This window comes from Lithobates pipiens, unplaced genomic scaffold, assembly GCF_037356315.1.
Source record: "Lithobates pipiens isolate NorthernLeopardFrog02 unplaced genomic scaffold, aLitPip1_a1.2 Scaffold_23, whole genome shotgun sequence".
NCBI classification, from domain to species: domain Eukaryota; kingdom Metazoa; phylum Chordata; class Amphibia; order Anura; family Ranidae; genus Lithobates; species Lithobates pipiens.
The window spans coordinates 132,373,277-132,434,224 of record NW_027507785.1 but is presented as its reverse complement, the minus strand read 5'-3'; the positions used below and the strand labels follow the sequence as shown (position 1 = coordinate 132,434,224).

The 60,948-nt window shown below is 42.5% G+C and overlaps 1 protein-coding gene across 4 annotated transcripts; it reads right to left on the bottom strand.

Moving 5' to 3' along the window:
* Window positions 1-21,008: 21,008 nt before the first annotated feature.
* SOX10 (SRY-box transcription factor 10) lies at window positions 21,009-31,608 on the bottom strand. 4 transcript variants are annotated; one of them, XR_013262340.1, is made up of 6 exons: window positions 31,476-31,607; window positions 30,998-31,205; window positions 27,667-28,073; window positions 26,901-27,154; window positions 25,001-26,734; window positions 21,009-22,711 (listed from the first exon to the last, which is right to left on the bottom strand). XR_013262340.1 is itself a non-coding variant. In XM_077452383.1 (5 exons), the coding sequence occupies exons 3-5, from the start codon at window positions 28,050-28,052 to the stop codon at window positions 26,058-26,060; spliced, it is 1,317 nt and encodes a 438-aa protein (XP_077308509.1). In that variant the 5' UTR covers window positions 28,053-28,073; window positions 31,002-31,205; window positions 31,476-31,608; the 3' UTR covers window positions 24,369-26,057. The 4 variants fall into 4 exon arrangements, 2 of the variants coding, with proteins under 2 accessions (XP_077308509.1, XP_077308508.1); XR_013262341.1 differs by having other exon boundaries at window positions 25,974-26,734; XM_077452383.1 differs by lacking the exon at window positions 21,009-22,711 and having other exon boundaries at window positions 24,369-26,734; window positions 31,002-31,205; window positions 31,476-31,608.
* Window positions 31,609-60,948: the final 29,340 nt, after the last annotated feature.

Genomic DNA, 60,948 nt, shown 5'->3' with positions numbered 1-60,948 from the left:
TAATCAGCCCTCAAGTGTGCTTCGGCCTGATGCATCAGAATTTGTGCCCCAGGTGCAAGGAAATTCAGAGCTAGTAGAGCAAGCTTACCAGTTAGTCCATAAACCCGATGAAGGGTTTCCGGATGGGAGTTCCTCTGAACTTGCAGAAAAACTGTTTGAGGAAAGCCACCTTGAACCGGATGGAGAATCCAGTGCAGAGACTAGTCTTCAGCCCAAAGAACAGAGAGCTAAGAGAACAGTGAGACCCCCACTTAGATTAACATATGACACCCCTGGAACAAGCTCAGAAGAAGCTATTCCCACTGTTCACAGACTTCCTGATTCTCAGGCACATTCTATGGTGGTACCAGTGACCGATGTCCCCAACCCATCGCCTAACACACTTTGGTGGCAGGTCCCATTACCTAATGCATTTGTTAGGAAATGTCATGAAATCAGCCTAAGATCATAGGCCTAATTTGTTGGTCCATGTGTAAGGTTACTGTACAAATGCTATGTTATTATTAACTGCACTCATCTCTCTCTTTGGGGGACCAAAGATTTTTTTAGAAGGGGGTGGATGTAGCACAGGCTTAGTATTGCCTCTGTAATATATGCAGAATATTGCTCTCTGAAACATTGCATTGCATTTTCTGGCTAAGCTGATTGGGTCCTGCTGTAGCTAAGAAAGAAGCCCACCCCTAACAACAAAAACAATGAAAGACAGGATTGGATAGCTACTCAGGAGAGCTGTGATTGGGGGAGAAGCAGAAGGACACAGGAGGAGAGACAGACTGGCATGGTGGCAGGGAGACAGAAGAAAGTATCCCATGTGTTTATCTCTTGAACACTTGCAGAGCCTGTGACTCTCATAAGGAAGGTGCACACTTGAGAGGGGAGTTTGCAGTGTGTTATTCTGCCTGATTACTGAAGATGTGCTAACAGTGCAGAGAAATCTAGAGACCAGTTTCAGTGCTGCAGCAATCATCATCATTATCCTGTTTGGAGGTTTCTGTGCCATGTGTTGCTCATATCACCATCCAGTCAACTGAGACAGCAATCAATCTACCAATTGCTGGAAGGAAGATATATCAAGTGCATCCAATGGTGAGAGATCTTCTGCCATCCTTGTGTATGTGGATCTAGCTGCTAGGTCCTATTTACTGTTAATGCAGCTTTATCTGAAGGTGGATCTCCACATCTGTTAATCTTTGTGACATTTGTGAAGATACCCCTTTCCATTCTGTGGATTACAAATTTACTTCACAAAAGTCTGAGTACTCAAACACAGGATTTAAAGGGCCCCAACACTGGCAGACTCTGTGTGTGTTTGTGTGAATAGAATTCCCACTGGCCAGTGGTTAGCTAGAACCTACAAGACTTAGGTAGGATCTTATAGTCAGTAATATCACTTTTGGGAAATTATTGAACGTTATTCTTTGTATTGTGTTGTACAGTTTGTTCACCACTTGTTCAGTGCATTTCAGGCAAGGCCTCCCACTGGCGGTTAAAGTGAATGAACACAAATCCTGTTTTCCTTTACTGAGAAGTTGTAGTATATTATTGCACTTAATATTTGTATTCTGTTAATCAGTTTATCTCTTTTCAGGGCTTTTTGCTAGTTCTAATAAAGCCCAGCTAAAAGTTTAAACAGTGTTTTCGTGTTACTGAGATCCTGGGGAGGGTGAGTCATCACTGGTGTGGGACAGAAGACCCGTATATTACAGTGGCCCTTGCGGGGGTGGTGCTACACGTCCGATAAACTTCTCTTTAAGGTGTCCTCGAGATTTCATCTTCTGCACTCTCTGTGGGGATGGGATGAGTTCTGAGACTTTTCCCTTATAACGGTGGTCAAGGAGGTTTGCCAACCAATAGTGATCCTTTGCCTTTATGGCACATATTTTTGGGTCTTTTTGCAGGCTTTAAAGCATGAAGGGAGCCTATGCACTGCAAATTTGCGGAGGCCCGAGAAGCAGACTCCTCGGGGTCACTGAGGATTAGAGTATCTGGAACTGCCTTCTCCCAGCCAGACACTACTCCCAAGGATTCTGCGGATGGAAAACCATCTCTTGCTGTTTTGATGTATGTCTGTCTTCCTCTGCTTCAATGCCTCCAAATCTGCCAGAATCCCCCTCCTCCTCCTCTCTCTCCTCTTGTGTGTTCTGTGGCATAGGAACAATGGTGTCTTCATAAAGTGGGTCTTTAGAAGTCTTCCTCTTACTCCCACTGCTCTGCTTTGAGTGCCATGTCCATAATGCCATGCAGAGTCTGCTCCAGCAGGAACACAACAGGGATTATGTCACTGATGCATTGTCATGGCTCGCCATCCTGGTGGCCTCCTCAAATGGTGACAGTACAGTGCTTGAATCCGTTATGAGGTTGGAGTGGGAAAAAAGCTGATCCGGCCTGAGCCTGTCATTGTGCTATACTCACACAGGTACTCGTTGACGGCCCTCTGCTGCATGTGCAGCCTCTTGCAGCATTGCCAAAGTCGAGTTCCACCTGGTGGGCATGTCACAAATCAGGCGGATTACGGGCAGGTGGAATTCCCGCTGAATTTCAGCCAACCTAGCACTGGATGTGTATCGATTGCCTAAAATGGCTACATACTCTTCTGGCCTGCTTTAGTAGATCTTCCAACCCTGGGCACCTATTTAGGAAATGCTGCACCACCAAATTGAGGTCATGTGCCATGCATGCCACATGTGTAAACTTTCCTTGTCTAAGGGCGGACAGGAGGTTTATGCCATTATCACACACAACCATTCCTGGTTCCAGCTGGCATTACATGAACCACCTCTGGGCCTGTCCCTGCAGAGCTGCAAGAATCTCTGCTCCAGTGTGGTTCCTATCCCCTAGATAGACCAGCCAAAGCACTGCATGGCACCTTTTAGCCTGACTCATTGAATAGCCCTTTGAACACTTAGGGGGTAGTTGAGCTTCATAGGACAATTCAGCAGAGGAGAGCGTATAGGAGGAGGGGATAGAGCTTACTAATCTGGCATCATCACCAGTTGTATGGGGACAGGGGTCACAACAAGCTGCAGCACTGAGCCCTGTCCTGCATCCTTCCGAGTTGCAAGCAGAGTTACCCAGTGTGCTGTGAACTAAATATATCGTCCCTGTCCATGCTTGCTGGACCATGTGTCAGCATTAACGTGGACTTTGTGGTTGACTGCCTTGCCCAACGATGCCACAACATTGCCTTCCACGTGATGGTAGAGAGATGGAATGACGTTATGTGAAGAGAAATATTGACTGGGAACCTGCCATTGCGGTACCGCACAGTCTGAAAATCACAGAAGGGGGCAGAATAACTCCACTGACTCCTCCAGGCCTGATGCTGGGGCTATGGCAGGAATAGCTGTGGACAAGGAAGCAGGTTTTGCTACTCTGGCAGCTGCAGGGGACTGCACACTAGTCTCTGCTTGGGTAACGGAGGATGAAGACGGTTTAGTAAGCCCTGCCTGAGGACTGACCATGTCCACCTTTGCCTGTGGACACATACGCTGCTGCCCCCCTTACATTGCCATGGGAATGTCTGCCTCTCCTTGCTGTCCTCCCAGACATGTTGGGGACCTCTACTCTAGATCATCTTGTACCAAATGTAGCCACAGCCCTTCATTTAACAGACATCTGGGCATTACCTAACTTTCCAGAAGATCACACAGGAAAGCCACACAAATTGGATGTTTTCAGAACTTTAAAGAAGTAACTGTCCACAAACTGTTCCTTTCAAACCATCTTATATGCCTTTCATCTTTCCAGCTGGAAATCATCAAGGATAAGAGGCTACTGCCTGGACTCTAGCAGGTTTGGTTGTGCATATAGGACGAGGGGTCATGAGCCTACATCAGCAATGGCTTTGCACTCTACCAGAGCGGTTGCAGCCTATGGGCAGCCTATGTTGAGAGCATCCATGGAAACCATCTGTAGAGAGGTATCATGGTCGTCACAGCATACCTTTTCAAAAATTACAGAGTAGACCCGGGTGCCTTGTCAACAGTGGACTTTGGAGGAGAGACTATTTAGTCTTCTGTCCCATTCTAATTAAAAAATTGATTTGGCAAGCGGAACCCATCCTGACAGCTAGTTATTTATCACTAGTATGCTGCCATGTAGGCTTCAGGAAAACAGAAAATTGTATCAAATACTTACTGTAATTTTCCTTTCCTGATGCCAAACCATGGCAGCATATGGGCAACCCTGTACGTTTCTGTATGTGGCTTGTTACAAAGAATGGGGGGGGGGGCAGCTAACTACTCCTTTTTTTTATGCTATTCACTGGTCCTGAGGGAGTGGTCAAGAGGTGGTGCTCTGTCGCTTCTAGTATGCTGCCATGATTTGGCATCAGGAAAGGAAAGTTACAGTAATTATTTGATACAATTTTCCGTTATATTGCAGCTTACCTATCATTAAATGTAGTGGGTGCATTTCTGTTATTTTCTTTGTCTTTTTATGTCTGTTCTCGCCTGGTGATCTGGCCAGTAACACACTTTCAGTATTAGAGTGCCTCCACTCTTGCGGAAGGAGTACAGGAGGCACAGCAGACAACAGCGGGGGGGGGGGGGTAGTGTTAAATGTATTAGCAGATTTACATACACGAACAAATTGAAGACAAACTCCAGTTCCTACTTTATAATCGGTTACAGTGAACAGTTTTTTTCCTTTTAGGATAAAGGTTTTGCATGAATAAATAATTCATAATTATTTTAATCATCCCTACCAGTGTTAAAGCGGGAGTAAACCCGCTGATTTTTTTTTTTTACACCTGTAAAGAAAAGGCATAGTGAGCCAGTATACATCGCATACTAGCTTATTATGAAATACTTACCTTAGATCTCACTCGGTCCACGCCGAGGGAGCTGACATGTTCCCTCTGCATGTCTTCCGGGTATCGCGGCTACGGCGATGTGAGTGGCCGAAGCCGCGATGCCATCACTCCCACGCATGCTTGCGGGAGTTTTCTTTCCCGCCACGGTCTGGCATCTGCTGGACTTTCAGCCGAGAATCCCCAGTGCACATGCGCCGCTGAAGTCAGCGGCTCATGGCGAGGGGAATATCTCCTAAACCATACAGGAGATATTCTTTTTACCTACAGGTAAGCCTTATTATAGGCTTACCTGTAGGTAAAAGTTACAAAAATTACTATACAACCGCTTTAAGTGGTTTGTCTCATCCATGTAAACTGATATATTCTGCTGAAGAGCTTGTGCATTTGAAAAACAACAGACTTCCTGGCTGGATCACCAAATGAAAACAAAACAAAGAAAGCCTAAAAAGGAAATTAATACAACCATCACATCTAAGACTCGGTAATCTGCAATATAATAAATGTTTGCTTTTGGGTTTATTACTGTTTTAAGAAAAAGCTACTGTATAAGGACATAAATAAGCATGCTGTTATTTAGATCTTGTCCGTTGCCTATCCAGTATATTCATGCATCGTAGGGTTTGTAATTAGCTGCAGTGCTCTCTTTTCTTAGAGAGCATGTTCCTAGTAAGCAAATAAAAAATGATAAATAGCTTTTTAGATTCTAGTAAAATGAAATATAGTGAACCACAATATTAAAAGAATTTATGAAACACGCTGTGTGAAAAAGCTTGTTATAACATTATAAATACATATGGAAAAACATACACACATGTATAGAACGTGAAAGAATTGTGTAACTTTCCAGCCACATATTTAACAATCTGATTGCATAATCTTTTATGCATTTCTTTTAAATTTACTATTGTGCATAACTTAGTTAATGTATTCCTTTGATCGCTTTGCTGGCAATAAAGTGTACTAAATGTCATGGCATTAAAATAATATCATAAAATTCCATATACCCAATTCTATACCCACAGTTGATCCAGAGGAAGGCGAAAAAACCCAGCAGAGCATGACCCAATTTGCTAAAGCAGGGGAAAAAATTCCTTCCTTTTTTGATTTTGCCCAGATCAACTTTACCTATAAATGTTAGTACCCAGTTATATTATGTACATTTAGGAAATAATCCAGGCCTTTCTTAAAGCAATCTACTGAGCTGGCCAGAACCACCTCTGGAGGGAGTCTATTCCACATTTTCACAGCTCTTACTGTAAAGAAACCTTTCCATATTTGGAGATGAAATCTCTTCTCCTCTAGACTTGAACAGTGCCCTCTTGTCCTCTCTGTTGACTGTAACGTGAATAACTCAACACCAAGTTCACTATATGGAGCCCTTATATATTTGTACATGTTGATCATATCCCCCTTTATCAAGAGTGAATAAATTCAGTTCCTCTAATCTTTCCTCATAGCTGAGTTCCTCCATGCCTATCAGTTTGAACCATTCTCTGCACTTTCTTCAGTTCCCTGATATCCTTTTTGAGAACTGGTGCCCAAAACTGAACTGCATATTCCAGATGAGGTCTTACTAATGATTTGTACAGGGGCAAAATGATATCTCTCTCTCTGGAGTCCATACCTCTCTTAACCCCCCTAGCGGTAATCCCGAGTCTGGCTCGGGGTAGGAATATACTGATAGGAGCGGTAACCCCGAGCCAGACTCGGGAGCGCATCGCTTGATGCAGGGGAGGACACAGGGATCGTTACTCACCTTGTCCCCTGGATCCAGCGATGTCCGCTGCGCTGTGTGATCGAGCCATCCTGCGCTCGATTCACAGTGCCGAATGCCGCCGAGCTCCGTTCCCTGCGACGTTACGGCGCACGGGAGCGGAGAACGGCGGCAAATTCAAAAAAGTTAAAACACACTAAACACACACAGCACTGTAATCTTACAGATTACAGTGCTGTATTAAAAAATACACACCCCCTTTGTCCCTAGTGGTTTGTGCAATGCCCTGCATGCACTTTTATATTATAAATACTGTTTTTTACTGCCTGGAATTTGGAGATTGTCCATAGCAACCAAAAAGTGTAAATTTTTCAGTGTTTTAGGATTTTATTACATTATTGAATAAATTTTATTATTCTTTATTATATTATAAACTTTATCATACCCGGGATGTCTGCTAGACTCTGGTTTGAACAGATTTAAGAGCGTTATTCCTAAGAATTACAGGACTACAAAATAAAAGCCAGATTTCCGTGCAAAATAATTGTACCGCTTTCAGCACCTTATTCCAGACTGAATCATACCGCCAGGGAGGTTAATACAGGAAAGGACTTTGCTCACTTTGGAAACTGCAGCTTGGCATTGCATGCTATTATTGAGATTATGATCTATCAAAACCCCCAGATCCTTCTCCACTATGGATTCCCCCAGTTGTACTCCCCTTAGTATGTATGATGCATGTATATTCTTAGCCCCCAAGTGCATAACTTTACATTTCTCAACATTAAAGCGGGAGTCCGCCGGGACTCCGCGTTTTTTTTTTTTTTTTAAAAGCCAGCAGCTACAAATACTGCAGCTGCTGACTTTTAAAATAGTGACACTTACCTGTCCAGCACGCCCGCGATGTCGGCATCCGAAGCCAATCTCTAGATCGTCTCTCGGGTGCTGCCGCCGCCATCTTGGGTATGGGAATCAGGAAATGGAGCCTTTCGGCTTCATTTCCCGGTTCCCTACTGCGCATGCGTGAGTCGCGCTGCGCAATAAGGACGGTCCCCGCTGCCTCTGGGATCTGTGTGTTTCCCAGCAGGCAGCGGGGCACTTGCGGAAAGGGGCGGGCACTTGCGGAAAGGGGCGTAATCTACGCCCCTTTCCGCAGAGAGCTATCCCGGAAGTGGGTGCAGATACCTGTACTGTACAGGTATCTGCACCCCCCTCCCCCCTGAAAGGTGCCAATTGTGGCGCTGGAGGGGGGGAGGGTTCCGATGAGCGGAAGGTCCACTTTAGGGTGGACCTCTGCTTTAAACCTCATCTGCCACATAGTCGCCCAATTAGACAGAGCATTGATGTCGGCTTGTAAATTGGAGACATCCTGTAAGGACGTTATTGCACTGCATAGCTTGGTGTCATCTGCAAAGACGGAAATGTTACTTTTGATCTCAGACTCAATATCATTTATAAAGATATTAAAAAGTAAGGGTCCCAACACTGAACCTTGGGGTACACCACTGATAACTTTAGACCATTCAGAGTAAGAATCATTAACTACTACTCTCTGAATTGTCTTTTAGACAGTTTTTTATCTATTTACAAACTGATATTTCCAAACCTGTAGACTTTACCTTACACATGAGCCGTGTGTGCGGAACTGTATAGAATGCTTTTGCAAAATACAAGTATACCACGTCCACCGCCACCCGTCTGTCCAAGGTTTTACTTACCTCCTCATAAAAAGAAATCAGGTTTGTCTGACAACTTCTGTCTTTCATGAATCCATGCTGTCTGTTGCTTAAAATATATTTTTCCTGCAAGAACCCATCTATGTGGTCTTTTATTAGGCTCGGTTCACACAGGGGCGGCACGACTTGCAGTGCGACTCACAGACGCGACCTGCAAACGACTTCAGCGGCGACTTGCAAAACGACTTCTGTATAGAAGTCAATGCAAGTCGCCTGAAGTCGCCCCAAAAGTAGTACAGGAACCTTTTTTGTAAGTCGGAGCGACTTGAGTCGCTCCTATTAGAACGGTTCCATAGTACAGAACGGAGCGCGACTTGTCAGGCGGCTAAGTCGCCTGGACAAGTCGCCCCTGTGTGAACCGAGCCTTAATCTCTCCATTATCTTCCCAACTATAGAAGTTAAGCTAACGGGTCTATATTTACTTGGTAAAGACTTTGTTCCCTTTTTAAATATAGGCATGACATTGGCCCTGCGCCAATCCAGTGGTACTATTCCTGTCATTAATGAGTCCCTAAAAATTAGATACAATGGCTTTGAAATGACAGAGCTCAATTCTTTTAGGATCCGTGGGTGGATGCCATCAGGTCCAGGTGCTTTATCCACCTTTATTCTGTCCAAATATTTCTGGACCATATCACTTTTGAGCCATTGTGGATTTGGGGCCTTGTCACTACCACCCCCATTATGGACATGAGCTCCCCCATGCTCCTTTGTATACATAGAGCTGAAGAAAGTATTTCATAAATTAGCCTCTTTGTCCCCAGTCACCCACTCTAGATTATTTTGTAAAGGGCCTACATGCTCAGACTTGACCTTTTTACTATTGAAAGTGTAAAAACAAATTAGCTTGTTTTAATTTTTATCTTCGGCTTAGTGCTTAAGGCTGGAATCACACATATGCGATGCAGGAACCAGTGCATTTCCAGTGCGGGTCCCTGCATCGCATGTCACGCGTAGGCAGTTCACACTGCCCTGTGCGAACCCCTATGGGTGTCAATAGAAAGTTAATGACATCCCCAGATCGGTTTGCCGACCGCAGCACAAACTTCCAAATGATACAGGAATCGGATCGCATGGGTGTGAACACCCATGCAATACGATTCCAGTGCGGACCAAAAAAAGGGTCCTGCACCATTTTGGTGCGAATGTGATGCAATTTCAGCTATACAGATTGTATGGCTGAATTCCCATCGCACAGGCATCGCATGTGATCTGCACAGCAATGCTATGCAAACTGCATGCGATGTCTGTGTTAGCACCAGTGTGAACTCAGCCTTACTGAAGAAGAATCAGGATGATTGTAAAGCTGTTCAATCTCTTCTGCGGCAGACATGCCCTTCTCCTTTATAGTCCTACCATTCTTTTTGGGACCCCCAGACCACAAACAAAAGTATCAGGATGGCTGTCAGGAAGGACAGAGGAGAGATCTGACACTCAATGTCTTCTGTATGATGAACCTGGAATCTCCCTGTTTTGAGCACTTTCAGGTTCACAGCTGTCAAGAAATGGCCAGCTGTAGGCATGTAAACATTAGATTTTTCTGTACTCCTTCTGTTATGGTACAGTGCAGGAGAGGAATCAGGGGAGCTCCTCATCCTGCATACATGAACATATATCATTTTAGACAGTGTAGTGACTCATCAACTTTTCCAAGGCTTTTTTTTGCTGTTTGTTGATGAGCATTGGTAAGATTTACCTTCACTATCTGTTCTGCAGACACAACAGAGAGGAAATTGTTCCAGAGAGAGAAAATCTTATACATCTTGTACACAGTTGTCATTGTCCCCTCTGAAAGATAGAATGCAATTTGTTGTTTCATCATCACTTGTTTTAACCCTGTAAATACCAAACCCCTGTGCCACAAACGCATGCATTACATGCAGTTGCAGGTGGTTGCAGCGCAGCCCCATTTACTTATTATTCTTCCTGATGAAGGACACCCATATTTTTGCCTTGGCCTGTGTAAAAACCCTGCTTTGCCGCTTGAGGGGAAAGGGGGGTGGAGGGATTGGGGGCATTAAAACACAGCTCAATTATCTGTTCTTACTGCTCCCCAACCACAAGTGTGAAACAAGGTATTATTGGAGAAATTTGCACACAAAGGCCCCAAAGTCCATGCTGGCAATATCCCCGGCAAAGTCTACTGCCACGTATACACGACCGGACTTTCTGGCAGACTAGGTCCGACTGCATCAGTCCATTAGACAATCCATTCATGTGTGGGCTAGTCCAATTTTTTTTCAAAAAAATAATTCAGACAGACCTAGAAATAGAACAGGTTTCAAATCTATCCGATGGACTCAAGTCCGACAGACTAAAAATCGGGAAAACCATTCATCTGTGTGCTAGTCCGACGCAAGGGCAGGTATTGGCTACTGGCTATTGAACTTCCATTTTTAGTCCTATCTTACGTCATCACGTTCAAAACAAACAGACTTTCAAACGGACTTAGTCCGTTTGTGTGTGTCCAAGTCCGTTCGGAAAGTCCATTTGAACTCTGCCGAAAGTCCGTCAGGAAGACCATCGGACCTAGTTTGCCAGAAAGTTCGGTCATATGTACGCGGCATAACTGTGACCATTCTAGACCTCCATCTATAACTGTGTTTGAGGCCCCTAATACAATCTCTGATAAAATTAGGAGCACTCACTATCTACTCCTGTTGAGGCTGGTTTTGTCCAAAATGTGATTGAGCTTCCCCTTTTAAAGGGAATTTATTGTTTAATTACTGGAGCCCTGTTCCTTTTCTGTGATGTCTTCTTACAAGCATCTAAGCTTGTGCTTTTCATGGGAATGATATCTGGTTCTTAGAGAACTTTCCACCCAGGACACTGAAGATACATCCAAGAAACATCAGATGTCTCTTCAGACCAGCCCTGGACACTGTCATTAGCAATGCCACTGGTGGTCATAGTGCACTCCTGCCTCAGCTCAGGAGATCTGTTGATGCGGTGGAGAAATTCCAACCTTCATCCACTACTACAATAATATCACACAGGCAAGCAGAGCTTACCTCCCAATTAAGCCGCAGGTATCAAAGCTAGAGATCCTTTGCTTAGCATTCTGCATGAAGGTGCACCACCACTTCTGAAAGTGGGGGCTGTTTGTTCATCGGTTTGGATCTGTTGGTAGTTTACCTCCCCACAGTTTGGATGCTTATGCCGCGTACACACGATCAAACAATCCGGTGGAAAAGTCTGGCAAACTCAAGTTCGCCAAACAATCCCCCCGTGTAGTAGCCTCCGGCATACTTTTTTGACCCGACAGTACGGCGGACTAAGGCCGCGTACACACGGGCGGATTGTCTGCCCAACTAAGTTCGTCAGACAATCCGACAGACAGTCCGTTCAACTTTTGAATGAACGGACTTGACCACACACGATGAACAGACAGTCCGCTTAAAACTTGCGCGATGACGTGTACAGCACGTACGACGGGACTAGAAAAACGACGTCCAATACACTGCAATGCAACCTTCGGCCGTGTAAATCCTTTCTGAGCATGCGCCATACTTAGTCCGTCCAACTTGCCTACACACGAGCGGACTGTCCGCTGAAACCAAGTTTGGACGGACAAAACCAAGTTTGGACGGACAAAATTACGGAAATTCCGAAAGACTAAGTCCGTCAGATTGTCCGCTGAAAAAGTCCGCTGAAGCCCACACACGAGCGGATTGTCCGCTGAAACACGGTTCAGCGGACTAAGTTGGGCAGACAATCCGCCCGTGTGTACGCGGCCTTAGAATTTCGGTTTGCACAACAATCTGCCCGCCGTACTCGCATTTCGGCGGACAATCCGGCCGTGTGTATGCCAGTCCGCCGTACTTTTGAAATGAGCGGACTTTTCCCGCCCGGAGAAAAGTCCGCTCATTTCGAGCGGGTCTCCAGGTAGGCGGGGCCCGCGAAGGAGACGTCGCTGGCCCCGCCGCCTGGTATGGACTTAAAGGGGAACCCCCAACGCCGAAAAAAATCGGCGTGGGGGTCTCCCCCAAGTCCACAACAGACCCTTGTCCGAGCACGCTACCCGGCCGGCCAGGAAAGGGGGGCGAGCGAGCGCCCCCCCTCCTGAGCCGTACCAGGCCACGTGCCCTCAACATGGGGGGTGCCTTGGGGAAGGGGGGGGCCGCGCGGCCCCCCCACCCCAAAGCACCTTGTCCCCATGTTGATGAGGACAAAGGCCTCTTCCCGACAACCCTGGCCGTTGGTTGTCGGGGTCTGCGGGTGGGGGGCTTATCGGAATCCGGGAGCCCCCTCTAATAAGGGGGCCCCCGGATACCGGCCGGAACCGAAGAGGGGGACAAGACCCCCGAAGTCGGGAGAAGAGGCCGGCGGCGAGGAAGAAAGCCGGACTCCTCCGCTAGCAAAAGAGCTACAAGAATATAGCGGAGGAGTCCGGCGAGAAGACCCCCGAAGACGGAAGACCCCCGGAGCTGTGCAATAAAGTATTTTATCTCGTGTGTTGTGTTTTTTTTTGTACTTTTATTTTACAGGTGAATGGGTAGGGGTACATTGTACTCCATACTCATTCACATAGGGTGGGGGGCCGGTATCCGGGGGCCCCCTTATTAAAGGGGGCTCCCGGATTCCGATAAGCCCCCCGCCCGCAGACCCCGACAACCAACGGCCAGGGTTGTCGGGAAGAGGCCCTTGTCCTCATCAACATGGGGACAAGGTGCTTTGGGGTGGGGGGGCCGCGCGGCCCCCCCCTTCCCCAAGGCACCCCCCATGTTGAGGGCACGCGGCCTGGTACGGCTCAGGAGGGGGGGCGCTCGCTCGCCCCCCCTTTCCTGGCCGGCCGGGTAGCGTGCTCGGACAAGGGTCTGTTGGGGGTTCCCCTTTAAGTCCATACCAGGCGGCGGGGCCAGCGACGTCTCCTTCGCGGGCCCCGCCTACCTGGAGACGCGCTCGAAATGAGCGGACTTTCCTCCGCGTGTGTGGGCGAGTCCGTTCATTTCTAAAGTACGGCGGACTTAGTACGGCGGCCTTAGTACGCCGTATTAGTCCGCTGAAAAAGTGCCATGTGTGGGCAAGTAGCCCGTTCGAAAATTCCGACGGACAGTTTGGCGGGCGTCCGCCAGACTAAGTACGTCGGACAGACGGCTACGTGTGTACGCGGCTTTAGGCTTCCCCTGTAGGCTCCACCCTAGATTCTTAAATCAGACACCTCCCTCAGCTGCCCTTACTGACCCTCTTTGTAGTTGATGAATTTCCTTTTAGTATTACTGCACCACTTTGTTTACCTTCCTGGGTTTGCTTTGGTTCCCTACACTTTGGGACCACTACTTTGTTCTCTAGTAGGAGCCTATTCTTTGGCTGCCCATAGATGGATCAAAATTTGGCCGGTTCAGCAGGGACTGCCTGAATTTAGATTCATCTATGACCTTTCCCACTCGACAAATTTTGATCTAACAATCAACTTCTCTCAAATGTGAAAGTTGGAAAATGTTCATGTGATCAACGCTAATTAGTGTATTCAGACACTGTCAGCTATCTGAATACAATAGCACAACAGTGGGGACTCCTCCGTCCACCTCCCTTGTGTGGATGTGGGAGTCCGTTTGTTTTTTTCCATCAGCCCAAAAAATTACCCATCTCTGAGGAGAAGAGATGGGTAATGAGGAGAAGGCTAATGGTGGAGGGAAGTGGAGGGGACCAATGATCTCAGGAGACCATCACAGTAATAGATTAGCGGTCCGTCCCCCCCACCTGGAAACAGCGGCACCCTAGACTGGGGGACTTAAGTGAGTGTAGCTGGCTCCATGTGGTAAGCAAACCATTAGGCCTGGCAGAATGGGTTAGAACAGGGTGAGAGATAGGCAGTGGTAGGTTTTGCCCAGAGTGGGACTTTGAGCAGGAACTACAAGTCACCTGTCTGACTGTGCATTAAGGAAAATGTGTGTAAGTCACAACATCAGATGTACAGAATATCAAATGCTTTGGTAAAACAGTAAAGATATATACATTTGAACTTTATATTTTGTGGTTTGCTGAGCATTTTTCTTTAAAATTCGCACAGTTCAGATAATAAAGAAATGTCAATGGAATCTGTCACAAAGCAAAACACTTTAACGGTTCGTCCACCTTTATAAAATAAATTGCCTATGCATATAAGGGAAGTTTGTAGATAGAACAAACTATGCAGCTCTGACTAAAGTTGAATAATGCCTTTGCTATAGGTGTAGGCCATTTATATACCTAAAGCCAGACTGGAATACTCCCAGGACATTGATAGGACATTGCTTAGTGAGGCCTAGTCATTGCTGCTCACCTCCACCATTACAGGAGTGAGCTCTTTCTCCGATTCAAACCCCCTCACAAGCTCTTTTTCTCCCCTGACAAAGTGGGATTGATTTACTAAAACTGCAAAATCTGTGCAGCTGTGCATGGTAGCCAACCAGCTTCTAACTTCGGCTTGTTCAATTAAGCTTTTGACATTAAAATCTGGTGACTTGTTTCTATGCAGAGCGGCACCAGATGTTGCACTCTCCAGCTTTAGTAACTCAACCCCAGTAACTCTGAGATCAATGTTCAAGAGCTCACTCCTGTGATGGAGGAGGTGAGCAGCAACAACTAGGTCTCACTTAAAGTGGTAGTAAACTTATGAAAAAAAATAAAACATTTCCTGCTGCAAGGTAATATAATGTGCAAGTATGCATTGCATTCTAGCACATTATGAAAGACTTACCTTAAAAAGAAGCCCTCCAGCAGCCTACAGCCACAGTTGCAGAGGCTTCCATCTTTACCTGGTCTTCCTTCTGGGTTTGCAGGCTTGAATGGCCATGGCACAGGGCTCTAACGGCACTGGTATGCTGTTCCTACAGAGCACATGCGCTGGTGACATCACCTGCTGCAAACAAGCAAATATCTGCAAAACGCGCACCATTTCGGAGATATTCGCTGGTTTGGCAATAAGTTTATTATAACGTACCTGTAGGTAAAAATCACAAAGTGGAGTTTACTACTGCTTTAACAACATCCTAGCAACATTCTGGGAGTATTTCAGTCAGTCTTCCAGAGGTAAGTAAATGGCCTTCACCTATAGCAGGGGCAATACTCAACTTTAGTCAGAGCTGCATTTTTTTTATTTTTATCTACATATACCCCTTATCTGTATAGAATTTTTTTTTTGATAAAGGTGAAAGCTGCCTCATTCCCTAATGCATGAGCTGCATAATATTTCCAGGGCAGTGATTCCATGCAAACTAAATGGGTTCAACTCATTCACGCAATCGGGATGTAGTGATATTTTTGTGCAGTATAATAAAGTTAATGGTAAAGTATATGTATAATTTTTTGTTCATTTTTATTTTGGATAGATTTGTAAAACCTTGTATTTATTTATTTTTTTGTTTTTTGCTGTTTGTGTCTGAGGAGATATCCTTTCATTTCATTCTCAAAGACACAACAGGATAGAGAGGATATATCCACAAGGTGGTGGGAATTCCCCTCCTAGACAATTGTCACTGGAACAAACATCCATATTAGAAAATGTAGGGCTTGTTCTCAAATCATGTGCACTGACATGTTTATCTGCACAGGTGAATGCAGGGAAACCACTAGGGAACATAGAAAAACATTTGTTTTCTAAGTGTCCCATTCACACAACAATAGAGCAGAGAAGTGCGGAAAAATGCACCTTGGGTTGTTTTATCATGCAGGCTGGTGTGAACAAGCCCTTACCCTCACCTCTTGTTTTGGTGCCAAATGTAAAACTAGATCACCCTTTTCTTTCTATCTTTGTGACACTATTCCGTAGAATAAATAAATACAGAGAATGAAACTACCTTGACACAGACAACAATAAAAAACTTGACAGGTTCACTGTCATACAAAAATTGAGGAATAATGTTTCATTCATGATGGCAATGATCCTTACAAATCAAAGTGTCTCAAAGAGGACCTGTCCTGTGTTGCATACAACAAAAAATACAGTTCTCGTTCCTTTTTGCAAACGAAAGGGAAGAGCAGATCTGATTAGGTGTTATGACAGGTTCTTTCATGCACTTTTATACAGAATGGGAAGCCTGACATTTCTGATTTCTTCATGGCTTTTTAGTACTGCTGACCGGATGCCTCCTTGATCAGTTCTAGGTCACAATGTTGCATGAACATGTAGCGATTCTCTAATATCCGTTTCATTTTATTGAGATGTCAAAATTTACACATATTATTGAAGTCATAAAGCTGAACTTTGTGCATACAGCAAGTTGTTTTGCAAGTGTCACATGGAGCCATACTTGTATTGATGTGTGTAGTAAAAAATGTATCACTGCTTAATATATTGCTTTTTTGATGTTAATGCCTATACACACGATCAGACTTTTTGACAACAAACATGCAAATTAGCTGTTTTGGAGCAATATCCGACCGTGTGTACGCTCCATCAGACAAACTTTTTCGGTTTTCATCTGACTTTTGTTGGCTGTGCGAACGGACAAACTTTCTGCCAACAAAAGTCAGATGGAGCAAAGTCTGATCATGTGTACAGAAAACCATAGGACTTTTGTACAAAGTAAAACATGCATGCTCAGAACCAATGCAAAAGATCAGACAACAATACAGAAGTTGACCAAAGGTGGTGGTAAAGAGCAGAAAAACCACATGATTTGGTGAAAGTTGGCTGACGCCGACGCCCTTTGTACAAAAATCCACAGGAAAGTTTGTACAAAGTCCAATCGTGTGCATGAGGCTTTAGAGTCACTGCTGCTCTGCAGTTTTCTTTTATAGGAAGCGGTCACTGCAGCCGCCTTTTGCTGTCAAGTGACCAGTTTCCCTCCAGACCCTGTGCAGTTTAGTACTTTCCTATTGTAAGGGATACCTAAAGTAGGCAGCTTTGGTATTACGCTAGCGTTGCCTCCTTTGGACAATCCCTACATTGAGAAAGTGATTTTTTTTCGCACCCAGCCTCTCTCTCACTGAATGCTAGACTAATCACTGAAAAGGTGTGGAGAACATCACAATCAAGAGGCTGCATTGAAATACATATGTACAGTCTGTCATGGCAGAAGAGAATAACTATAAAACCATATTGGGTTCCTTGCAGAATGATTTTGTGGATTTAGTAATTCATTACGTTAACTGTTCAAACTCCTCTGTGCAAGTTCATTTGAAAGCTCAGTCTACCTGGTCACTATACAAGCAGCCAGTACAGTTCCATGAGACTTCACTGCAACAGAGTCACTGCTTTCCAGACATCGCCGCTCCATTAGGGAGGTGTTGACTCCATCAGCCTGAACTTCTGATCTGAACCCCGAAAGATATATAAATATATCTTTTCTATCTCTCTATAAGCAGATACAGTATCTCACAAAAGTGAGTACACCCCTCATTTTTGTAAATATTTTATTACATCTTTTCATGTGCTGACACTTTGCTAAAATGTAAAGTAGAGTGTACAGCTTGTATAAAAGTGTACATTTACTGTCCCTTCAAAATAATTCAACACACAGCCATTAATGTCTAAACCGCTGACAACAAAAGTGAGTACATCCCTAAGTGAAAATGTCCAAATTGGGCCCAACTAGCCATTTTCCCTGCCTGACGTCATGTGACTCATTAGTGTTACAAGGTCTCAGGTGTGAATGGGGAGCAGGTCTGTTAAATTTGGTGTTATCAATCTCACTCATACTGGTTACTGGAAGTTCAACATGGCACCTCATGGCAAAGAACTCTCAGAGGATCGGAAAAAAGAATGGTTGCTCTACATAAAGATTACCTAGGCCAGTGATGGCGAACCTTGGCACCCCAGATGTTTTGGAACTACATTTCCCATAATGCTCAAATACACTGCAGAGTGCATGAGCATCATGGGAAATGTAGTTCCAAAACATCTGGGGTGCCAAGGTTTGCCATCACTGACCTAGGCTATAAGAAGTTTGCCAAGACCCTGAAACTGAGCTGCAGCACGTTTGCCCAGACCATACAGCGGTTTAACAGGACAGGTTCCACTCAGAACAGGCCTCGCCATGGTTGACCAAAGAAGTTGCGTGCACATACTCCGGGTCATATCCAGAGGTTGTCTTTGGGAAAAAGATGTATGAGTGCTGCCAGCATTGCTGCAGAGGTTGAAGGGGTGGGACGTCAGTCTGTCAGTGCTCAGCCATATGCCGCACACTGCATCAAATTGGTCTGCATGGCTGTCGTCCCAGAAGGAAACCTCTTCTAAAGATGATGCAATCAGTTTGCTGAAGACAAGCAGACTAAGGACATGGGATTACTGAAACCATGTGCTGTAGTCTGATGAGACCAAGATAAACATATTTGGTTCAGATGCGGTCAAGTGTGTGTGGCGTCAACCAGCTGAAGAGTACAAAGACAAGTGTTTCTTGCCTACAGTCAATTATGGTGATGGGAGTGTCATGGTCTGGGGATGCATGAATGTTGCTGGCATTAGGGAGCTACAGTTCATTGAGGGAACTATGAATGCCAACATGTTCTGTGACATACTGAAGCAGAACATGATCCCCTCCCTTTGGAGACTGGGCCGCAGGGCAATATTCCAACGTGATAACAACCCCAAACACACCTTCAAGGCAACCATTGCCTTGCTAAAGAAGCTGAGGGTAAAGGTGATGGACTGGCCATCTCCAGACCTAAACCCTATTGATCATCTGTGGGGCATCCACAAATGGAAGGTGAAAGAGCGCAAGGTCTCTAACATCCACCAACTCAGTGATGTCGTCATGGAGGAGTGGAAGAGAACTCCAGTGGCAACCAGTGAAGTTCTAGTGAACTCGATGCCCAAGAGTGCTGAAAAATAATGGTGGTCACACAAAATATTGACACTTTGGCCCCAATTTGGACATTTTCATTTAGGGGTATACTCACTTTTTTTTTTGCCAGAGGTTTAGACATTAATTTATTTAATTTTGAATGGAAAGTTATTTTGAAGGGAAAGAAAATTTACACGATTATACAAGCTGTACGAGTACTACTTTACATTGTAGCAAACTGTTATTTCTTCAGTGTTGTGACATGAAAAGATATAATAAAATATTTACAGGCATACCCCACTTTTAAGTACACAATGGGGTTTATTTACTAAAGCTAGAAAGTGCAAAATCAGGTTCACTTCTGCATAGAAACCAATAAGCTTCTAATCCCAGCTTGTTCAATTAAGCTTTGGTGATAAAACCTAGAAGCTCATTGGGTTCTATGCAGAGACTGATTTTGCACTTTCTAGCTTTAGTAAATAAACCCCATTGTGTACTTAAAAGTGGGGTATGCCTGTACAAAAATGTGAGGGGTGTGCTCACTTTTGTGTGATACTGTATATCTCCAATGGAGATCCATCACTCACTGTCAATGCCTACAGTACTACCCCAAATTCCCCAAAATGCCATCTCCCATTTTTCTCCCTGTAGAAGGCTTGTGGGGGCTGTATTTTCAGGGGGTACATCTATGTCACAGGGTGAAACATAGGGAAGCTGGAAGTACACTCCCACTGACTGCTGAGATTACGAGAGAATTATGTCTCTGTGACTAAAAGGATAATACATTGAGCAGAAAAATACATATTTTAAAAAAATTGTCAGGGACAATTATTATTACAGGCATACCCCACTTTTAAGTACAAAGGGGGTTTATTTACTAAAGCTGAAAAGTGCAAAATCAGGTTCACTTCTGCATAGAAACCAATGAGCTTCTAACCCCAGCTTGTTCAATTAAGCTTTGGTAATAAACCTAGAAGTAATAAATCATTGATTTTTTATGTAGAAGTGAGCCTGATTTTGCACTTTTCAGCTTTAGTAAATAAATCCCATTGTATTGTAAAAGTGGGCTATGTCTGTATTTAGTCTGGATTTCAGCTTTAAAGGTTTGCCCTTGGAGTGTGGTGTGTGTGTGTATGTGTGGAGGGGGGTAAAAATTGTGTTCTTTGTATACAATATACTAACATTGACAGATTATTGCACACTCTGCTCCTTACCCTAGATTCAAAACAGTGAATATGCGAGCAGATGAATATCTAAAATAACAGATCTCATAGCTTCAGTTAACCTCTGCCAAGCTGACCATTAGAAACGTATTGTTTGCAATGTTAAACCATATGAATATGGCCACACTGGTTTCTTGTGTAGAGGTACAGGAAGACCTATTAAAATTTTTCTAAAGTAACTGCAAAAGATTATTTACTCATTAAGGAGAACAAACGTTTGGCAGTCATATTATTGGTGGCTGTGAGGTTAAATTAGACCAAACAGGGTTAATTAGCTAATCAGGCCAACGTCCTACAGCAGAATCCCTTAATCACATTGGGGATGTGAAATTTCATCCGTGCAGACGCGGCTTTGTGTGTAAATCTGCAAGAGCAGTTCTGGCTTTTCCGGGGTCAAATTCTCAAGGGTTCCATAAAATAGGGCCTTTGTTTTCTTGGCTGTATGATATGATCATGAGGAACTGGAGACTGTTGGTTTGGTCCTGGGGAGGGGTCGAAATGGGAGGGAGCTCAAAGGAAGCCATATTTAACCCGTTAAACTTTCCTAAACTACTGTACAATGTGCTTAATAACCATCCATGTACAGTATACCTGCCATTCAGTTTGACTTCTTGAACAGAAGAAAAGTTTATAATGTATGCTGACTGGGAATAATTTAGATGTACATGTAAACACAGATGTCACACTTCCCCAACAGGCACATAAGTCCTCCATCATACAGTCTCTGTCCATCAGTCTCACAGCTCTCACACTCATCACTCAAGATTCTGCTTCTGTGAATATTCTGATTGTAAAAACCTCGGCTAAAATAAATAATTTATGTTAAAAAGCTGTTTTATTAGGTTTTGATATTCTAGCCAACTGAATCCCTGACTATTTTAACTATTCATAAACGAATGTGTACTTAAACAACTAAAGGAAAAGTGGTTAAAGTTATTCTATTAGTTAAAGTATTTTAATGTAAATGTTTTTTCTATAATGAGTAAGTACAGACATTTGAGCAATATTGAACCTATTTGAGCAATATAGCCTAACCCCACATATCTAATGATGTAAGGCTGGGTATGAAGATAACTTTTTGAATATACTTGCACATGCTCAAGAAAGTATCTATTGTGTGTAAGTTTTCTTCTTTTGCTTGTAACTTTGCTGGAGACTGTATATGGCATGTTGTGAATATGTATGCATTCCATAAACACCTAGATAACTTTAAACCTAGGTTAAAAAACCCAATTACCAATGTCCTAGCCTTCCTCGTCAAGTTGCAATTGCAAAAAAAAAACTACAAACTTCAGATGCAGAACAGTGGGCTCCTTTGGCTTGGGGTTAAGTAGTGTTTACATCTTGTGGTATTCTAAGAGAGCAGTATAAAGTAATTTACCAGGCCTGGGCATGGAGACCAGGGCAGAGGTGCTGAATAGGAAATTTAGACTATATTACAGAAGGCCTTTATTCTCTATGGCTCGGCCCAGCGCATGAACAACTAATGTTGGCAATGTAAATATTGCCCACTTTGTGCAGACCATGTTAGTGAGAAAACCAATTTGTTCTATGCTTAGTCCAATTGCGGGACATGGGGTTTTCTTCTTCTTTTTTTCTAAAGCCCAAACTTTCTCTTTTCATTTTGATAGAGTAGGGAATGGTTAAAATCCTTGTTGGCATATCCGCCCAAAGTAGGGAAATGCCCTTTTAGAAGGTTGTTACTGGAACAAGTTTCCATACTGGAAGATTTTTCCCTGTTCCTGTTTTATCCAAAACAACCAACATTGTGAATTTAGAAATACTTTAAGTGTTACAAAGCTGTTTAATGTTCCTTCATATCAGCAAGCAAATATGGGACATTTTGTTCTGCCTCCAAAGACAGTACAGTTGTGACAGAACAAGGTACTGTACATAATACATCTGAAATATTTAGAATGATAAGCTAACAGTATAAATGGACAGGTCTCTACCTTCATATTAGCTTTATGGATCAGCATTTATCTTATTATACATAGTCCAGATTTAAATCCATTTTATTTATATGATAATCTAATCATAATTATTTATCTTGCTTTCTCCATCTACTGGAACTAAAGTCTAAACCTGAATGCCTCTGTTTTCCAAAATAGGCAATTTCTATGAATCCCAGGACCTGCATCACACTGCAATGTGTTTTATATAATGTCCCTTATCGCAAGTTTCTCAGTTGCATTTATTTGAGAGAAGCCGATAGAGATCATCTGAGATATGAAGTAATTATACAAATTTTAGGGAGTAGTCACTGTTAGTCAAACAGATTTTAACTTCTGCTGCCTAAATACCAAGTAGCAAAGTCGCTATTCATTTAGTAGTAATCAGTGTTACCCTATCTTCATTTATATAAAGAATTATTGCAGCGTTCTGTCACTAAGCATATTTCCCACCCCAAATATACAAATTTGTAGACACCATTAGGCACTCAATCTCATTTTTGTTGTCAAAGGCACTGGGAGGTGGAAGTTCCGTGCCTGATGTCAATTCTGTGCTTCAGGTTCCTATGGCAAGAAAAAAATAAAAAGTAAATCAAATGTATGTAAGATAATACATTCAACATTCCAGAAAAACTTAACTTTTTTATTTTTAATTTCTTTATCTTGAATAAGTTTATGCACAGTTAAAGGAATGACAAATCAGAAGAACTGGATAGATAAGTACGATATTTACATAAATAAGATAGATACAATTACACATTATAAGAAAGAAAAGACAGACATTGAAAACAAATCCTTCTGTAGCTGAATCGACTGATGGAGGAAGGGACAAATTTTCTTATACACTAGGATTAATCTGGGCATAGAACATAGTATCAAAACTTAATTCCAAATGGGTTAAGAAAATTGTGTCAAAAAACACTAATTCCCAAATGGATTAAAGGGTTTATGTCCCTCTATGTATCATAAACCCAAAACTGAAAAAAAATGGTAAAAAACAAACAAACAAAGTCTATCGAGACATTATTTGGTATAAAAGCACCTGCCTCGTCACACCTGTGAACAACAAAAATATATATTTAGATATATATATTTTTATATTTACATATTGCCTTTACTGCTTCCATTTTTTCATCCTGATAAACATACTTCATAGTATCTTGTTACGAGAAATATCAGTAGATAGTTTGTCTGAATGGGAAAATGAAATGGTTCCCACCAGGATTGTGTGAATTTTGTATATCCTACGAATACATGAGCAGCCACTGCAATGTGTAATGGCTTCTGCAGTATGTCCAATGTTAGTCATCTTTTTTGACATATAGTTAGAACATACTTTTCTAGACATTACTTTTATTTGTTTACATTTTTAATTTTATAAAAACTCATACTATTCATGAGATGTTGTTTAAGGGAACCCTTGCTAGAGGGCCAAAAGTACTTACATTTATGACTGCATTTTTTGGCTATCACTGAAATTTCTAAAACCTTAGAAAAATATGTAAACTTCGACACAAGATTCCTGACTGAAGACAGGAAGACATTTTAAACCTTAAAAGGTTTGTTACTTATTTAAAGATATTGTACATACCCCCTTTTGTAAGAAGCCAACCCATTCACTTGATAGGGTCTAGTAAATAATTTTGAATAAGGGATAGGAAGTCCTAACCCATAGATCACAAACTTTTACATTTTCCTTTGAATTCTATCATTCTCTATGCAAAAGTGATTGGTTTATATTTACAAAATGGATGATGCACAACACCTTTACAAAAAGTAGAAAGCCGCTATATCTGTTCTACTGCAGAGGGACAATAATAAAAAGAAAAAGGCGCACCAACCTAGCCTATTACTTCATTAAAATATATTCCAAGATAAAAACAGCAATACATTTACTCACAAAAGTAAATTAAGTAAACGCATGTTATAGCAATTGAAATCACCTGCTTGAAGGTGTAATCAAGTCCATCAGTACTGCCAGAAGTCCAGGAGGCATCCAAAAGGGACTGAAGGGTTTCAAGGGCAAACCCTCTTCCTCAGAGCCAGGGTAGTGAACTATATTCACTACCCTGGCTCTGAAGAAGAGGGTTCGTCCTTGAAATGCGTCAGTCACTTTTGGACGCCTCCTGGTCTACCAGCAGTACCAATGGACTTGATTAGACCTTCGGGCAGTCGATATCAGTTGCTATGACTTGCGTTTACTTAATTTAAGTTTGTGAGTATATTTATTGCTGTTTTTATCTTGGAATACATTTTATTGAGGTAATATGCTAGGTCGTGCACCCTTTTCTTTTTATTGTTGTTTTTCAATCTGAGGATACCCATTGTCCTGAGAGGGCAGCAAGACCATTAGCGCTAAGAAGGGATTTTGCACAGTGTACCCCTGCGTTAACCACTGCTAGCGCAGGAGAATGTTTGTTTGTTAATATCTTGTCTACTGCAGGGGGACTATGAAGTCTGAGGTTTAATTATGCAATCAGAATTATTTAATCTTTGTTTTTTCTAAATTGCTTGACCTTTGCTTACTTCAGTTAGAGTGTTGTAGCCTGAACATTCAACCAGGAATTCAATTGCGAAAAATTGCAATTATTCCAGGAAATACCTGTAAAGGTACTGTATTTTTGGGGGGGGAATTAATCACCAACATTTTGAGGACACACAGGAGCCTTTATCAAAATGCAGAACTCTATGGAGGAATTTAATAAAACTGGTGCACACAGAATATGGTGCAGCTGTACATAGTAACCAATTTCAGGAAATGTTCCCCATGTGGCATACTAAGTAAATTTCATATTAACAGAACATTCCTGGAGTGCTGGCAATTCTCTGCAGTTTGGTACTCATCTGCATTACCTCAGTGTATTGCCTGAGAACCCATCATACCAAAGGAGGTATTGTGCGCAGAATGGTTCTGAATTGCATTAAACAGGAAATGGATATTCTTGGTGTTGCTTTCTTTAAACCTCATGATGATTTCTCTGTATTTTTGCTTGTTAGAAATATATATTGTTTCAGAATGCATGACACATCAACATTATTTTGATGAAATTAAAATGCTGTCTTGTTTTTCAAGACTACTAATATAGAGAATTGTACAGTACTGTGGATGAATATGTAAGCCAAATGTTGGCCATCTTACTGCACCCAACAGTAACTCCAGAGTTTGGAGATAGATGTCCTCTTGTTTCACTGACCACTGCACAATGAGTGGATTACTACTGAAGTAGGAATTCCCTGCCTTCACTTGTACTAGTTCATCAGGATTATTAAGATGCAGCTTTGTTAGCTCACCATCCTTGCAGACAGGAATGGGAGACATAAAAACAAGAACTGTATCATATTTTCCATCATTTGCTAATTTTCATTTTTCTTTTGTTGTGGACAAGTGAATAGGAGGAATTAGTAATCTTCTGATTCCCAAGATGTTAGGTTGATGTTGCTTGAACTATCCCTTATTTCAAACAGGTTAGCAGCCTCGGTCAACTGGATAAAAAAGTCAAGCTGCATTAAGATAGGAATTTGCCTTTTGCAGCCAATGGCTGTACATAGTCAATTTACCAGCCAATCTGGCGCCTAAGATCAAAGCCACTACCAAGTCAGATGTTGCAGCTTTCTCCCTAAATAGGAGACACTAGTTCATGATTGGTGTATAATTTTATTCCCTTCCCCCATCCCTGCATTGCCCTGCTATCCTACCCCACCATTTTTACACTGGAGCTTTATATTATTTCAGAGAAAAGACCCATTTTTCCCTGGTCTCCGTCTTTCCCAGGGGCCCGTAGAAACCGGCTACAGTTTCCTGGTGCTCATGGAATCCGGATTCTACCTGGGATTTGAGCAGTGGGAGGACCCCGTCGGAGCATGTTGCTCTCCGAGAGATGTCCCTCCTTTGTCTGTATCTCAGTAATTCTCATGGTCTTGACAGCGTGGTATACACTGGCTGTTCCCAATGTGTTGGGCTATGTGATGGAGCCACACTAGGAGGATCAGAGATTGCAGTGTAAAGTGGACGCTGAGGAGGGCCCATATAGGAGAATGCTGAATAGAGGCCAGTGGCTTGACTTGAATGGCTGTAATATGAACTTGATGGTTGGTGGTCTGAGTAGTCAAACTGTGGCCTGGAGATAGAAGGAAATGCTGAACCATAGTGAGGCAGCCCCAGGGAGGTGTATGTCAGCTGTGATGTTGAAGGCTGCTCGGTGTAATGGCTTGTAGTTGAGCTTTCTGTCTTCACTTGAGCCTTTGAATCTGCCACAGTTGAAGCATGTTGCTTTGCAAGAGCCCAGGCAGAGGGACCAGCAGCCAGAGCTCCACTGAGACCATAACTGGAGGTGTAACCCCCAATGTGACTTGCATGTGCAGCATGACCATTGGGTGGAAGGTACTGGTCAAACTCATTGACATCAAATGTCTCCATGTTGGACATGACATCATGGCTTATTTCCCCAATATCTACATTGCCAAAATCAATGTGGGGTTTTCCTCCTTCTGCCAGAGATCGGGAGCCATCCCTCTTGCCCTCAGATTTTCCTGTCTGAAGTTCTGTTTTTGGTGTTGTTGGCGGAGTGGGAGGACCATGACTTTGACCTAAAATAATAAAAAATATATGTTTTTGGTTACTTGGCCAATAAATAACATCCAGAATTAAAAGTGAAAAATCAATACAAAAATCCTATGACAAAAAAAAGACAAGAACATTAATTTACTGCTCATTTTAAAATGTTCAGACATGTTAGATTGCAAGTTACATTACCTGCTGAGTGCTCTGAATTCCCATCCGACATAGGGGAGCCATGTCTATGGTCCAGGTGTGAGTTTTTGTAGTGAGCCTGTATGGAGGCAGCACCTCCTTCAGCTTCTGAGGATCCATCCCCCTCTCCTGATGTGGGCTTTCCATTCTTCCTTCTACGAGGCTGGTACTTATAATCTGGATGGTCCTTCTTGTGTTGCATTCTCAGTCTTTCTGCTTCTTCTATGAAGGGTCTCTTGTCATTCTCATTTAGTAACCTGTAGAGAAAAATATCATTAATGGTTATCAAAGAGTATACTATGGAAGTGTACAAATCTGGTGAAAGGGGGATGCTATAACATTTTTATTCCTAAAGTTGTTTGACTTTACTGGAGTTTATTGACAGTTATGCTGATCCAAAGGCTCAAGAACTTCTGAATCACTAACTCAGACCAAACATGCATATCAAGAATTCCTAGTTTCCTGTGATTTCACCAGATTCATGCTTGGATTGGGGCCAAGGGCAACTAGGCAACTGATATTTTCATATGGAGGCCAGCAATGCTATACTGTTCTCATATCAGGATTTCTATAATATAAGGCTATAGCTACTAGCACCAATGCAGTCCTTGGGGTCCTACCGCTAATTTTACTCAGGAAGAGTTACAAATTAATTCTTACTGCACCCTTATTACAACTGATACAATATTTTTGATAAATGACACACATAACTGAGTTCTGTACTTCTTAGGTGAATATGTGTTATTCAGAATTAGTTTAAATTCCATACCTCCAAAGTTTGCCCAATGTCTTGCTTAGCTCTGCATTGTGGAGATGTGGGTACTGGTCAGCCAACTTTCGCCGGGCAGCCTGTGCCCATACCATGAAAGCATTCATAGGTCTCTTCACATGAGGTTTAGACTTATTGCCACCATTGACCCTAACTGGCATAGGAACTAATGTCCAATCATAACCGCTCAACACCTGGGAGACAGCTTCACGAATGCAGACAGGGAATCTTTCATCCTCAGAATCATGCTCTTTTTTCACTTTTCCTTCTTCATCATCATCTGGGCCAGAGTGGGAATGAGATGCCAAAGGTTCAGGTGTTAAGGAGGGATCCTCAGAGCCAACAGGGCTCATCTCAACCTCGGACAGACTCTGATCGTCACTCATGGTGTGCCTCTTACCTGGAAACTGGAATAGTCAATCATAACATTGTTACATTGTTTGCCTTTGCCATTGTTTTCTAGATGGCATACAACATTATAAAATAGTTTCTAAAGCACAGAAAAGATTTCTATTTTTCTTTCTTATCATTTACACAACAGGATAAAAGTCACACAAGCCAAAACTCTGCCAAGTTTCCATCAACAATGTTTACAAAATAATAAAGGACAGTCCCTAAATTCTGTGCATGCCTGACTCCTGTTCTGGTCACATATGAGAAGAATATTTCTTAAGAATGTATAATCGATCATCTCAGCATATAACAATTCAAATAATTTATCATATCAGCCTATATTCAAACACAGACGACATAAATATGTATGTTTTTTAATCTTATTAGGAGCTTATACTGTACCAAACATATCTTTTAGAGCTGCAATGACACTTTTTGCTACAGTAGTCAGGTAGTCAGATCCTTGAAAAACATATTTTTCAGTGACTTCAGCATAGGCACCATGATTAAAAATCAGCCATATTAATAATCTCAAAATAAAACTAAAAAGGGCATTGTCCAAGATTTTCCCAGTGTTCAGTATAAGATTATTTCTTAAACATAATCCCTAAATATAATGTTATTAGTAGCTGCATGCAATCCAATTAATGCGAAGTTAGCAAAAGCCATGCAAATCCTTTCCTAAATAGAAAATCTAAGCAGAGTAGAAAGATTTAATTAACAAAGTAATTGTATATTTCCGTTCTTTTACAACATGCAAACATATAAACACATGCCTTTTAATTACTGCTCTGTTTATTTTGTTATTGTTAGAGATTAATTGTTTAACACATTTCTAGACTGAAAATGTATACTGTATGACCAAATTTTGAGTTAAATAACTTTTTATTCAAAGGATTTTAGGGATACGGACAATACCAATGGAACAAGCCACACAAATAGGCATGGTACATTGAATTACCGAATCTTAAGGTTTCTACCAACCAACCTTGGTGAACCAGCATTGACCAGTCAGAGTTTTGTATAGGTTTTAGTTTTTGACTAGTTTTAGATAAGCCATGCTAACCTGTTGTGTGAAACAATACATAGCATTTATAGTAGAAGAATTGCAGTAGTTTAAAAGTGTTTATAATATAAATGTTAATGTATTTAAAGGAATCCCTGAATAATTATACACAATTGCAAATATGTTGATCGCAGGCTAATAGTTAAATAAAAATTCAAATCATGTTAGAATTCTATAATAAGGCATAAGGATAATCATAATAGCTTGCTCCTGATAACTGATCTATCTATCTATCTATCTATCTATCTATCTATCTATCTATCTATCTATCTATCTATCGAGAAAGAAAGAGAGAGAGAGAGAAAGAATGAGAGAGAGAAAAGAAAGAATATTTTTTTTTCTGATCTAGCTCAAATATCCAGTGTATTGGACACCAGTTTAAACTTCCAGTCTATATATGTTTTTATTTGTTATAATAATGACAATTTTGACTCTGCAATGTTTTAGCATTATTGTCCAAACAGAAATGTCAAAATAACATGCTGCAGTTATATTGATGATTTTAAGTAGTGACCAGCCTACAAAATCAGTGCAGATGTCTAACTCTAACTCTAAGTGATTTACTTCATTAATGTCATATTAGAAATGTTTTCCAACACTTCCAAATCATATCATAGTTTAGGAATAACAAAAAGAATATGGATATTTAAAGTGGACATATGAGAAAGTGAGGGATAAGTAACTCTAATCAAACAAGGTTTGTTTAGTCCTAAATTACAAAGTTGATTTTCTTTGTAATATCTAAGATGACAGATAAATAGTGCAAGCTTATACTGAAAGTCCTCATACATTTAATTTACAGCATTGTTTGTAAGAATTAGAAATACATGTATGTCCTAAAACAAGAATATACATGCAGCATCCTGTCAGACCACAAAAGTAATGCAAAATCCATCAAAAACTCATGTAGTGAATCTATGCAATACCTGTGTTTTCAACAGCTCACATCATTTCTTTTTTTTTTTTTTTTTTTAGAACAAATTACTTATAAATGCAATGCACAGCAATACCTTTTTAATACATATTTGTATTTCTAGTAAATAAACCTTCAGTGAAAATAAATTTCAGTGCTTTGATGAAAGGAACTGATTATTAATTGAATTTACTTGTATGTTATTATATGTTTTAAGCAAACATATAAGCAGCAAACCAATTTAGCTGTACAAAATATATTTTGTATGCCTGTTTCCAGAAGGAGGGAAGAAACTTATACTAATTTCTAAGAATACGATTATGTGTATCGATAAAATATATGGAAAAGAACTATATATATTTTTTTTGTTCGTTTACAGGGAAGGAACAATGTAGCCTTGGGCAAAAGAAGCAGGATGAAAGCAAAGTTCCAGTTTTGTCAAAGAAAGAAATTTAGAGGATAAAGATGGAAACGGAATAAAAAAAAAATACAAACTACAAATAGTTCCAATAATATAAAATATATATATATAAAGTGAAAACTAGAAGTAAATTATATTTGCAACTACAAAATGAAAATTATAGTAATATTACATTAATAATAACTCAATGAAGAATAAAAAGTTAGTGACCAGAATTAGTAAATTAGACAAAGCTGGCTGAAATATAGATAATCAAGTGGATGAGATAAATAACTAAGTTTAAAAAGGCAAAGGATCTTCTTAATAATTAAGTAAACAGTTTCATAAATATATAGAAATAATGTCAGCAAAGTAAATATCATTTAAATCCAGCAAAACTAATCGAGCATATCATTTAAATACATTAAGGTAAGCATAGGTAACAACTCTAAATCAAGCTGTGATTTAAAAACATATATGGTGGTTTAATGAGAGAGTAGAAAATGTGTCTAGAGGAGAGAGAGGTGAGAGGCAGGAAAAGTAGGAATGCAAAACGTACCTACTGAGTCTTGGTGGTAGGAGGTGTACTGGCTCGATGCTGTGTCAGTAATAGAGGCTCTGTTCTCCTATCTGAATGATGCTCTGTTCGCTGCCCTGATCACTTCTCCCCATGCATTTAAGGCAAAGCTTTTCTCAAACAGTCCTTGGCCTCTCTAATTGGCTGCCACCAATGAAGGGGTGGAGACTAAGAGCGAGATGAACCTTTTCTGCCAAGAAAATGAAAACAAAAAATATGAGATTCTCCACTTTTTTAAGCAAGCATTACAATTTCTCGCATTGCATTTTCTTGTGAAAAAATGTGTTAAATATTAATGATGTCAAGGCTTGTTATGGTGACAGATATAGTAAATAGTGTTTCTGAGACAATATGTATGCTGATTTTAATAAAATCAATACACATGTCTGACCTAATGTATATTCTGGTAGTTGCCCTCTAAATATCTATGAATATATACTGTGGTAGTCCATTACCTTACCTAAGAGCAAAATTCAAGCCAATGGCCAGGCTGGTAGCAGCACAGTAATATGCAATGTACTGCCACTGCACGTCAGCTGAACTGTATCCACAACTAATCCAGAGTTACAGCTTTCACAACAGGTCTTTATTCACTTCTAATCCAAACCTGATTCACTAATCCACAGATCTTATTCTCTGCCTTGGCACTACACACTATGTATTACAAAAACACAACCTGTATATAAACATGAAAAGCTTAGAGACGTTTTACTCTGTTATGGGCCATCAAAATATTTGCCAACTAACTCCGATGTGTACCACTATTCCCTGGCTGCAACAGATTTATGCTAAATAAACCTTCAAAATGTTGCAGTTCTCCTTGTCTATTTACTTATATGTATTCTAGGTTACTCAGACAGTGTCAGGCCAGAGCAGTATACTCTTTGACTGCAGATGTGTGATGTGTCTGTGTAGGTATATTATGTAGGAGGAGAAAGCAGACAGAGGATGTCATGCATAGCCTTAGGGTCCCTTGTCCTCTTAGGAGCAAATTCAGGAACAGTGTGCAATTGTTGATGCTCTTGTGTTAGAAAAAAAAAAGAACTTTAACTGGCAACTGTCTTCCCAGGGAAGGTAACTTATAAAGTCGCATGTATACATAAACTACTAACAACTACTTTTACAAAATGCCATTGTCCCAGGGCTCAGCAAGACAGGAGAATGGGGGGGGGGGGGGGTTAAATACAGTTATATTTTAGGTGAGAACAGTAAAGAAAAAATCAGGCTCAACAAACTGATTGTTCTGACAACCCACTTGTTGTCTCATTGACTGTGACTGTGAGAACCGTTCATTAAATTAAAAACCTCCTGTAATTACAAAAGACTTCTAAGAAGAAGCTTAGTAAGAGGAGAAGATGAAATGTCAGCTTTCGCTTATTTTTGAATTGCAACCATTGGTATCCAATCAGTCTGTCCTGATTTACTGCCACTAGATCACACTGACATTACTGACACCTTTGCCTGACAGTTTGCTGAACATTTTGCAGGGACTTTGGTTTAAATATAGGAGGTGTGCCTAGATAATTTTGTAGATTTTGCTTATTTTGATTTCCAGCAGCTCTGCACTGTTCTTCATCCCTCAAGTACCTGAGCTCCCTCCCTCCCCCTTTCAGAGACAACGCAGGCTTTTGTCCTAAGGGCAGGCCGCTTGCATATAGACCTTCCATTGTCCTGCCTTATTGGCGAAGCCGAGCTAGGCCAAAAGCCTGCACAATGAAATCTTACATACAGTAAAAAGGGGACATTAAAAAAACTCTCCACAATAACTCTTGTGTTTAAAAAAAGGAGCAATGAAAGTTTGATAAGGGATACACAGGCCCCCCTCCTCTTCCTCTCCTCCCTCCCCGAGATTGAAAACACTGAATATCTTTCTAGGCCTGGCTCATGGGTCTTTTTTTTCTTGATTTTCGGCTTGTCTTTGTGTGTACACTCTTTGTTCGTTCCAGGTGAACCGAAATCATGTGATATGAAAGGGGGACAGAGCTGCTTATTATAAAGAGTTTTTGGGCTCTGCCGAAGGCTGTCAGTGAGAAGATGCAGTCTTGGGGGAAACAGCTATCTGCCTGCAGGGTCCAGGTCTTCTGCCATCTAATGGCCCCATGTACACAGGGCATCTCTGCATCTGGATGGGATGAGCCCTTTTAAACCTATGCCATATGTCTTGTAGGATATGCATCTTGTCAGATATGGAGACCCTGTCGAACCTTTGGGAGGTTTGTGGAGTATGGTTTGTCTGATGGAATTTACCTCGTTAATGCAGTCTATTGGGATAGAAGTGACCTGACACCTGGATTATATGGGACCGAAGCATCATTAATTTCTCAATTTTTTTTGTGCATTGGATATATACCTTTACAAGTCAGGTTGTGTACATATTCAGGATCAGAAAAGGTGGACATACTGGAAATTGTATTTATTGGACTCCCACAGGCCGAGACAGGTGAAAAGGCATCCATCTTTTCTAGAGCAACAATGCAGTAGGGGGTGGGTTGGCTGAAAAGTACTCTCTTCAAATGAACCTGGTTGGTTCACATTATTCAGACTGTTAAAATGGGCTCCATAATCTAAGCGGTTTCCAGAGACCCTGCATGTCACCACTATGGGAGGAGCTTTGCAACTCAGATTTACAGGAGTTTATAACTTTTGTGTGCATTTATTAGTGCTTTCTTTTTATCAGCTTTGCCAGAGAGTTGGTTATAACACTTTTCATTTGTAAGAATGTTTGGCAAATGTAAAAATGTAATTTAAGCTAAAATCTCCAAGAGTTTAGCTATAAGAAACATAGGGGTATGGGTAAAAAATAAAAGGCTATGCATTGCCTGTAACAGCCAATGAGTTTTTATTTTCTCAATTCTGTGAGCAAAATGATGACTGGAATTGATTGCTTGCTTTATTTTCTCTTGTTTTCTTTCATACAGTTTCAGTGATGTCCATTTACTAAAAGTATAGAAAAAATCCACTATGTTCAGGGGAATAAAAAAAGAAGAAAAAAAAACGTTTTTTTTTTGCTTGCACAAGATAGGCAAATAGATAAGATAAATGAACAATGATGTTACAAAGTGAACATACTAAATCAATTCAAATTAAGTCAGTTCTTCTGTTTATAACTGAATGACACCTTAAAGTGTAGACCAGCATACGATAGCTGTAATTAGCATAATCTGAATCAGGTTCACAGGATCCTTCAAATTGGCTGCTAGTTTTAAGATAGACAGAAAAAAACAGACTTGTTGCCCATTTTTGATATCAGTATATCAGTTGTGATGTTATGATACAGTTAATAGATGTTAATACAGAGAATTTATATAACTTAGTTATCTCCCTACTGATTTTTTTGGCAGTATTGTTTATGGAGATGACGGTCTTTAATGTTGTTCCATTAAATCAATCTGTGATCAAAGGTATAATCCTTTATGGACCGCAGAGATCCCAAACTTTTAGTGCACCTGCTTTGTAACCTTTTCAAAGCCAGGATACATCTCATATTACTGCGGTATGTCCTTTGTTGAAATCTGAATTGAGTGATTAACTAAGGCTGGTGTCAAATGAGTGACTTTTGTATTGTTTATTTTAGTGATAACAAATGTTTTTATATATATATTATGCAAAGTATATGTTAGCATCCTGTTGCCCCGACCACGCTAAAAGATTACCAGCCTTAAAATGTTCCATGCAACAAGCATTTCTCACATGAAAAACAGTTCTATTATAATGAAAAAAAATATAATGAACATTTATGTAATAATGCCAGGTTAAAAAAGCATAGCTCATATGAATAAAACATTTACTCCTAGTACACAAAGGGGGTTATTTATGAAAGGCAAATCCACATTGCACTGCAAGTGCACTTGAAAGTGCACTGAAAGTGCATTTGGCAGTAAAGTCGCTGTAGATCCAAGGGGGACATGCAAGGAAAATAAAAAACAGCATTTTAGCTTGCACATGATTGGATGATAAAATCAGCAGAGCTTCCCCTCATTTCAGATCTATCCCTTAGATTTTGAGCGACTGCACTTCCAAATGCACTTTCAGTGCACTTTCAAGTGCAATTGCAGTGCAAAGTGGATTTGCCTTTCTTAAATAACCCCCAAAAGTGTAAAAAGTACCTGACGCCAACATCATACAAAACACATACACTTGAATATTGCCACTCTCAAACACAATTAATTACACATATATGCTGTAGATATCAGATATAAATGTGAATGCAGAGCCTTGCTTATCCAGTTACAGAAATTTTAGATACAATTTTCCAGCATAGATTATTTTATCTCATACTTTTGTGTCCCAAGACGTAATTTCTACATTAAATAGCTGATTTTAAATAATATAATGTAATGTAATTCCTGCCCATCACAATTCATCTTTCACTTTTTTGTTTCTATGCTCATCAACAGGCACATCAATTGTTTTATTACATCATATTGATTCTGTCCAACTATCATACACACATGTCATAATCTCAGCTGGCAAAAAATAAGTCAATGATGGTCGGTTATTTAAAAGTGTCCGAATGCCATGCTAATGCTCAATACACAACTTCACCATATTCTTTAAAATAATTTTACCTTTCTAAAGATAGTCAAGGGACACGGTCATCACCTCTTTTACTTGAAGCCTAAACTATTTCTTTATAATATTTGCTATCATTGTCCTTTCCTGTCATGTGACCTTTTTTAAAAGCTGTGGAAATCCACCGTTTATCAAAGAAAGTGTAAAACATTTTAAAGGAGCTTCAAAATATAAATGGCCTTATATTACAATACAATAAAACACTTCTACTTGATCAAATCATATCATAATGCACATTCTTATACATACTATCAGATGAGACCCCTGTGATTATTAGAGAAGGGGACCGGACATAGAGGAATTATTTAAATCAAAACTATAAGACTGTAAAATGTGTGTTGCCTTGTAATTATTCGCAGACAAGAATTTCTGATTTTCCTATTTACATGTTCAGTTTTATGAATGAAATTTCAAAACATGTTTGTGAAAAAAAATAGTGAAAATGATGTTCAAATGTTCACAAATGTGTTATTCCCCATACACACGGTCGAACATTCCGACCACAAAATTCGTCTGATTTTTTCCGACGGATTTTGGCCAAAGCTAGTCCTGCATACACATGGTTGCACAAAGTTGTCGGAAAATCCGATCGTTCAAGAACAAGGTGACGTTCGTAACATACGACGGGACCATGTAGAGGCCAGTAGCCAATAGCTTTCTTCTCCAAATTTTTTCTGCGCATGCATGGCACTTTATGCGTCGGAATTCTCTACACACAATCGGAAAAATTCCGATCAAATTTTGTTGTGGGAAAATTTTACATCCAGCTCTCAAATATTTTTCCGTCGGAAATTCCGACAGAAAAAGTCCGATAGAGCTCACACACGATCGGATTTTCCGATAACATAATCAAATCTGATTTTTTCCATCGGAATTTCCGGCTGCGTGTATGGGGCATAATACAAGGTGTGAATTAGAATGTGAGGGAACATCTCTTGTATCAAAAAACAAACAAACAACCATATCTAAGAAAAATCGAGACACTTCCGTGACCAGATTAGGAGTTGCAATATATGCTTGAAGGGGTTGTTTTCCCCCAAAAACTTACTAGGATATGAATAGAGCCTAACTATATAGGTAAACCTCTCATTCTGCAACACATGCTGTTGGTAAAGCCTAAATACATGCATACCATTGTACCTCATTATTTGTTAGCTGCGCATATGATTATCCAGCACAAGAGAAATATAGTAGAGTCACACTTTAGCCATGTCACCTGCATAAATCTGCCACATGGATTAAATTCATCAAAGGAACAAGAAGTTTGCTTACTTTTGTCTGCTACTTGGTGCACACATTTTAATTTACAAGCATGGTTAATTACAGTAATAATCTCACCATTTATTGTTTACTGATCATATAGCTCGGGGCAGAAACTAGCTGCAGACACTAGAAGACCTCAGAAGTTCAGTTGCTGCAGATAGTCACATGGGGTGTTTATAGCGGATGTTTATAGGCAGCATTGAGCATATGGAATGTTACAGCAAGTTAAAGAAGCTATAACTGCAATTATTTGAAGTGTATTGCAGTAAATGATGTCAACAAACAGCTGATATGTGAAGCAGTACATATTCCAATCGGCAATCCATATTATCCCTCAAAATTAGGATTTATGCTGCATACATAAGAAAATCGGTTTAAATCCAGATTTCATGGCCATTCATGAAATAGACTTCCTGTGCAATGCATTCTTACCATGGATAAATGGATTATAGTTAGGGGAGCAGACATCCGTTAAGTAAGTTGGACTTAGTTTTGTTTTGAAATGCAAGATACCAGTAGGTATTTGTACCATATATAAATCATTAAGTTTCTTTATACTAGTCAAGCAGATTGCAGCCAACAATATCATATCAGCTGTACATAGTTACTGGATTGTGGGGCTGGTTCGTTAAACCTAAGAAACCTGTAAAGAGAGAACTCTTAGCCCCTGTACACACGGTCGGAGATTTCCACAACCAAATCCGTCGGATTTTGCCCGTCGGATCTTGTCCAAAACTGTTGCATACACACGGTCGGACAAAGTTGGCAAAAAATCAGATCTTTCAGAACGTGATGACGTAATTTCGTTACGATGGGATTACATTCAGGCTAGTAGCCAATAGCTTTGATGTAGGAATTTGATCTGAGCATGCGTGGCACTTGGTCTGATCAAAATTCTCTACACATGATCAGAGTATGTCCGATCGGCCCAGTTGGTCGGGAAATATTTCCAACATGTTGGAAAATTGGGTCCGACGGATATTCCGACGGAATCAGTCCGATGCATACCACACACAGTCGGATTATCCGACGACACGGTCCGATAGAACACATTCCGACGGATTCTCCGACCGTGTGTACAAGGGTTAGGACTGGCATTGCTGGCCTTATTCTAAAGCTCTCTATATACAGGCATACCACACTTTTAAGTACACAATGGGGTTTATTTACTAAAGCTAAAAAGTGCAAAATCAGGCTTACTTCTGCATAGAAACCAATGAGCTTCTAATCCCAGCTTGTTCAATTAAGCTTTGGTAATAAAACCTGGAAGCTCATTGGTTTCTATGCAGAAGTGAGCCTGATTTTGCACTTTTCAGCTTTAGTAAATAAACCCCATTGTGCACTTAAAAGTGGGATATGCCTGTACTTTGTATTGTGGTTGAACAAAGTTCTACGAACAATGATGTAATTTGGCACCCCACTTAACTAGATATGAACAATTGCATTGTTTAGGTGTGAATCCTACTACATTTTTTTTGATATATCTAAAGGATTGCATTGTGTATGACAAGCTTAACGTGATTGTAAAGACAGAAGGTTTTTTATCCTAATGCATTCTATACATTAAGAGAAAAATTCTGTGTGCAGCAGCCCCCCTCAGCCCCCCTAATACTTACCTAAACCCTTCTCTACCCAATGATGTTGCACAAGAGACTCGGCTGCCTGGGACTCTCCTCCTCATTGGCTGAGACAGCAGCGGAGTGCCACTGGCTCCCGCTGCTGCCAATCAAAGTCAGTGAGCCAATGAGGAGAGAGAGGGGACGTGACCTAGCCAAGGCTCCATGTCTGAATGGACATATGAAGCTGTTGCTTGGTCCTGGTGTTCCCCCCGTAGCAAGCTGCATGCTGTCATCAGGAGGGAGGGGCTAGGAGAGCCAAAGAGGGACCTGAGAGCTTCAAGGTTGCTCTGTGCTAAACCACTGCACAGATAAGGTAAGTATAACATGTTTGTTATATTTAAGGAAAAAAAATAGATTTTACAATCACTTTAAGAGTATTAGCTGCCTGGCTGCCTCAGTCCCTGTCCTGGAAACAACATGCAGATTAGAAGGTCAGGCTATAGTCATAATCTTTCATTTTCAAATTTGTTCCAGGTCAGTATCTCAGAAAATACCAAAGCCATTGGAACAGTATAGCCAGGCAACTAGCATTTTAAGAAGGCGTGATACTAAGGGCCGGTTCACACTGCAGGCGATGCGAGGCGACACCGACTTGCCTCGCCGCGACCTGCCGCGACCTCAGCGGCAACTTGCAGATGACTTCTGTATAGAAGTCAATGCAAGTCGCCCCGAGGTCGCCCGAAAGTAGTACAGGAACCTTTTTTCTGAGTCGGAGCGACTTGAGTCGCTCCTCTCAGAACGGTTCCATTGTACAGAACGGGGGCGACTTGTAAGATAGCGGCGAGGCGAGTCGTGTCGCCTCGCATCGCCCGCAGTGTGAACCGGCCCTTAGGAATTAGGATTGTTCATTCACATTAAATAAAACAAAACAAAAAGAGAATGCACGCTTGGGTAGAACTCAGCTGCCAAGATCCCTGATCAGTACCTTAAAATCACCCAATGTGACAATTGTTGTTTCACACCCTGTGATATGAATTGGCTAAGCATCATTGAATTTGTTCTTGCAGCTTTCCCAAATGTTCTTAGCATTCCCAAATATTTTTTTAGAATGCTTGTGTGTACAGAGCTATGTTCCACTACAATACATACCACTGCTCTTTGCACTATATTAGTAAGAAACAAATATTGATATGGTAATTCTGTCTTAAAGTGTTTGTTACCCCGACACGTCATATTCCTGATATGTGCCTGCTGCACAATTTACCTCGTATGAGAATGTATCCTGCTCTCTTTGTATTGCTTCCTTTATGTGAAATTCCTGGTGTTCCTGATAGTACCCTTACTTTGCTATTAAGAACTGACCACACCAAGCAAGAGAGCACACCATGGTCAGTTCTCTAGCTATCCTGGGAACTCAGTGTACTCTCCACCAATGATCAGACTTGTCCTGACACCAATCACCCCCCCCCCCCCCACTGCACAGCCATTCACTTGCAAGCTCAGTGTGCTGCTGTGTCTCCTTCCCCCAGCTCTTATGCAGCTGAGAAGAGAGGGAATGTGATCATTTTTTTACAAAGGGAAAAAAGGTTGTTAGAATGTTTATTTTTTTATTTTTCATTTCTGTTTTAAACTGAATGGGTTATTTTATAAGGTGATCGTTTACAATCACTTAAAGATGTAACATTTCATACCATTGAAACAAAATAATTAAATAGAAATCCTCATGCCCTTGCTAGTTTAATTAACACATTTTACATAGTAATAATGATTTACACATAACTCTATCGACATAGATAACAACATTGATTAGTGCAGTTATACAGTATATTAATTGACAAAATCATGAAATACATTTCTAAATTATTATTATACAGGTTTTATATAGCACCAACAGTTTGCGCAGCGCTTTACAACATAAATACAGCTTAGGACCTGATTTTGATTACTATCAGACTCATTGAATTCTCAGGTTCGGGATTAGGAGAGGGATGACTTTGCAGTATCAATGCTGACAGGAGGAGAGAGAAGAAGGAAGACTCATCACTGTCCTGCTGCTCCTTCATTTTGCCCAATTAGCAAGTGGATTTGCAGTGCTGTTGCAGTGGGGGTCAAGGTGCTGCTTATGCTGCCTTGGTTACAAACTGGTTGTGCAAAATTACAAATCATTATTTGGCAGGAACCCCCTCCCCCATACATTGCCTTGAAAAAAAGTATTCATACCCCTTAACATTTTTCACATTTTGTCATTTTACAACCAAAAGCATGAATATATTTTATTGGTATTTTATATGATAGACCAACACAAAGTGGCACATAATTATGACATGGAAGGAAAATGATAAATGTTTTTTACATTTTTTTACAAATAAATATGTGAAAAGTGTGGCGTGTATTTGTATTCAGCCCCCCTGAGTCAGTACTTTGTAGAACTGCCTTTTTTCTGCAATTACAGCTGCAAGCCTTTTTGGGGATGTCTCTGCCAGCTTTGCACATCTATAGAGTGACATTTTTGCTCATCCTTCTTTGCAAAATAGCGCAACCTCTGTCAGATTGGATGGAGAGTGTCCGTGAACAGAAATTTTCGTGGCCTGTCAGTTTAGGTGGACAGCCATGTCTTTGTAGGTTTGCAGTTGTGCCATATTCTTTCCATTATCAGATGATGGACTGAACAGTGCTCCCTGAGATGTACAAAGCTTGGGAGATTTTTTTTCATAACCTAACCCTGTTTTAAACTTCTTCACAACTTAATTCTGACCTATCTGGTGTGTTCCTTGGCCTTCGTGATGCTGTTTGTTTATAAGGGTTCTCTAACAAACCTCCGAGGGCTTCACAGAACAGCTGTATTTATATTGAGATAAAATTACACAGGTGGACTCTATTTACTAATTAGGTGACTTCTAAAGGCAATAGGTTCCACTAGATTTTTAGTTGGGGGTATCAGAGTAAAGGGGGCTGAATACAAATGCACACCACACTTTTTACATATTTATTTGTAAACAAAATTAAAACCCATTTATCATTTTCCTTCCACTTCGCAATTACTGTATGTGGCACTTTGTGTTGGTCTATCGCATAAAATCCCAATAAAATACATTAACTAGGATGACAAAATGTGGAAAATTTCAAGAAGTATGAATACTTTTTCAAGGCACTGTACAGGCATACCCCACTTTTAAGTACACAATAGACATGGGCGCCATCCAAAAAATGTTCTCGTTTTGTTCCATATGAAAAAAAATTCTTATTTCATAATTCGTGTACGAAATTTAATTTGGATTCGTACGAAATATGAATTTTCGTTAGATTTGTAAACCTGTCGCTAAAATAACGAAAGTTTGTTATGATGAATTTATCATTATGAGGGGTTCCCACCATCCCTGTGCTGTGCTGACTTCCTGGGTTTTTAACTTTTAGGTTTGTTAAGTTTTCTTAACAATTACGAATGTTCGTTATGATGAATTTATCATTATGTCCCTGTGCGAGTGTGACTGTGTGAGTTCCCACTTCCCGGGTCTGTACACCTGCTGTGTGTCCATTATCAGGGGTTCCCACCATCCCTGTGCTGTGCTGACCTCCTCTGATTGGTGAACAAAACGCCAGTCATGTTTCTGTTAATTTGGATCTGAAATTCGTTAATGAAATTTCGTATGAAATTCGTAAGCATAAAAATTTGTAATTCCGGACTTGTACGAATGTATGAATTTCCGGAAATTCGTACGAATTTTCGATTCGTACAAAACTAATCACACATGTCTAGTGCACAATGGGGTTTATTTACTAAAGCTGAAAAGTGCAAAATCAGGCTCAATTCTGCATAGAAAACAATGAGCTTCTAATCCCAGCTTGTTCAATTAAGCTTTGGTAATAAAACCTGGAAGCTCATTGGATTCTATGCAGAAGTGAGCCTGATTTTGCACTTTTCACTTTAGTAAATAAACCCCATTGTGCACTTAAAAGTGTGATATGCCTGTATGTATTTCAAATGTGTATTTATCTGCCTGCCTAGGTTGCAGCTTTATTCTCTGGCTGACACTTCATAAACAGAATAAAGACTGAGCTACCTAAAGCAAAACATTCAATCTGATTTATCTATTTGTCCTTTCACCCAGGGAGGATGGCAGTCCAAATTAATAAACCTCTTTCATAACGTTGAATAATAAAATGTAATGCCTCATCATACCGTTGGGCAGTATTCTTAAAATAGCAATGCATATGATGTCAATAAGAATATCTGTGCTGCGCACGTGTAGTTAGCGATCTGCTGTATACATTTGACTCATTGACAACATCTGCCCCCTGCATGGTACAAGTCTGCCTCCCGCTTGTTAGAGTACATATGGAAACTGTTATGGTAGCACTTGCTACACAACTAAGAGCACCTGTTACACATATGGAACTAGTTAATGATACTAACCAGTTGCAGATATATTTCTAACACCTGCCACACATCTGGAATAAATTCTTATGAAACTGGTAATATCATAATTAATAAATGGGGCAGTCATGGCATATGAAGTGCAGTAAATCCTAGCAGCCAATAATCCAATTCAGTCTTGTTGGTGCAATAAAAGATCATTTCTGAGTGGCTGCTATTGTTCCCTGCTAATATATCATCATAGTTAGTAAGGTTGAATAAAGACACCAGTCCATCCCGAGTGAGTGTCTGCAATTGTCCCTATCACTGTACATTGCACACTCACATTGGTCCCTATGCCCTCAGGGAGCCCACAATCCAAGGTCCCCATTCATATACTAGGGCCAATTTTTGACAGAAGCCAATTAGCCTACCAGCATGTCTTTGGAGTGTGGGAGGAAACCCGAGTACCTGGAGGAAACCCACGCAGGCACAGAGAGAGCATGCAAACTCCAGGCAGGTGGTGTTGTGGTGTGGTGGTGTGGTTGGGATTTGAACCAGTAACTCTTTTTACTGCTAGGCAAGAGTGCTAACCACTACACCACTGTGCCACCCATAAGCTTTGTGCATCCTTTAGGCTGATATTTGGGAAGTTGTAATTCATTTTTTTTTTGTAAATTCTTTATTTACAGTTTTTTCTGGATATAACAGGCTTTACAGAAATACAGGTAGTAGACACAGAGCAATAACAGTTCAGGACGGTTACAGAGGCATGGCATGGAAACAATTACAATAGTGAAGAATCGCTGCAGGTTGAAATAAAAGAAAATATAATTAGACAGATGCTGTTGTGACCTAGATGTAATATTTCTTTATTGAAATGATTGTAGGTTCTGTGAACTGGTGGGTGTATGTGGCTGTTTATCATTTATTTATTTAGGTGGTTGTTTATTTATTAGGGTGTAGGAGGTCATTTATACATCAAAAAATTGCAGGTATAATTTAGCTTACACTTACCCTGTACTATAAAAACTCATTTGTATTTACATTTCTCACTATAGACAGTGAATTTCCAAGTAGGGAAATCATTTTGACCGATAAATATCCCATTTACGTGTTTTGTTAATGATCAATTTTGTGCTTTGGATGTTGCGATTGTGTTGTTTTCATTGAACTTTCATTGAATCTTCTTTAAAAGGTCCGTTTGTGTATGACCGGCCTTAGTCAATAAACCTCATTGTGTTCAGGGTGAAAACACTAACATGTCCAAAAAAAATATTAGTAAAGACAATTGTAAAAAAGGAAAGGACGGGGGGAAAAAAAAGAGAACATTTTATAAAACAGGAATAAAACAAAAAAAGATAAAGTGCGGGTTATTGAACAAAAGGTAACTATTTGCGGTGATGGGATTACTATCAGTCTGTGGCAGTAATTATTTGAAAGCCAGGGACAGGAAGGGTTAACAGATAATTTCTAAACCAGAAATTCTGTAGGAAGCACGAGAACAAGGGACCCATTCTACCAACAATGAATTCATAGCAGACTCATCTCTTGTGTCACCAATCCTGATCAGATCTCCCTGGAATACTCCGGACCCGTCAGAGCCTGGGGGCAAGATGCTGAGCCATTTTGGTTATTACAGAGTAAAGCGGAGGGGGTGAGTGAGGAGAATAAAGGAGCAGGACTGAGGAATGTATGAGAATGTCACAGCTGTGTCCCCAAACAGAGTGTTTATATCGAATGGTGAGACTGTCCTAATCTGTACTACTAAAGTTCACATTTATGGACTATGAAGTTGATGAAGAAAGAACAAATGGGAGTCAAAGCAATGTTGATAATCTTTAATCTGTAATAAAAGGCTTTATTTTAACATCATTTTATGTACAGTATATTAAAATATCCATGTAGTGTAATTGTCTACTTTGGTGGCTATAATGTTACTGGACTGCTTAAAGCAACTCTGTTGCTTAAAAACAATTTATCTAAAAGGGGACCTTTAAAAGTACCATAATATTACTTCCAAGTCTTGCTCCTGGTGAGTAGGAACTTTGCTTTCTTAGGCCGCGTACACACGGGCGGACTGTCTGTCCAACTTAGTCCGCTGAAACGTGTTTCAGCGGACAATCCGCTCGTGTGTGGGCTTCAGCAGACTTTTTCAGCGGACAGTCTGGCGGACTAAGTCTTTCGGAATTTCCGTAATACAGTCCGTCCAAACTTGGTTTCAGCGGACAGTCCGCTCGTGAGTAGGCAAGTTGGACGGACTAAGTATGGCGCATGCTCAGAAAGGATTTACACGGCCGAAGGTTGCATTGCAGTGTATTGGACGTCGTATTTCTAGTCCTGTCGTACGTGCTGTACACGTCATCGCGCAAGCTTTCAGCGGACTGTCTGTTCATCGTGTGTGGTCAAGTCCGTTCATTCAAAAGTAGGACGGACTGTCTGTCGGATTGTCTGACGAACTTAGTTGGCCAGACAATCCACCCGTGTGTACGCGGCCTTACAGAGCTACACCTGCTTGTAGAATCTTTGGCATCCGACCTTTAGGGGAATGTACAGTGCAGATTGTACCACGGGGAGTATTATGTGCAGGAGAGGAGGGCGGAGTGTATGGAGGGGGGTAGTATGTGCAGGAGAGGAGGGTGGAGTGTATGGAGGGGGGTAGTATGTGCAGGAGAGGAGGCTGGAGTGTATGGAGGGGGGTATTATGTGCAGGAGAGGAGGGCGGAGTGTATGGAGGGGGTATTATGTGCAGGAGAGGAGGGTGGAGTGTATGGAGGGGGTATTATGTGCAGGAGAGGAGGGCAGAGTGTATGAAGGTGGGTAGTATGTGCAGGAAAGGAGGCCAGAGAGTATGGAGGGGGGTATTATGTGCAGGAGAGGAGGGCAGAGTGTATGGAGGGGGGTAGTATGTGCAGGAGAGGAGGCCGGAGTGTATGGAGGGGGGTATTATGTGCAGGAGAGGAGGGTGGAGTGTATGGAGGGGGTATTATGTGCAGGAGAGGAGGCCGGAGTGTATGGAGGGGGGTATTATGTGCAGGAGAGGAGGGCGGAGTGTATGGAGGGGGGTAGTATGTGCAAGAGAGGAGGGCGGAGTGTATGGAGGGGGGTAGTATGTGCAGGAGAGGAGGCCGGAGTGTATGGAGGAGGGTATTATGTGCAGGAGAGGAGGGCGGAGTGTATGGAGGGGGGTATTATGTACAGGAGAGGAGGGCGGAGTGTATGGAGGGGGGTAGTATGTGCAGGAGAGGAGGCCGGAGTGTATGGAGGAGGGTATTATGTGCAGGAGAGGAGGGCGGAGTGTATGGAGGGGGGTATTATGTACAGGAGAGGAGGGCGGAGTGTATGGAGGGGGGTATTATGTGCAGGAGAGGAGGGCGGAGTGTATGGAGGGGGGTATTATGTGCAGGAGAGGAGGGCGGAGTGTATGGAGGGGGGTAGTATGTGAAGGAGAGGAGGTCAGAGTGTATGGAGGGGGGTAGTATGTGAAGGAGAGGAGGGCAGAGTGTATGGAGGGGGGTAGTATGTGCAGGAGAGGAGGGCGGAGTGTATGGAGGGGGGTAGTATGTGCAGGAGAGGAGGGTGGAGTGTATGGAGGGGGGTATTATGTGCAGGAGAGGAGACTGGAGTGTATGGAGGGGGGTATTATGTGCAGGAGAGGAGGGCGGAGTGTATGGAGGGGGGTATTATGTGCAGGAGAGGAGGGCGGAGTGTATGGAGGGGGGTAGTATGTGAAGGAGAGGAGGGCAGAGTGTATGGAGGGGGTAGTATGTGCAGGAGAGGAGGGTGGAGTGTATGGAGGGGGTTATTATGTGCAGGAGAGGAGGGAGCAGTGTATGGAGGTGGGTAGTATGTGCAGGAGAGAAGGCCAGAGTGTATGGAGGGAGGTATTATGTGCAGGAGAGGAGGGTGGAGTGTGTGGAAGGGGGTATTATGTGCAGGAGAGGAGGGCGGAGTGTATGGAGGGGGGTAGTATGTGCAGGAGAGGAGGCCAGAGTGAATGGAGATGGGTATTATGTGCAGGAGAGGAGGGCCGAGTGTATGGAGGGGGTAGTATGTGCAGGAAAGGAGGGTGGAGTGTATGGAGGGGGTTATTATGTGCAGGAGAGGAGGGAGCAGTGTATGGAGGTGGGTATTATGTGCAGGAGAGGAGACCAGAGTGTATGGAAGGGGGTATTATGTGCAGGAGACGAGGGCGGAGTGTATGGAGGGGGGTAGTATGTGCAGGAGAGGAGGGCGGAGTGTATGGAGATGGGTATTATGTGCAGGAGAGGAGGGCGGAGTGTATGGAGGGGGGTAGTATGTGCAGGAGAGGAGGCAGCAGTGTATGGAGGTGGGTAGTATGTGCAGGAGAGGAGGGCGGAGTGTTCGGAGGTGGGTAGTATATGCAGGAGAGGAGGGCGGAGTGTATGGAGGTGGGTAGTATGTGCAGGAGAGGAGGCCAGAGTGTATATAGGGGGGTATTATGTGCAGGAGAGGAGGGAGGAGTGTATGGAGGTGGGCAGGGGCGTTGCTAGGTGGGGGGGGGGTCGGTGTTGTACGCAAGGCAGGTTTTTTTTGGCTGGGCCGTGACACTGACGGTAGTGTCTTACATACACTAACCTAGCTACACTGACGGCAGTGACCTACCTACCTGACCTACCTACACTGACAATAATGACCTACCTACACTCATCTGCCTGACCTACATACACTGGACATATACATACACTAATGGTAGTGACCTACCTACACTGACTGACCTACACTGACCTACCTACACTGGCATTAACACACACTGACCTATCTACACTGACATTAACACACACTGACATTTACATACACTGACATTAACACACACTGACCTACCTACACTGACATTAACACACACTGACCTACCTACACTGACATTAACACACACTGACATTTACATACACTGACCTACCTACAGTGACATTAACACACACTGACATTAACACACACTGACCTACCTACACTGACATTAACACACACTGACCTACCTACACTGACATTTAAATACACTGACCTACCTACTCTGACCTACCTACACTGACATTAACACACACTGACTCACCTACACTGACATTTACATACATTGACCTACCTACACTCACCTACCTACATTGACATTAACATCATACACTGACCTGTCTGAGCCGTGGTGTCACAGCAGCCAGTCCTCAGAGGAGGAGGAGAGGAGAGGAGAGCGGCCCACCCGAGCGCCAAGCTGGGATGTGGCGCGGCAGCCTCTTTGTAATTACTGCCTTCTGGAGCCAACAGCGCCTATGATGGATGTCACACATCCCACTGTCCTGGCATTGGACCAGTGGGACGTCCATCATAGACGTGCTGGCTCCAGAAGACGGGACCTGCTCTGGCACTCGGCCACACTCGACCACGCTTGGCCGCACTCAGCCAACGCTCGGCGGCGCTCGGGATCAGATTGGTCCCGGCGCTCTCGCCTACCCTGCAGAGCTGACACTTGGGGCTATAGGGGGACACATTCGGGGCTTCAGCCCCCCCAGCCACTCCCTGCCGACGCCCCTGGAGGTGGGTAGTATGTGCAGGAGAGGAGGTCAGAGTGTATGGAGGGGGTATTATGTGCAGGAGAGGAGGGCAGAGTGTATGGAGGGGGGTAGTATGTGCAGGAGAGGAGGGCGGAGTGTTTGGAGGTGGGTAGTATATGCAGGAGAGGAGGGCGGAGTGTATGGAGGTGGGTAGTATGTGCAGGAGAGGAGGCCAGAGTGTACGGAGGGAGGTATTATGTGCAGGAGAGGAGGGTGGAGTGTATGGAGGGGGGTATTATGTGCAGGAGAGGAGGTCAGAGTGTATGGAGGGGGGTATTATGTGCAGGAGAGGAGAGGGGAGTGTATGGAGGGGGGTAGTATGTGCAGGAGAGGAGGGCGGAGTGTATGGAAGGGGGTAGTATGTACAGGACAGGAGGGTGGAGTGTATGACATTTGGTATTATGTGCAGGAGAGGAGTGTGGAGTGTATGGTGGTGGGTAGTATGTGCAGGAGAGGAGGGCAGAGTGTATGGAGAGGGGTAGCATGTGCAGGAGAGGAGGGCAGAGTGTATGGAGGGGGATAGTATGTGCAGGAAAGGAGGGCAGAATGTATGGGTGTATTATGTGCAGGAGAGAAGGGCGGAGTGTATGGAGGTAGGTGTTATGTGCAGGAGAGGAGGGCGGAGTGTATGGAGGGGGGTAATATGTGCAGGAAGGGAGGAGCAGTGTATGGAAGGGGGTATTATGTGCAGGAGAGGAGGGTAGAGTGTATGGCAGTTGGTATTATGTGCAGGAGAGGAGTGCGGAGTGTATGGTGGTGGGTAGTATACGCAGAAGAGGAGGGCGGAGGATATGGAGGGGGTATTATGTGCAGGAGAGGAGTGCGGAGTGTATGGAGGTGGGTATTATGTGCAGCAGAAGAAATCGGAGTGTATGGAGGGGGGTATTATGTGCAGGAGAGGAGGGCTGAGTATATGGAGGGGGGTATTATGTGCAGGAGAGGAGGGCGGAGTGTATGGAGGGGGGTATTATGTGCAGGAGAGGAAGGCGGAGTGTATGGAAGGGGGTATTATGTGCAGGAGAGGAGGGCGGAGTGTATGGGAGTTGGTATTATGTGCAGGAGAGGAGGGCGGAGTGTATGACAGTTAGTATTATGTGCAGGAGAGGAGGGCGGAGTGTATGACAGTTGGTATTATGTGCAGGAGAGGACTGCAGAGTATATGGCAGTGGGTAGTATGTGCAGGACGGTTTCAGTAGTTCATTATTTTTATTTATTTTTTTGTTTTACAATTTTATTTTTTTATATTTTTTTCATTTTTTCACAATGATTTGGGGGAAGTGGACATTGTCAGTAGAATGGTGGACGGTGTCAGCAGTTTTTTATTTTTATTATTTTATTTTTAATTATCTTGTGCAATTTTTTTTTTTAATGTTTCATATTTTTTTCCGGGCAGTAGATGATGTAGGTAGGGCAGTGGAGAGGATGATGTCAGTAGTTTTTTGTTTTTATTATTTTATTTTCTACTTTTTTTTAAGTTTTATTTTTTATTAATTTTATTTCATAATTTTTTATGGGAGGGCGGGGGGCAGTGGACAGTGTCAGTAGAGCAGTGGATGGTGTCAGTCGTTTTTTTTGTTTCATTTATGTTTTATTTATTTTTTACAATTACATTTATGAATTTTTCTTTTTACAATTTAATTATTTTCCATTTTTTTCATAATGCCTTTGGGGGGAGGAGATTTGGGCCGTGGATCATGTCAGTAGGGCAGTGGATGGTGTCAGTAGAGCAGTGTATGGTGTCAGTAGTTCTTTATTTTTAAGAGCTTTTTTAAGTAGCTCTTTTTTTTTTTTAAGAATTTCTTCATTTAAAAAAATGCATTTTGGGGACCAGTGGATTTTTTCAGTAGAGCAATAGACAGTGCCAGAATTTTTTTATTTTTTATTATTTAATTTACTATTATTTTTATTTTTTTACAATTTTTGTTTGTATTATTTTTTGCGCAGATTTGGGGGGAAGTGGGTGGTGTAAGTAGAACAGTGGATGGTGTCAGTAGCTTTTTTATTTTTTATTATTTTTTTTCTATTATTTTTTACAATTTAATTTTTTATTATTTTTATTTTATTTATTTTTTGAATAATTTTTTTTCACAGTGCTTCTGGGGAAGAAGGGGCAGTGGATGATGCCAATGGTCTTTATGGTTTTCTTTTTTTTCTATTATTTTTTACAATTCCATTTGTTATTTTTTTTATTTTATTTTTTTTTGGTATTTTTTTTTCACAGTGCTTCTGGAGAAGAAGGGGCAGTGAATGATGTCAGTAGGGCAGTGGACAGTGTCAGTAGAGCAGTGGATGGTGTATTTTGATTTTTTTTTACAAATTCATTTGTTGTTGTTTTACGATTTAATTTATTATTCATTTAAAAAAAAATTTCACAATGCCTTTGGGGGGCAGTGGATCATGTTTGTAGGGCAGTGGAGAACATCAATAGAGAAGTGGACGGTGTCAGTAGTTTTCTTTATTTGCAATAAATATGCAAAAGTGTACATGCAGAAAGGGTAAAATCAAATAAAACCATTGGCAGCATGGTGGTTTAGTGGTTAGCACTGTTGCCTTGCAGCACCAGGGTCCCCAATTTGAATCCTGGTTAGGACACTATCTGTATGTAGTTTTTCATGTTCTCCCTGTACTTGCATTGATTTCTTCTGGGTAGTCTGGTTTCCTCTAACACTCCAAAAGAAATGTTGTAATAGATCCTGACTATAGGCCATAATATGTGTATGCATGTCAAAGAGACCTTCGATTGTAAGCTCTTGATGGCAGGGATTGATGTGAACTTTCAATATGCGAAGCACTGAACCAGATAGATACCACTAATGAAAATGTGAACCCAGCAGCCAGAAAACTCAAGATGAGCCCTGAGACATGTTTAAAGACTCAAGATAATTAAATATAACTGTATATACAGTATATATACAGGTGCATCTCATAAAATTAAAATATCATCAAAAAGTTAAATTTATTTCAGTAATTCAATTAAAAAAGTGAAGCTCATATATTTTATCTAGATACATTACACACAAAGTGATATATTTCAAGCATTTCTTTCTTTTAATTTGGATAATTATGGCTTACTGCTAGTGAAAACCCAAAATTCAGTATCTCAGAAAATTTGAATATTACATAAGACCAATAAAAAAAAGGATTTTTATTACAGAAATGTTGGCTTACTAAAAATATTGCATGGAGGCGATCAGCCTGTGGCACTGCTGAGGCGTTATAGAAGCCCGGGTTGTTTTGATAGCGGTCTTCAGCTCGTCTGCATTGTTGGGTCTGGTGTCTCTCATCTTCATTAAACCAGGTATTGGTACTTTTGGCAGTGTGGGCAGGTGCCAAGTCCGGCTGGAAAACGGAATCAACATCTCCATAAAGCTGGTCCGCATAGGGAAGCAAGAAGTGCTCTAGAATTTCTTGGTGGAGGGCTACGCTGACTTTGGACTTGATAAAACACAGTGGACCAAAACCAGCAGATGACATGGCTCCCCAAATCATCACTGACTATGGAAACTTCACACTGGACCAACTTGGATTCTGTGCCTCCACACTCTTCCTTCAGACTCTGGGACCTTTCCAAATAAAATGCAACATTTTCCACAGTCCGTGATAATTTGGGGAGCCATGTCATTTGTTGGTGTTCTATCAAGTCCAAATCAGCGCAGCCCTGTAGCAGGGTATTCTAGAGCATTCCCTCTGCTGACCAGCTTTATGGAGATGCTGATTTCATTTTCCAGCAGGGCTTGGCATCTGCCCACACTGCCAAAAGTACCAATACCTGTATTAATGATCATGGTATCACTAGGCTAGATTAACCAGCAAATTTACCTGACCTAAACCTCATGGATAATCTGTGGGGTATTGTCAAGAGGAAGATGAGAGACACCAGACCCAACAATGCAGATGAGCTGAAGGCCACTATCAAAGCAACCCGGGCTTCCATAACACCTCAGCAGTGCCACAAGTTGATCGCCCCCAATACCACTCTGCATTGATGTAGTAATTCATGCAAAATGAGCCCCAACAAAGTATTGAGTGCATACTATACTGTACATGGACAAACTTTTCCGTAAGCCAACATTTCTGTATCAAACATCCTTTTTTTATTGGTTTTATATAATATTCTAATTTTCTGAGATCCTGAATTTTGGGTTTTCACTAGCTGTAAGCCATAATCATCAAAATGAAAAGAAAGAAATTCTTGAAATATGTCACTTTGTGTGCAATACATCTAAATAAAATATATGAGTTTCACTTTTTGAATATAATTACTGAAATAAATTACATAGTTACATATAGTTACATAGTAGGTGAGGTTGAAAAAAGACACAAGTCCATCAAGTTCAACCTATGTGTGATTATATGTCAGTATTACATTGTATATCCATGTATGTTGTGGTCATTCAGTTGCTTATTTAATAATTTCTTAAAACTATCGATACTCCCCGCTGAGACCACCGCCTGTGGAAGGGAATTCCACATCCCTGCCGCTCTTACAGTAAATAACCTTCTACGTAGTTTAAGATTAAACCTCTTTTCTTCTCATTTTAATGAGCGACCATGAGTCTTGTTAAACTCCCTTTCCGCAAAAAAGTTTTATCCCTATTGTGGGGTCACCAGTATGGTATTTGTATATTGAAATCATATGCCCTCTCTTCTCCAGAGAGAATAAGTTCAGTGCTTGCAACCTTTCTTCATAACTATTGTTCTCCACACCCTTTATTAGCATCGTTGCCCTTCTTTGTACTCGCTCCATTTCCAGTATATTCTTCCTGAGGACTGGTGCCCAGAACTGGAGAATTAACTTTTTGATGATATTCTAATTTTATTAAATGCACCTGAGTGTTGTTTTGCTGTGTAATTTGAATAGACAATTAAAAGTGTACAAAATACTGTGAAGTATTACTGAAAATGTGAAACCAGCAGCCAGAAAACTCAAGATGAGCTCTGGGACATGTTTAAAGACTCAAGCTAATGAAATATAACTGTATATACAATTAAATATACAGTATATACTGAGTGTTGGTCTGCTATGTAATTTGAGTGTACAAAATACTGTGAAGCATTTAATGTGAAATTTAACAGCAAAATATGATGCATAAATAATAATTGCTAGTGATCTGCATGCAATATGTTGAGTGATACAAGACAGAAAAGCCCTGGTTCAGAAGCAGCTAAGCGTCTGTTTAACCTTTTCTGAAGATGAAGAGAGTGTCCTGGAAAGTAAAATCATGGTTACCCACTGCTTTGTCATTAGTGGCAGAAGGGGACAAAAGACCATATGAGCATGCAAACTGCAACCCAATCCAGCCCATCAGGAATGAAACACAGGTGGCAGAAGTGACTATAGTAACACAGTGGAATGCAGGCTTGCATTCCAAAGGGTGGGCATTAGCTGGCAGAACAGGGCAAAACTTTGGAACACAAATTTATATTCCCAGAAGGCCACAATGGGCAACGCCCACCTGTAACATTACCACATAGGGGGGAGCAGTGTAATAATACAGTAACAATCAACCACACTTTATTGTTATGTAAGAAGGCCAGTATGGTGGCCTGAATTTATGGGAGGAGCCCGGGGGGTATTTAACCAGCCCGTTCGCCTGTGGTGGTTGTCGGTTTCCGGTGCGCAATACCACGTCACTAGGCCGACAGCTCGTGTTGATCACCATTTGATTACCATTCAGACAAACGTCTCCCTTCTTGGAAGTCTCGTAGTTTTCGTGTTCCGTCCGGTTTTGTACAAATCTCGCCGGCTCGACTGCCGCAGGTAGGGGTCTCGATTGACCTTCATTTCTATTCATTTCTATTTTCATTTGAGTGTCGTAAACCCTAAAAATGTCACATCGTTCGGGATGATACCGGGTTGTTATCACTCATGTCGCACTTGCCCGCACACGCCCTTCATTTCACGGGCGTCGTTCGGTAGGTTGTCTGTGATACCTTGTTAGCTACCGGTTGCATAATCTTGTTCGTCATGTTCCGCAGTCATATCGTTGTCAGTCGTATCTTGCGGCACAACGACCCATGCCTCTGCCACAAACTGGCTCACGTAGGCCATTTCTTCATTTCACCTGTCACTTACTACGCTCCGATTCGAATCCAGTTGCATCACCTAAATGCGCCGATTCGTCCCGGGGTGCCCCTAGGTATTCGGCCTCATTTCGGTACATGCTCCAGAGTCCGCTCGTTCCAACCGTCCGGGTCTCTGTCATGGGTTCATTTCACGTCACCTACTACGTTCGAATCGATACCAGTCGTTTGCAAAAAAAAAAAAAAAAACGCACAGGTTCGATTAAACGTGTCCCAAATAGCTTGGCCTCATTTCGGTACATGCTCCAGAGCCCGTGCGTTACCATTTCAACCCGGGCCCTGTCATGGGATTCATTTCACGTCACCACTACGTTCGAATCAATACCAGTCGTTTAAAAAAAAAAAAAAAAAAAAAACGCACAGGTTTGGTCGACGTGTCCCAGTTGTCGTTGGCCTCATTTCAGTACATGCGCTAGAGCCCGTTCGTTGACGGTTGCGAGTCGCGTCCTCTCCGAGTCGCAGCTCTACCATGGGAAAACATTTCATCCTCATCTAGTTCGCCCGGGTCGAATCCGGTCGCATTTCGTTTGCATCGATTCGCCCGGACGGTCCCACATTTTGTAGCTTTTTCGGCCTCATTTCAGTGCATGCTCCAGAAATCCGGGTTGGTTCCAGCCTCAGTTTGGGGCCGGCCATCCCAGGCCTCTGTCATGACAGTAGTCCTTCATTCATTTCACTGTCACATTCCGCGCTCCGGTTCGAATCCAGTCGCACGATCGGATGCACCGATTCGTTCCGGTTCGCCCCCAGGTTGTTGCCCTCATTTCAGTACGTGCTCCAGAGTCCGTTCTGCTGTCAGTTGTACTAACGACACGACCAGTTTGTGCCTCTGTCACGGCAATCGTGCTTCATTTCATGGTCACTTATAGCGCTCCGATCCGAATCCAGTAGCATCTATGATGCATCGATACGGTTCGGCGTGCCCCAGAGGGAACAGCCACATTTCATTTATTTTTTCCACAGGTTGTCTGGCGCTGGGCCAAAAAAAAAAAAAAAAAAAAAAAAACGGAAATCTCAAAAGGATAACAGAAACAATAAGGGAATAACGGCGTGATGGTTTAGGAATCATGGCGCAGAAATATCTACTCACCGGTGCACTTCAGTTGTGTTAGCCAACTACTTACGTCACATGCCAGTTTTCCTTGTTAGGCTCCTTCAAACAAATGTCATCTGTTGTTTCTCTCTCCAGGTCAGTCAAAGCTTAGTAGGTCCACCCTGCACCAGCTTGGACGTCGTCTCCCAGGTAAAAAAAAAAAAAAAAAAAAGAAGGGCTAGGAGTGGAAAAGGCGACAGCAAGACGGACCGGTACACATATGTATGTAGGCGAAGGAACGTCAGTATATATGTGTATTCGCGTTCGCTTCCGCCTTAGTACCCAAGCAACAGGTGGGCTCACTTGGAAAATAGAGAAACAGTCTTGACTTTGTCATCCTCTATAGGTTCCGGTCGTCCATCTATCTTCCCCAAAAGAGATAGGACATCACTCCCGGGGTTCGATCCATCAGGAACCATGTCCCAGACCAGCAGTGAAGACCTTACTGCCCCCCTGTCACCTCGCCCGCCTTCAGTGGGCGACAGCATTCAGTCTTTCAGGGGCTGGACTATCCCTAGGCTGTCAGCGGAGCTCAGACGCAGGGGCATTCCCTTCCCAGCCACAGCTAGGAAGGCAGAGCTGTTCAGGCTCCTCTCTGCCCCCCCAGCTACCGCCGGGCCTAGTACCCCGCCTCAGGCTACGCTGCAGTCCATCTCTTCGGCCATAGGTCAACTGCATACCATGGTGTCGTCTCTGGCCAGCTCGGTCACGGATGTTCAAACCAGAGTGACCCTCTTAGAAACACCTCCAGCTACAGCCACCACTGTTCCGGATGCAGTCCCGTCTCCTCTACCAACAGGTACCGAAGGCACATGTCCCGTGGTCTGTCCAGCACATCTTGTGCCGGCCAGCATTAGGAAGGACATCTTGGACGGCAAGGATGTTAACCTTGCCTCCTTGCTCATTTCGGTGCATGACCTGGCAGAGAACAAGGCTTACACCTGGGGGGATGTATCCGTAGTTCTCAAAGCTAAGGACCCCAGGCTAAACCGGAAGCTATCCATCCCCGAGTTTACCCTAGCCTTCGGCATGCTCAGAGATGTCGTTTGCTCAGCCTCTCCTGCCAGGAGGGTTGAACTAGATTTGTATCTCCACACGGTGGTGGACCTGGGGTACAAATATGGTGGCTTTGCATTCTACGACTACCATCGTTCCTTCTCAGCGAAAGCAGCCGCCAAACTGGCACAGTTCCAGTCTCTCACAGACTGGAGCCTGATGGACACGGAACTATTCTGCCGGCATTTTGCCGGCCTTCATTCACCCCTGTGTGCCGTCTGCCAGTCCTCCACCCATACCGCTCCCTGGTGCGCCAACATACCGGCTACTCGCCCGGTAGAATTTCCCTCCACCTCTGCCGCAGCCCCAGGCCCATCAGGCTCGGCACCAAAAAACCAGGTGGACAAGTTTGGACGCACGGTCCAAACCATTGGGGGTGCGGCCATCTGCAATAACTTCAACTACGGTTCTTGTAATTACAGCCAGTGCCGTCTACTGCATATCTGCGTTATATGCCACAGGGCGCACCCCAGGAATTTGTGCGAGGTCAAAGCGCACAAAGGTTCATGACTGAGCCGTATAGACATACTTTGCCTGGGCTTCTACCTCAACACGCACCCCACTCCTTCACTAACCACCTTCCTCATAGGCGGCTTCACCGCAGGTTTTCACACCGGCCTCATCTCCCTACCTCACCAAACCCACGAGTGCAGAAACCTCCGCTCAGCAGCCTCTGACGAACAGGCCATCGACCTGCTGCTGCAGAACGAGGTGGATCGAGGCTTCGTTATAGGCCCCTTCACTCAGCCCCCCTTCAATATGTGGAGAGTTAGCCCTATTGGGCTTGTCAAGGGCAAGTTTTCCAATAAAAGTCGTTTAGTGTATGACCTGTCTGCGCCTCATTCTTCTCACATCCCTAGCTTAAACTCATTGATCCCTTCTGAAGAATTCTCCTTAAAATATTCCTCAGTGGACATGGCAATCCAGGCCATCCTTAAAGTAGGCACAGGCGCATGGCTGGCGAAAGCGGACATATCCGACGCCTTTAAACTGTTACCTATCCACCCGTCCCTCTGGTGCTGGCACGGGATTAAGTGGAAGGATCAATACTACTTCGCCACGAAGTTGACGTTCGGCTCCAAAAGCAGCCCGTGGCTGTTCGACATATTTGCCCAATCTCTCGAGTGGATTCTCTTACACAAGGTCGGCTGTCAGCAAGTTATCCACTACTTAGATGATTTTTTATTGATAGAACGGCCAGGCGCACCTCCCAGAGATCTTGACAAGTTAAGGACCGTTTTCGGGAACCTCAATGTTCCCATCGCTGAACATAAGGTGGACGGACCCGCACATTTAATCACCTTCCTTGGTGTTATTTTAGACGCCGGCTCCATGAAAGCCAGCCTGCCCCTTGACAAACTAACCCGCATCAGGGCGGCACTTCACGAGTTCACTCGGACCAGGGGATGTACTAGGAGACAGCTGCAGTCACTGTTGGGCATGCTCAATTATGCCATGCGCATTATCCCACAAGGCCGTTCCTTTATCTCACGACTGTTGGTCTACCTGTCTCAGGCTCAAGACCCGGATCATATCCTTTGCCTAGACACCGCAGCTTTAGCAGACCTGGCAATGTGGGACGAGTTCCTGTCCAACTGGAATGGCATCTCCCTTTTCATCCCGTGCATTTCACCTCTCTCACCACAGGTAGTCACAGACGCCGCGGCCTCTACAGGGTTTGCAGCAATTTTTGGCCACCATTGGTTCGCCGGACCCTGGCCTTCTCAGATACTTAGCATCCCGGGCTTTAGTCAATCCTCTTCACTCTTCGAGCTCTACCCCATGGTTGCAGCCGCCCAGCTCTGGGGCCCTACCTGGTCCGGACAAACGGTAGGCTTCACCACCGACAATCAGGCCACAGCCGAAATTGTCAATAAAGGCAGGTCTAAATCCCCCTCCGTGATGTCCTTCCTACGCAGGCTGGTGCAGCTGTCACTGCAGCACCAATTTAACGTCATCTGCATGTTTATCCCAGGGAAATATAACCGGGCAGCTGACGCCCTCTCCCGCTTTAATTTCCGGTCCTTCTTTCTACAGGTTCCCAGTGCAGATGCCGCACCAGCGCCTATCCCGCATTGGTCGCAGTTGACCCTGGACTAGAGCCGCATTTACTAGGAGCCACGCAGCTCATCAACCGTTCGTTATCGGACAATACTCTCAAAGCCTACCAGGTAGCCTGGAGAACCTTCAACGCATTTCTGGTCACCTCCTCAGTAGGCACCCCCACAGATACTAGACACATTCTAGCCTTCATCTCGTACTGCCACAACCAACTGGCCTTGTCTTTTAACACCATTCGCTTATACTTAGCTGGTGTTCAGCACTTCCTTTCAATCCAGGATCCTACCAAACCCTCTGTTTTCTCGTCCCACGCTGTCCGAGCCATATTACGCGGCATCCAAAAGCAACAGCCGCCAGTAAAAGTCAAGCGGCTCCCCATCACCAGTGCCATCTTCAGGGACATGTCCACCATACTCAACAGCTACCCCTTTGGTGTTCTCCCCAGTCTGGTCATACAGGCAGCCATTTACCTAGCCTTCTATGGCTTCCTTCGGCCCGGTGAGTTCACTCACAACAGCCTACACGGCCCAGTCCTCCGCAGACGTCATCTGCTCCGTCACCAGGACCATTTCATCCTCCACCTCCCGGTAACCAAGACCCAGCAGACAGGCACCGGCGTAGACATCCACCTCTACAAAACCAACAATGCCTGGTGCCCGGTCACGATGCTTACACAGTTTCTCGCTCGGCTGCCCGAGCTCCCGGACTCTAGCCCACTTTTGCCCTTCCCGGTGAAACCACTAACTAACCAACAATTTATTAAGCATATCAGGATTCTCCTCCGCAACCTGCTCCTCAATCCTAGTGAGTATTCCGGCCACTCCTTTCGCATTGGAGCAGCTTCATCCGCATCCCGGCATGGGGTCCCGGACCACGTCATCAAAAGGTTGGGCAGGTGGAAGTCGGCCTGCTTCACTCGGTACATCCCTAACCCACAGGTGGAGATGTCTCGAGCATTCACTCAACTGGCTCAATAAAAATTAACCAGGAAACAATAAAACTCTCTTATCCCTACCTGACTGTTTTGCCCCCTTATTTTGGTATACCGTCCATTAGACCAGGGCACACTTTCAGGTCCATTTCATAAAAGGTGTCTCATGATAAGCTTGTTTTGTTCAGATACGTATCGGCCATAGGGCTCCAGCCATAAGTAAGAAGGCCAGTATGGTGGCCTGAATTTATGGGAGGAGCCCGGGGGGTATTTAACCAGCCCGTTCGCCTGTGGTGGTTGTCGGTTTCCGGTGCGCAATACCCTCCCTCCCATCCCCTTTTTAGGGCATTTATCAAAAAACATTTCTCTTCAATCATATTCATTCTAATTACTGGGTATGCCCCCTTATTTTGGTATACCGTCCATTAGACCAGGGCACACTTTCAGGTCCATTTCATAAAAGGTGTCTCATGATAAGCTTGTTTTGTTCAGATACGTATCGGCCATAGGGCTCCAGCCATAAATTATAACTAAAGGCAACATTTTTTTTGTTTTGGATAGGGTAGAGAGGGATTTGAACGCTTGTGAGTTTTCATTATTGTCTGTTCACCCATTAAGGTGATTCACACTCTGTATTTGTTCTATTTACTATTATCATTGAAAGTGAAAGTTTACCCAGAAAAGTAATAGAGGGGAAATCTTCCAATAGGGACACTAGTCCTGGTGACCAGGGAATTCCCCAAGGAATTTCCTTAAACTGCAGGGATTTCCTCTGACTTCCTGTTTGGCTATGGAACAGGAAGTCTGAGGAAATCTCTGCAAAAGGGACACAGAGAGTGAAAAAAAATCTGACAGGGGTTATAACCCTGTCTTGCCCTATTCAAAGTGAAAAAAATGTTTTGCCTATAATTCTACTTTAAGTAAACTATTTTTAATAAGTAAAGAATTAACAAACAGGAGATAAATGTGTTCCAATAAATAATGAGACCACAATGTATATAATCAAATGTGATATGTTGACTATGGCAAATGCCAAAATATCTATAGCATATATAAAACAATTCAATCAATAGCTGATGCCCAGCTCAAAGTGAAGATTACTGGACCTAATAATTATCCAAAACATGTCATGTGTAAGTATCAAAATGAATCATGAGAATTCACATTATTCTGAATAGCATGACAGCATGTTCCAAATGTCTACAAAGTCCTCCAAACCTGTGCTATTTGACACATGGCACATGGGTAGATGAGTTAAATACCAGGAAAAAATTATTCCCCATATGCTATGTGCACAGGCAAAGATCCATCATCAGATTAAATGGCAGGATTTTCAGGGGTAAGTGCAAAAACCATCCCAATAAATTGAAAAGCAGGATATGAACAAATCCAATGG

Bases quoted from the DNA above. Each gene is read 5' to 3' on its own strand.
- SOX10 (XM_077452383.1), bottom strand. From the start codon at position 28,052: ATGAGTGACGATCAGAGTCTGTCCGAGGTTGAGATGAGCCCTGTTGGC. The intron at 27,155-27,666 runs GTATGGAATTTA...TTTTCTCTACAG, and splicing joins ACATTGGGCAAACTTTGGAG to GTTACTAAATGAGAATGACA. The intron at 26,735-26,900 runs GTAATGTAACTT...TTATTATTTTAG, and splicing joins GAATTCAGAGCACTCAGCAG to GTCAAAGTCATGGTCCTCCC.